General features: G+C 45.8%; 1 long non-coding RNA gene across 2 annotated transcripts; it reads left to right on the top strand.

The window, feature by feature from the left end:
• Positions 1-41,828: 41,828 nt before the first annotated feature.
• Positions 41,829-44,442, top strand: LOC109766305 (uncharacterized). 2 transcript variants are annotated; one of them, XR_002233583.4, is made up of 5 exons: positions 41,843-42,055; positions 42,086-42,500; positions 43,125-43,184; positions 43,818-43,932; positions 44,056-44,442. It is a non-coding gene; the product is annotated as an uncharacterized lncRNA (long non-coding RNA). The 2 variants fall into 2 exon arrangements; XR_002233582.4 differs by having other exon boundaries at positions 41,829-42,500.
• Positions 44,443-72,089: the final 27,647 nt, after the last annotated feature.

Below are 72,089 nucleotides of genomic sequence, written 5' to 3'. Positions count from 1 at the left end.
CAGTCTCAGCAGGTTAACATCACATAGCCCTTTTGCAACGTTGATAAGGGCATCAATATGGATTCAAACAAGCATGGTACAATTGAACCTATAAAGCCTGGAGAACTGCTAGGCAGGCGGAAGGTGGCCATGTTGCCTTTAAATCGCGAATGCCACCGCGTGTTAATTCGGTGCCCCGCTGGGGGCATTTTCGTCATTTCACGCGTTGGAGTATAAAAGGGAGCCGCTCCTGTGGAGAAGACCTAGCCGCTGCTCCTCCCGCACTCGCGTCGCCCCCTCTCCCCTTCCTCCGCCCCCTCCTCCTCCTCCTCCTCCCATCGCCGCCCCCTCCTCCTCCCATGGTCATCCCCCCTCCTCCGCCTCCCTCGCATCTCGTCCGCCCCGGGTGCGGAGGTGAGCTGCTGCACCCACGCCCCTCCTCCAACTCCCCCACCCCTCCTCCAATGGCGCTCCCTCCTTGGCTCGAGCCCTAGGGCCGCTGCCGCCTGGCAGCACCTACGGCCGCGGTCGCTGTTGGCAGCACCTTCGCCCGTCTTCGCCTACGCTGCCGCCGCCTCTGGTGGCCATCGGCCCCTCCGCCCCACCCACGGTCAGCACCGGCCCCCCTCTCTGTTCTTTTTTTGTTTCATGTATAGATTTAGGAATTGATGGATCTGTGGATGGATGGTTAGATCGATGGATGTGTGCTTCATAATCTGGCAAAACGCCTCTTGTTGTATACATATGCAAATAGTAAAGTTCATTTTGTTGCGTAGTGGGGAGAGATATGAAACTGCAGGTGTAATGTGATTTTATTATTTTGTGAACTTGTACTTACTGTAATTGTTGCCCTTTTTCAGGAAGTGACAGTGACTCCATATATTTTGGCAGCTGAAATGGTCGAGAAGTTTGAGTCAGGGACTAGAGATTTGGGCAGCCACTACAGCAGATCAATGTCTAATGTAAGTTTAACTACTCCTTTCCACATATCATGTGGGTGTATGTTGCTTACTTTTTGTTATTTTTGGCGCATGATAGCAGTTCGGAGTTTGATAAAAACAAACATACCCTTATCATTAATCTGTGAATATTTGATGGTGAAAACGGTACTTTCCACATATCGTGTCGGTGTACGTTGCTTAATTTTTGTTATTCTTGGGGCTGATAGCAGTTCGGAGTTTGATAAAAAAGAATCATTACCTTTATCATCCATCTGTGAATATTTGATGATGATAATGGTATTAGTAGTTGATTAGGAGCTTCACATCCATATTGCAGTTTGTATGCTCATTATGAATTGCTGTTGTTTAATTTATTTTTCCTGGTGCCATGATATGGATATCTCCACTAGCAATCCAGAGTTTGATGAATTGCCGCATTTATTACATCTTAATACTTGTACATGAAAAAAATATTAGTAATTTGGACTCACCATGCAGGAGGATGCAGCAACTGCCTCACAGAGAAGGCCCAAACTTATGCTAACAAGGCCAAAGGAACCTGAGTTTCAGACTACCCATAGGGTCCGAGCAGTCAGAATGAAAAGCTCTTCAGAACTAGAGGAGGAAATGCTGGCCAAGATCCCAAAGTTCAGAGCATGGCCATTTAACAAAAAGGTGGGAAAGTTTCCTGTGTTTCTGTTTAACTAAATGAATTGCACGCTTCAGGGCATGAAGCCTAACTAATTTCTTGCTTCTGCTTTTAGATAGCATGAAGCCTAACTAATTTCTTGCTTCTGCTTTTAGATAGCTGAAGCTCCGTCTTTCCCTCCTCTTCCAAGGACAGCTCCACAGCTTCCCGATTTCAATATACGTATTTGACTGTCATAACAAATTCACCGAGTGACCGTCGAATAATCAAGTCATGCCTTTGCATTGACTACAGGAGTTTCACCTTAAAACAATGGAAAGAGCGTCTCGACATGCTGACACATGTTCAGAAGCTTCTTCTGTAGGAACTATGCGGGTAAGCATACTAGCACCTGGTTTTGCCATGTTATGATGTTCATTGTGGCAGCTGCTGAATGTTAAATACATCTTATAGAGTCAGGGTAGTAAGCCACTTAAACTGACTGAAGCGAAACCCCCACAACTTGAGACAACACTACGCGTAAGGCCATCAAGGTACATTTAGTCTGAACATTGTTCCATGCAGATTCTTGAGAGGAAGGGCGGTATTGGTGTTTTTGCCCATCCAAAGGCCCAGGCAACAGAGCCCAAGGAGTTCCATTTTTGTACTGATGACCTCTTGGGACCTCCTGCAGTTGCGGATCTTCTCGACAAGGTGTGTGCTGAAGTAAAGCAAATAGTGTTGTCAGCAACCTTTTCACCTTTTTAAATCTGTTGTCCCATTTTTGCAGCTTTCTCTGTACTCTGAATCTTCTTCCTACAATGACAAGAGAGATATGCCGGGACTGACAATACCCAAACCTTTCAATCTACATACAGATGTATGTGAAATGTGTTTGACCTATCCATCAACATTATATCTCCTTCATCAATTGTTTTTTCTCATATTCTTTATGATGACGGCTAGGAACTATGCTAAAATATACATATGTCTTAGTTGTTGCTTTTCTTAATGCAGATATGGAAGATCTAAAAGGCTCTGTGAAAGATTTTTGGTTCTGTAGAAGCCAATGATCTGGCACACTGAGACCTTAATTTCTGGAGTGAACGACTGCAGGAATCAAAATACAATGTTGATGAGGTTATTTCTTTACAGAAGTAGATTACAAGATTAATGAAATTAGCTCCTGGCCATTGCATCTTTGCATACTTATTGGAAGTTGATTTGCTTATTATGCTCGTTTCATATATGCATGCCCACTACTCCCTCTCATCAAGCTTTCTTTTATTTCTCTAAATTTTGGTGCGCAAGTCCGAGAAAGAAGTAATAGGAATAAACTATGGTAAGGTTGCGAAGAACATTATTTCCCTAGGTTGTGAATTTTTTTGGTCCTCTGGTTTTGATTTCATGATTTGTGGTTAATACATGATATTGGTATCTGATCTCTTTGTTGCTCATGCCTCACTTGATGTTGCATGGGTTACAGACAATACCATTGGAGTGGAATATATTTGATTCCATTTTATTTAACTACTGCCTACATGTGATTCCATTTTATTTCACTTTGATTTTGTTTTTCTGCAGATCGTTTCTAGGTGGCTGCTGATGAATCATGTAAGGATGGTGCAGAACTCACCAGAGGGCAATGAAATGTTGATGGGTCCTTCTCTCACCCTACTCCATATAGATGCTTAGTTCTTCATGGACATTGTCTCTAATGTTCTTCGTAATATATTTTGGCTTAGACATAAAAACTCTGTGCCGCCTGTCACACAATTTTTTGTCATCCGGACAAACCCTGTTTTCCATTAATTTCTTGATGTATGGTTAACATGTAGTCTTCTAGACGAAGATGGATTTAGGCTGTGTGGTTCCATAGTATGCATTGCACTCCCTCTAAGCATGAATATCTAAACATGCATGATGTATATTGCTCAGTCATGTTTTTCCCTTTATATTTCCAGGATATATACATATGTATTGCATTAGAATATAACTTCTACTTTTGTACTATTATTTTTCTTCCAGGTCAATGTGGCAGAACACCGTGTATATCAAATATCTTCAGGTTTCAGGATTTAAATGTCCTTTGTTTTGTGTACCAGGTGGTTACCTAAGTTTTTTTTCTTATTATGTTAGATCATGAACAAATTAAGACATATATATTAATCTAGCAATTGATAGCATTTCTTCTCATATTGTTGATTCTCTTACAGATCCACCACCTTAAATGGTGATGACAAAGATGCAAAGCACTCTGCAGTAGAGTTTAAGTACCAGATTTTAAAGTGAACATTTTCCCTCATGAAGCCCCCACTTTGTGGCCATTGCAGCTGTGGTTAAGGAGGATTCCCGCCAGCACCATCTCACTGCTGGCCTGTGTAATCAATTTATGTTTCCAACCTTTTTGTTTAGAGTAAGTAGAACATCGCCTAGAAAGAAAGTAAGGTTGTTTCTGCCATGCCTATGTGGCCACTAAAGCATATCACTTTTTGTTTCATGTGCACCATAGTCCAGATTTAGTTTAGTGATATCCCAACCCTTTTGTTCTTGCTCTCAAGAACAAGACATGTATTTACCTTAGACTATCGTAATCATCTATGTGCCACACATCCTTTGGTGGCCGTGTATTCTAAATGTAAACAAGCACTTCCTAATATTGATGTATCCCCCCAGTTATATTGGTACTACTACATATTTGTCATAACACTACCAATCATATATAGTAAATTCAAAGGTGTCTATATGATGCATCTCTACCTATGTGCCTTGCTTGACAAAAGCAATGTACTTACATAGTATGCTATTATCAAGTGACCTCATTACTTTTAGTCTATCATGGTACCAAGTATCTATTAAGTATCGGTCATATATACATGGTTTGAATACTTGGCTCGCTCTCGCTTTTCGCGCTATGGGCGCTCTGTTCTTGATCATGAATCTTTACGTGTCTGTGCTCAACTGAATCGTGTTTGCTTGGTGTGATCTCTCCCAGAACAAGAAGCTTGATGAGCAAGGAGTAGTATAACTGGCAGGAAATTCTAGAGCTTTTTGTTATGTACCATCAAGATAATATGGCTTATCATTTTAAATAGCAATGCCTGTTGAGTGCTGATCATATTAGTCTTTAATACTCTGTCTTGCTGGCCATGTACTAAAAATGGCACTTCCATGTCTAATATGCTTGTGATATGCTCAATCTGGGATGTCTAGTCTCATGTTTACTTATCCTTTATAAATAGGAGGGAATGGGGGGAAAGAGCTACAGAAGAATACACCCTGTTATCACTCCTAACTCAATAGTATGGTAACATTCATAAGGCAATATAACTAGGCACCGGTCTCTAAATATTCTAACTTTCACAGTTTGAAAGCCTATTTCGCTCCCGCTCTTTGCGACTTATTTCCATATATATTTTATTTTCTGTTTACATATTTTAATGCACACTCTTTCAATACCTGGATTACACTCGGCCTTTGCGCCATTGGCGCAACGGGTCATCTAGTGGAATTAAATGTAGAGCATCTCACAATGAACATTTTCATATATCATACATGCAAAACGGAGCTACGAGTAGAAAGTTATGGCATGTCAAACATGGCACCAGAATGCAACAATTTTCGGGACATAGAAGAATTTATACCCTCCGAAAACTGGACGGGACGGATCGGTACGAGGAGATCCGGGGTCGGGGATGGGCGTTTGGTTCGCGGGACCGGTGGATCTCGTCCACCCCGGCTCCGGTGACTCCGGCGAGGTAGACGACGGTGGCGAGGCGCGGGGACGAGCGCGCGGGGCGGATCCGGGCCGGATCTCGCCGGATCCGGCCGGATCCCGGTGTAGGACGGCGCGGGGAGGCGGCTGCCGGCGAGCTTCGCGGCGGCGTGAAGCGGCAGAGCGGGCGGCGACCCGGTCGGGCGCGGGGCCGAGCGGCGGCGCGCGTGCGGGAGGCGGCGGACGGGAGGGGCGGCGCGCGGGCAGAGAGCGGCGCGGCGGATCGGGCGGCACGTGGGGGCGGCAGCAGGGCGGCGCGTGGCGCCGGCGGTGGAGGCGGCGAGCGGCGCGTGGCAGCGCGGAGGAGCGGCGAGGAGGCGGCGCGGCGGAGGAGAGCTCGGCGCGGGGGCGGTGGCGGTTGGGCCCGCGGGGGCCGGAGGCGGGCCCGACGGGCTTTGGCGGGGAAGTGGGCACAGGGCCACGTGGCGCGCCCCGATTGGCCGCGGGCGGCGGCGGATCTGTCTGGTGAGGCCGGACGTGTCCGGTGGCGGCGTGGGAGGATAGCTAGGGTTTCATCTGCGCGAAAATTCGGGGAGGGGCACCTATTTATAGATAGAAGGAGGTAGGAGTGTCCAAATGAGGTTAGGTTTTCGCCCACACGATCGCGATCCAACGACCGAGAGCATGGAGCGGGTTTGGATGGGCTCATGGGCTGTGGTGAAGAGGGGCTGGGCTGCAAAGAGAGAGGGGTTTCGGGCTACGCGGTTAACCATTGGGGCGCCGAATGGACTCCAAATGGAACGAAAATTGACAGGCGGTCTAGCTACTCTAAAACAACACCGCACGCCAAGTTTCATCCCATTCCGAGAACATTTTTTAAGCCACTCATGAAACGAGGTCTGAGAGGTGCAACGGGCACGTGTGGGAGTTTACTTCAAGTTTAGTACAACCGGATATTAACAAATTCCCATCTGCCACATAACCGCGGGCACGGCTCTCGAAAGTTTATACCCTGCAGGGTTGTCCCAACTTAGCCCATAATAAGCTCTCACGATCAACGAAGGATATTCCTTCTCCCGGGAAGGCCCGATCAGTCTCGGAATCCCGGTTACAAGACATTTCGACAATGGTAAAACAAGACCAGCAAGACCACCCGAATGTGCCGACAAATCCCGATAGGAGTTGCACATATCTCGTTCTCAGGGCACACCGGATGAGCCAGACGTCGGGTTGGCATAGACCCTGGTTGCCCAGGGGGCGCCGGACATCGCTCGGTTTGGACCAGCACTCAGAGGAGCACTGGCCCAGGGGGGCTAAAATAAAGATGACCCTCGGGCTCCGGAAACCCTAGAGAAAAGGCTTAGGTTGTTAGGCAAATGTAAAACCAATGTTGGGCCTTGCTGGAAGAGTTTTATCCAAGGCGAATTGTCAAGGGGTTCCCATAACACCCAACCGCGTTAGGGACGCAAAATCCGGGAACATAATACCGATATGACGGAAACTAGAGAGGCAAGCGTGGAACAAAACACCAGGCATAAGGCCAAGCCTTCCACCCTTTACCAAGTATATAGATGCATTAATAATATAAGAGATATTGTGATATCCCAACATAAACATAATCCAACATGGAGCAAACTTCATCTTCACCTGCAACTAGCAACGCTATAAGAGGGGCTGAGGAAAAGTGGTAACATAGCCAAACAACGGTTTGCTAGGAAGGGTGACAAAGGTTAGAGGTTCATGGTATTTTGGGAGGCTTGATAAGCAAGTGGTAGGTAACGCGGCATAGCGATAGCATCGAGGCAACTAGCATAGCAATGATAGTAGTATAACTGGCGGGAAATTCTAGAGCTTTTTGTAATGTACCATCAAGATAATATGGCTTATCATTTTAAATAGCAATGCCTGTTGAGTGCTGATCATATTAGTCTTTAATACTCTGTCTTGCTGGCCATGTACTAAAAATGGCACTTCCATGTCTAATATGCTTGTGATATGCTCAATCTGGGATGTCCAGTCTCATGTTTACTTATCCTTTATAAATAGGAGGGAATGGGGGGAAAGAGCTACAGAAGAATACACCCTGTTATCACTCCTAACTCAATAGTATGGTAACATTCATAAGGCAATATAACTAGGCACCGGTCTCTAAATATTCTAACTTTCACAGTTTGAAAGCCTGTTTCGCTCCCGCTCTTTGCGACTTATTTCCATATATATTTTATTTTCTGTTTACATATTTTAATGCACACTCTTTCAATACCTGGATTACACTCGGCCTTTGCGCCATTGGCGCAACGGGTCATCTAGTGGAATTAAATGTAGAGCATCTCACAATGAACATTTTCATATATCATACATGCAAAACGGAGCTACGAGCAGAAAGTTATGGCATGTCAAACATGGCACCAGAATGCAACAATTTTCGGGACTTAGAAGAATTTATACCCTCCGAAAACTGGACGGGACGGATCGGTACGAGGAGATCCGGGGTCGGGGACGGGCGTTTGGTTCGCGGGACCGGTGGATCTCGTCCACCCCGGCTCCGGTGACTCCGGCGAGGTAGACGACGGTGGCGAGGCGCGGGGACGAGCGCGCAGGGCGGATCTGGGCTGGATCTCGCCAGATCCGGCCGGATCCCGGCATAGGACGGCGCGGGGAGGCGGCGGCCGGCGAGCTTCGCGGCGGCGCGAAGCGGCAGAGCGGGCGGCGACGCGGTCGGGCGCGGGGCCGAGCGGCGGCGCGCGTGCGGGAGGCGGCGGACGGCAGGGGCGGCGCGGCGGATTGGGCGGCGCGCGGGGGCGGCGTGTGGCGCCGGCGGAGGAGGCGGCGAGCGGCGCGCGGCAGCGCGGAGGAGCGGTGAGGAGGCGGCGCGGCGAGGAGAGCTCGGCGCGGGGGCGGCAAACGCGCAGGCGCGGGGCGGCGGCGGTTGGGCCCGCGTGGGCCGGAGGCGGGCCCGGCGGGCTTCGGCGGGGAAGTGGGCGCAGGGCAACGTGGCGCGCCCCGATTGGCCGCGGGCGGCGACGGATCTGTCCGGTGAGGTCGGACGTGTCCGGTGGCGGCGTGGGAGGATAGCTAGGGTTTCATCTGCGCGAAAATTCGGGGAGGGGCACCTATTTATAGATAGAAGGAGGTAGGACTGTCCAAATGAGGTGCGGTTTTCGCCCACACGATCGCGATCCAACGACCGAGAGCATGAAGCGGGTTTGGATGGGCTCATGGGCTGTGGTGAAGAGGGGCTGGGCTGCAAAGAGAGAGGGGTTTCGGGCTACGCGGTTAACCATTGGGGCGCCGAATGGACTCCAAATGGAACGAAAATTGACAGGCGGTCTAGCTACTCTAAAACAACACCGCACGCCAAGTTTCATCCCATTCCAAGAACATTTGTTAAGCCACTCATGAAACGAGGTCTGAGAGGTGCAACGGGCACGTGTGGGAGTGTCGAAACGCGAAACGGACAACGGGGAAAAAGACCGGATGCATGTTTTGAAAACACGAGGATGCAATGGAGATGATGACATGACAAAATGCAACACGCAAGCAAATGACATGGCAACGATGGCGAATAACTGGGCGACACCTGGCGCATCGGATCCGGGGCGTTACAACTCTCCTCTACTAACAAGAGATCTCGTCCCGAGATCTTAGGACCAAGACGGAAGAAAAGAGGACGAGGTGAAACAAGAATGCACGAGAGAAGATGAACAAGATCGAGAGCACTCAGGTAGAAAAAAGGAATGACGATTACGACGGGAATCAAAAGCTCAACGAACAAGATAGACTCTGAAAGCACTCCGGTTAGAACAAGCTAGAAAAAGGAATAAGGATGACAGAATGTAGGCAACACTCCGGCTGAACATTAAAAGATTAGAACAAGAACTTGAGACGATGGAATGATACTTGACGAGAGGAACACAATGCTACCGGAAGAATTGAAAGAGTGGAATGAAAAGAACGGGGAAGAAGATGGCAACTTCTACCACGAATGAAATTGAAAGCAACCTTAGAGGGAAGGATTGAACGAAGTTGTTGAGAAAATCAACAACGAAAAGAATAAGCTTGTTGTGGACTTATGGATAACATCTCAAAATTATGAGGTGATAACCAACCACAAGCGAAAAAGATTGAATAGCTGAGAGGAACGAAGAAATGCAAAACTCCACTTCAAAATAATATGGAGAATTAATTGCACCTCAAGACGCAAGAAGAAAAGATACTATAACTCCTTGAACAAGAATCTTGATGAACACTTGAAGAATGAATTAAATCATGACGAGCCACCGTGAAGAACTCCTGTAACAAAAGGATGATGAGACAGAATTGAGGTATGAAAAGAATAAGGGTAAAGCCTTGCGATGAATAGAAGGAGGTTCGACGAGATGACCAAGGAAAGCTTGGAACTCCGGAAGGAAAAGAATAACTCAGGACCGAGAGACTATTCACCATGAAAAAAATCTTCGGCGAAAGGAATTGATCCACTTGATGAAAGCGGAATAAGAATTATGTTATGCTTATCCTCCACCAATTAAATTGATGAGAAGCAGTGGATTTGCATACTACTTATTCGCGTTGGAAAGGATTAAGGGGGGATATAGCGCGAAGTTTGGGAAGATCTTCATGAACCACCGGTAGGATTGGAAAGAAACGAATGAATTGATACGATAACAGCAGAAAAGAAATCTTGAATGAACCACCGTAAGAATTCAAAATTGAATGACGATGGAGAATGAATCACCGGGAAGAATTAGAAAAGCACGAAGATACTTGAGGGAATTTAGAGAAAAGAGAACGAAGAGATCGCGAACTGATTGAAGAATACTGGAACGAAGCACCCGAAGAATATTGAGTCGAACGAAGGGGCACGGATATAGAATAATTGGAGAACGAATCTGAAACTTAGAATGAAGTAATATTCTGAAAAGATGGCCTCCGGATGATCGAGAGAGACAGCAACTCCTGAAATGCTCCAGATGGATGAAAAGAATTTGCATGACTGAAAACAATTTGATAGGATAACATCGAGCTAGCACCACGAATCTCCGGGAGAACGGACAAAATTTAAGGGAAACTCTTCTTCGGTCTTCAACTGTTGGAAATGACGACAAGAACACCATCAAAATTGTTGAGATACTCCGAAAGAACGAAAAGAGGAAAGATTGAACCAAAATGAAAAGAATTTGGAAGCTATCTTGGAGAATGCATCTGACTGATGAAATTCATACTTACGTCAAATTTCAAAAGAACTCGAGAATACCTTCGGGAAAATTAGAAGAGTCAGGTAAGATCCTGGGAAAGACCTGTGGGTTAGGGCCCACTGAAAAGAAACACTGTTGAGAGGCAGTGAAGAAGAGACGATGCACCGGAACGATTGAAAGATTTGAATGAGGTGACAACCTCGAAATAATTGAATGCAAACACGAATCTTCTGAGATGTCTTCATCACTCCGGAATGATAAAATGGTGAAAGGCGAACGAGCAAAGGGAAATATTTGAGCTGAGGGAAAGAATACGATCGACAACGAAAAACTTGAATTGGATCCACCGAAAAAGGAAATGAGACGAACAAAGATTAACTAGGCGAGAATTCACCGGTTGAGACAATTGAGGAAAGACTGAAGATACTCCGCACGAATGAAATTGATTGCTCGAATAAAGGCTCAGACTCCGAAATAAAAGGGGTGGAAGGGCGGGAAAAAACACAGGACACTTGAACGAGGAACCGACGAATAACTTGAAGAGAAAGCACCAGTTGAAATAATTGAGGAGAGAGTGCAAAGGCTTCGCACGAGTAGGATGGATACTCGATTAAGGGCTCTGGCTTTGAGAAGAAAAAGGGTGGGCGGGTGGGAAAAACAAGGACAACTTCGGACAGGGAAACCACATCGATTGAAAAAGAGCTGCGGATTGATCTTGCAAAGCACAAAGAGGGTCGAATCGACTTGGCGAGAAATGCACCGGATGTAAAGAGCTGACAACGAACGAAAACTAACCGCGTGATCCAAAAGAAGAATTTGAAGGGGAAGAGGAGTAGTTCAAAACACCTACATCAAGATTCCTTACCAGAGCGACGAAGGGGCAGAGGAGTAAAAAGAATTCCTACTCTCCGATATAACTAGACTCCGAAAAAGTTTTCTTCTAGACTCGACATCGGCCAAACTATACGATCAATCAAGGGGGCTCCTATGGTCGATCGAGGCTCTGATACCAACTTGTCATGCCCAATATGCGATACTATCCTAAAGAGACTCGAAGGTCCCACCAAGGATAGAACCGCATATTGACACGCTTTGGCAAGGTGGATATCATTACAGCAACATTACATATTATATGGGGATACATACAAAAGGCACAAACGCCCCAAGAATACATCAATACGTCATACATAAGATCAACATCCGACTACGGATGAACACAAACAGAAACTCAAACGACATCCACCCTGCTAGCCCGGGCTGCCGACCTGGAACTATCCCCGATCGAAGAAGCAGAAGAAGAACTCCAAAACAAGTAAACATCGCTCTCGCGTCATGATCATCGCAATACCTGTACCTGCAACTGTGGTTGTAGTAATCTGTGAGCCACGAGGACTCAGCAATCCCATTACCATGGGTATCAAGACTAGCAAAGCTTAATGGATAAGAAGGGGGTAAAGTGGTGAGGTTGCAGCAGCGACTAAGCACAGTATGGTGGCCAACTTACGAAACAAGAGCGAGAAGAGGAGCTAAGCAAACGGTCGCCAACTAGTAATGATCAAGAAGTGATCCTGAACTCCTACTTACGTCAAACATAACCCAAAAACCGTGTTCTCCTCTCGAACAACCCCGAAAAGAGACAATCACGGTCACGCACGCGATTGGTGTATTTTAGAAGAGTTTACTTCAAGTTTACTACAACCGGATATTAACAAATGCCCATCTGCCACATAACCGCGGGCACGGCTCTCGAAAGTTTATACCCTGCAGGGTTGTCCCAACTTAGCCCATAATAAGCTCTCACGATCAACGAAGGATATTCCTTCTCCCGGGAAGGCCCGATCAGTCTCGGAATCCCGGTTACAAGACATTTCGACAATGGTAAAACAAGACCAGCAAGACCACCCGAATGTGCCGACAAATCCTGATAGGAGTTGCACATATCTCGTTCTCAGGGCACACCGGCTGAGCTAGATGACGGGTTGGCATAGACCCTGGTTGCCCAGGGGGCGTCGGACATCGCTCGGTTTGGACCAGCACTCAGAGGAGCACTGGCCCGGGGGGGCTAAAATAAAGATGACCCTCGGGCTCCAGAAACCCAAGGGAAAAAGGCTTAGGTTGTTAGGCAAATGTAAAACCAATGTTGGGCCTTGCTGGAAGAGTTTTATCCAAGGCGAACTGTCAAGGGGTTCCCATAACACCCAACCGTGTTAGGGACGCAAAATCCGGGAACATAATACCGATATGACGGAAACTAGAGAGGCAAGAGTGGAACAAAACACCAGGCATAAGGCCAAGCCTTCCACCCTTTACCAAGTATATAGATGCATTAATAATATAAGAGATATTGTGATATCCCAACATAAACATAATCCAACATGAAGCAAACTTCATCTTCACCTGCAACTAGCAACGCTATAAGAGGGGCTGAGGAAAAGCGGTAACATAGCCAAACAACGGTTTTCTAGGAAGGGTGGCAAAGGTTAGAGGTTCATGGTATTTTGGGAGGCTTGATAAGCAAGTGGTAGGTAACGCGACATAGCGATAGCATCGAGGCAACTAGCATAGCAATGATAGTAGTGAGATCCAAGGTGACGGTCATCTTGCCTGAAATCCCGCTAGGAAGAAGAATGAATTCCATGAAGAAGATGAAGCCATGAAGACGAACCAAGCGTAGTGAATCCTCACGTTCGCAACGAAATAGGAACTATCGAGAAGAAGCACAACCGGAAAGAAGCAAACAACATGATAAACATGCAACACATGAACAAGGCATGATGCACAACCAAGTATGATGAATTACAAGGCTACATGAAGCTACTCATGGCAAGAGATGATGCATACAAGAACAACACATCAAAACAAGTTTAAATGAGGCCGGAAACAACATATAACAATTCCGGTAAGTCCTCAAATGCAAATTTCGAAATTAGCCCAGATCTGAATAAACTTTATGTTCAAGTTGTTAAACAGCAAGTTAAGATGCACCAAGATGATCTACACGAAATTCTAGTCAAGTTACATATAAAGTTCATTTAATTTGGAGCTACGGCCTAGAAGATATGAGCAAAACAAGTTAAACATGGCATTGATGCAAAATGCATTCAAACATCAAGCAAACACATTCAAAACATGGATCCAACAAGGTAACATGAAACTACATGTAAAACTAAGCAAGTTTCCTATAGAGCACACTCAAAACGGAGCAACGGTTCAACACATACACATGAAACAAATTTAAAGGACAAGCTGTCCAAAACAGCAACTAGGCATCTAGGAAGCATCAAAACAACATGCTACAGCACCTCAATATGAAAAAAAGGCATGGACGTGATTTACAGGTAACACATTATAAAACATGAACACTGAGCTATTCCCAGAAATCACTAGAACATGCTCAAAAGGACATGGCAAGATTGCAAATAATAACAGTTTCACAGACTTAGTAGAAATCACTGGACATGGCAGAAATAACATCAGGTTGCAAAGTTTAGAGCTATCAAACAACATGCTACAGGAACATATCATAGCAAAAAAAGGCATGGCATGAATATACTAATTGCATAGAACAAAAGTCCCTTACTGATCACGAGCCAAAAAGGCACAGAAGATATGATGGCAACCATGTAAACATAACAAGTTTCATAAACAGATTCAGACTTTGCAGAAAAACTGAGCATGGCATAAACAGAATTATGAAGGCATCTTTGCGAGCTCAAATCACTCATCACAAAGCATTTCATGGCATGTGAAGGTAACTCACAGTAATAAGACATGTTCATGAAGCTAAGCGTGGTAATAGCATAATCATAGGGTGCATGGATCACTAGCAAAACACATGGCAAAACTAAACTTAATGTTAACAGGCTGACAGCAACATTATTTAGCAATTTGAGAGCAAGATTACAACAAGCTACAGCAGGCTATAAATGCAACAAAAGGCATGGTTTATAGAGAATCACATTTATAGCAAAACATCATGTGAGAATATCTCCAGAATATGCATGGATTAATTGGTAGCATCAATCAAAGATAGCAACATGATATAACAGTTTCAACATTGACAGAACATTAACAGCAAGTAGCTCACTTCACAAGCTTGATGAACTCACTACAGGGCATAACAAAATACAAGGCTTGCACCACTGTAAAGATGGCATGGAGATGCTTCACAAACATGTAGACACCATGCTCATAGGATGCACACATAAAATGCAACAAAAAAGACAAATCACCAAGTTATAACAGTCTCAGCAGGTTAACATCACATAGCACTTTTGCAACGATGATAAGGGCATCAATATGGATCCAAACAAGCATGGTACAATTGAACCTATAAAGCCTGGAGAACCGCTAGGCAGGCGGAAGGTGGCCATGTCGCCTTTAAATCGCGAATGCCACCGCGTGTTAATTCGGTGCCCCGCTGGGGGCATTTTCGTCATTTCACGCGTTGGAGTATAAAAGGGAGCCGCTCCTGTGGAGAAGACCTAGCCGCTGCTCCTCCCGCACTTGCGTCGCCCCCTCTCCCATTCCTTCGCCCCCTCCTCCTCCTCCTCCCATCGCCGCCCCCTCCTCCTCCTCCCACGGTCATCCCACCTCCTCCGCCCCCTCGCATCTCGTCCGCCCCGGGTGCGGAGGCGAGCTGCTGCACCCACGCCCCTCGTCCAACTCCCCCACCCCTCCTCCAATGGCGCTCCCTCCTTGGCTCGAGCCCTAGGGCCGCTGCCGCCTGGCAGCACCTACGGCCGCGGTCGCTGTTGGCAGCACCTTCGCCCGTCTTCGCCTACGCTGCCGCCGCCTCTGGTGGCCATCGGCCCCTCCGCCCCACCCACGGTCAGCACCGGCCCCCCTCTCTGTTCTTTTTTTGTTTCATGTATAGATTTAGGAATTGATGGATCTGTGGATGGATGGTTAGATCGATGGATGTGTGCTTCATAATCTGGCAAAACGCCTCTTGTTGTATACATATGCAAATAGTAAAGTTCATTTTGTTGCGTAGTGGGGAGAGATATGAAACTGCAGGTGTAATGTGATTTTATTATTTTGTGAACTTGTACTTACTGTAATTGTTGCCCTTTTTCAGGAAGTGACAGTGACTCCATATATTTTGGCAGCTGAAATGGTCGAGAAGTTTGAGTCAGGGACTAGAGATTTGGGCAGCCACTACAGCAAATCAATGTCTAATGTAAGTTTAACTACTCCTTTCCACATATCATGTGGGTGTATGTTGCTTACTTTTTGTTATTTTTGGCGCATGATAGCAGTTCGGAGTTTGATAAAAGCAAACATACCCTTATCATTAATCTGTGAATATTTGATGGTGAAAACGGTACTTTCCACATATCGTGTCGGTGTACGTTGCTTAATTTTTGTTATTCTTGGGGCTGATAGCAGTTCGGAGTTTGATAAAAAAGAATCATTACCTTTATCGTCCATCTGTGAATATTTGATGATGATAATGGTATTAGTAGTTGATTAGGAGCTTCACATCCATATTGCAGTTTGTATGCTCATTATGAATTGCTGTTGTTTAATTTATTTTTCCTGGTGCCATGATATGGATATCTCCACTAGCAATCCAGAGTTTGATGAATTGCCGCATTTATTACATCTTAATACTTGTACATGAAAAAAATATTAGTAATTTGGACTCACCATGCAGGAGGATGCAGCAACTGCCTCACAGAGAAGGCCCAAACTTATGCTAACAAGGCCAAAGGAACCTGAGTTTCAGACTACCCATAGGGTCCGAGCAGTCAGAATGAAAAGCTCTTCAGAACTAGAGGAGGAAATGCTGGCCAAGATCCCAAAGTTCAGAGCATGGCCATTTAACAAAAAGGTGGGAAAGTTTCCTGTGTTTCTGTTTAACTAAATGAATTGCACGGTTCAGGGCATGAAGCCTAACTAATTTCTTGCTTCTGCTTTTAGATAGCATGAAGCCTAACTAATTTCTTGCTTCTGCTTTTAGATAGCTGAAGCTCCGTCTTTCCCTCCTCTTCCAAGGACAGCTCCACAGCTTCCCGATTTCAATATACGTATTTGACTGTCATAACAAATTCACCGAGTGACCGTCGAATAATCAAGTCATGCCTTTGCATTGACTACAGGAGTTTCACCTTAAAACAATGGAAAGAGCGTCTCGACATGCTGACACATGTTCAGAAGCTTCTTCTGTAGGAACTATGCGGGTAAGCATACTAGCACCTGGTTTTGCCATGTTATGATGTTCATTGTGGCAGCTGCTGAATGTTAAATACATCTTATAGAGTCAGGGTAGTAAGCCACTTAAACTGACTGAAGCGAAACCCCCACAACTTGAGACAACACTACGCGTAAGGCCATCAAGGTACATTTAGTCTGAACATTGTTCCATGCAGATTCTTGAGAGGAAGGGCGGTATTGGTGTTTTTGCCCATCCAAAGGCCCAGGCAACAGAGCCCAAGGAGTTCCATTTTTGTACTGATGACCTCTTGGGACCTCCTGCAGTTGCGGATCTTCTCGACAAGGTGTGTGCTGAAGTAAAGCAAATAGTGTTGTCAGCAACCTTTTCACCTTTTTAAATCTGTTGTCCCATTTTTGCAGCTTTCTCTGTACTCTGAATCTTCTTCCTACAATGACAAGAGAGATATGCCGGGACTGACAATACCCAAACCTTTCAATCTACATACAGATGTATGTGAAATGTGTTTGACCTATCCATCAACATTATATCTCCTTCATCAATTGTTTTTTCTCATATTCTTTATGATGACGGCTAGGAACTATGCTAAAATATACATATGTCTTAGTTGTTGCTTTTCTTAATGCAGATATGGAAGATCTAAAAGGCTCTGTGAAAGATTTTTGGTTCTGTAGAAGCCAATGATCTGGCACACTGAGACCTTAATTTCTGGAGTGAACGACTGCAGGAATCAAAATACAATGTTGATGAGGTTATTTCTTTACAGAAGTAGATTACAAGATTAATGAAATTAGCTCCTGGCCATTGCATCTTTGCATACTTATTGGAAGTTGATTTGCTTATTATGCTCGTTTCATATATGCATGCCCACTACTCCCTCTCATCAAGCTTTCTTTTATTTCTCTAAATTTTGGTGCGCAAGTCCGAGAAAGAAGTAATAGGAATAAACTATGGTAAGGTTGCGAAGAACATTATTTCCCTAGGTTGTGAATTTTTTTGGTCCTCTGGTTTTGATTTCATGATTTGTGGTTAATACATGATATTGGTATCTGATCTCTTTGTTGCTCATGCCTCACTTGATGTTGCATGGGTTACAGACAATACCATTGGAGTGGAATATATTTGATTCCATTTTATTTAACTACTGCCTACATGTGATTCCATTTTATTTCACTTTGATTTTGTTTTTCTGCAGATCGTTTCTAGGTGGCTGCTGATGAATCATGTAAGGATGGTGCAGAACTCACCAGAGGGCAATGAAATGTTGATGGGTCCTTCTCTCACCCTACTCCATATAGATGCTTAGTTCTTCATGGACATTGTCTCTAATGTTCTTCGTAATATATTTTGGCTTAGACATAAAAACTCTGTGCCGCCTGTCACACAATTTTTTGTCATCCGGACAAACCCTGTTTTCCATTAATTTCTTGATGTATGGTTAACATGTAGTCTTCTAGACGAAGATGGATTTAGGCTGTGTGGTTCCATAGTATGCATTGCACTCCCTCTAAGCATGAATATCTAAACATGCATGATGTATATTGCTCAGTCATGTTTTTCCCTTTATATTTCCAGGATATATACATATGTATTGCATTAGAATATAACTTCTACTTTTGTACTATTATTTTTCTTCCAGGTCAATGTGGCAGAACACCGTGTATATCAAATATCTTCAGGTTTCAGGATTTAAATGTCCTTTGTTTTGTGTACCAGGTGGTTACCTAAGTTTTTTTTCTTATTATGTTAGATCATGAACAAATTAAGACATATATATTAATCTAGCAATTGATAGCATTTCTTCTCATATTGTTGATTCTCTTACAGATCCACCACCTTAAATGGTGATGACAAAGATGCAAAGCACTCTGCAGTAGAGTTTAAGTACCAGATTTTAAAGTGAACATTTTCCCTCATGAAGCCCCCACTTTGTGGCCATTGCAGCTGTGGTTAAGGAGGATTCCCGCCAGCACCATCTCACTGCTGGCCTGTGTAATCAATTTATGTTTCCAACCTTTTTGTTTAGAGTAAGTAGAACATCGCCTAGAAAGAAAGTAAGGTTGTTTCTGCCATGCCTATGTGGCCACTGAGGCATATCACTTTTTGTTTCATGTGCACCATAGTCCAGATTTAGTTTAGTGATATCCCAACCCTTTTGTTCTTGCTCTCAAGAACAAGACATGTATTTACCTTAGACTATCGTAATCATCTATGTGCCACACATCCTTTGGTGGCCGTGTATTCTAAATGTAAACAAGCACTTCCTAATATTGATGTATCCCCCCAGTTATATTGGTACTACTACATATTTGTCATAACACTACCAATCATATATAGTAAATTCAAAGGTGTCTATATGATGCATCTCTACCTATGTGCCTTGCTTGACAAAAGCAATGTACTTACATAGTATGCTATTATCAAGTGACCTCATTACTTATAGTCTATCATGGTACCAAGTATCTATTAAGTATCGGTCATATATACATGGTTTGAATACTTGGCTCGCTCTCGCTTTTCGCGCTATGGGCGCTCTGTTCTTGATCATGAATCTTTACGTGTCTGTGCTCAACTGAATCGTGTTTGCTTGGTGTGATCTCTCCCAGAACAAGAAGCTTGATGAGCAAGGAGTAGTATAACTGGCGGGAAATTCTAGAGCTTTTTGTTATGTACCATCAAGATAATATGGCTTATCATTTTAAATAGCAATGCCTGTTGAGTGCTGATCATATTAGTCTTTAATACTCTGTCTTGCTGGCCATGTACTAAAAATGGCACTTCCATGTCTAATATGCTTGTGATATGCTCAATCTGGGATGTCTAGTCTCATGTTTACTTATCCTTTATAAATAGGAGGGAATGGGGGGAAAGAGCTACAGAAGAATACACCCTGTTATCACTCCTAACTCAATAGTATGGTAACATTCATAAGGCAATATAACTAGGCACCGGTCTCTAAATATTCTAACTTTCACAGTTTGAAAGCCTATTTCGCTCCCGCTCTTTGCGACTTATTTCCATATATATTTTATTTTCTGTTTACATATTTTAATGCACACTCTTTCAATACCTGGATTACACTCGGCCTTTGCACCATTGGCGCAACGGGTCATCTAGTGGAATTAAATGTAGAGCATCTCACAATGAACATTTTCATATATCATACATGCAAAACGGAGCTACGAGCAGAAAGTTATGGCATGTCAAACATGGCACCAGAATGCAACAATTTTCGGGACATAGAAGAATTTATACCCTCCGAAAACTGGAGGGGCGGATCGGTACGAGGAGATCCGGGGTCAGGGACGGGCGTTTGGTTCGCGGGACCGGTGGATCTCGTCCACCCCGGCTCCGATGACTCCGGCGAGGTAGACGACGGTGGCGAGGCGCGGGGACGAGCGCGCGGGGCGGATCCGGGCCGGATCTCGCCGGATCCGGCCGGATCCCGGTGTAGGACGGCGCGGGGAGGCGGCTGCCGGCGAGCTTCGCGGCGGCGTGAAGCGGCAGAGCGGGCGGCGACCCGGTCGGGCGCGGGGCCGAGCGGCGGCGCGCGTGCGGGAGGCGGCGGACGGGAGGGGCGGCGTGCGTGGGCGGAGAGCGGCGCGGCGGATCGGGCGGCGCGCGGGGGTGGCAGCCGGGCGGCGAGCGACACGCGGCAGCGCGGAGGAGCGGCGAGGAGGCGGCGCGGCGGAGGAGAGCTCGGCGCGGGGGGCGGCGGCGGTTGGGCCCGCGGGGGCCGGAGGCGGGCCCGACGGGCTTCGGCGGGGAAGTGGGCGCAGGGCCATGTGGCGCGCCCCGATTGGCCGCGGGCGGCGGCGGATCTGTCCGGTGAGGCCGGACGTGTCCGGTGGCGGCGTGGGAGGATAGCTAGGGTTTCATCTGCGCGAAAATTCGGGGAGGGGCACCTATTTATAGATAGAAGGAGGTAGGAGTGTCCAAATGAGGTTAGGTTTTCGCCCACACGATCGCGATCCAACGACCGAGAGCATGGAGCGGGTTTGGATGGGCTCATGGGCTGTGGTGAAGAGGGGCTGGGCTGCAAAGAGAGAGGGGTTTCGGGCTACGCGGTTAACCATTGGGGCGCCGAATGGACTCCAAATGGAACGAAAATTGACAGGCGGTCTAGCTACTCTAAAACAACACCGCACGCCAAGTTTCATCCCATTCCGAGAACATTTTTTAAGCCACTCATGAAACGAGGTCTGAGAGGTGCAACGGGCACGTGTGGGAGTTTACTTCAAGTTTAGTACAACCGGATATTAACAAATTCCCATCTGCCACATAACCGCGGGCACGGCTCTCGAAAGTTTATACCCTGCAGGGTTGTCCCAACTTAGCCCATAATAAGCTCTCACGATCAACGAAGGATATTCCTTCTCCCGGGAAGGCCCGATCAGTCTCGGAATCCCGGTTACAAGACATTTCGACAATGGTAAAACAAGACCAGCAAGACCACCCGAATGTGCCGACAAATCCCGATAGGAGTTGCACATATCTCGTTCTCAGGGCACACCGGATGAGCCAGACGTCGGGTTGGCATAGACCCTGGTTGCCCCGGGGGCGCCGGACATCGCTCGGTTTGGACCAGCACTCAGAGGAGCACTGGCCCAGGGGGGCTAAAATAAAGATGACCCTCGGGCTCCGGAAACCCTAGAGAAAAAGGCTTAGGTTGTTAGGCAAATGTAAAACCAATGTTGGGCCTTGTTGGAAGAGTTTTATCCAAGGCGAACTGTCAAGGGGTTCCCATAACACCCAACCGCGTTAGGGACGCAAAATCTGGGAACATAATACCGATATGACGGAAACTAGAGAGGCAAGAGTGGAACAAAACACCAGGCATAAGGCCAAGCCTTCCACCCTTTACCAAGTATATAGATGCATTAATAATATAAGAGATATTGTGATATCCCAACATAAACATAATCCAACATGGAGCAAACTTCATCTTCACCTGCAACTAGCAACGCTATAAGAGGGGCTGAGGAAAAGCGGTAACATAGCCAAACAACGGTTTGCTAGGAAGGGTGACAAAGGTTAGAGGTTCATGGTATTTTGGGAGGCTTGATAAGCAAGTGGTAGGTAACGCGGCATAGCGATAGCATCGAGGCAACTAGCATAGCAATGATAGTAGTATAACTGGCGGGAAATTCTAGAGCTTTTTGTAATGTACCATCAAGATAATATGGCTTATCATTTTAAATAGCAATGCCTGTTGAGTGCTGATCATATTAGTCTTTAATACTCTGTCTTGCTGGCCATGTACTAAAAATGGCACTTCTATGTCTAATATGCTTGTGATATGCTCAATCTGGGATGTCCAGTCTCATGTTTACTTATCCTTTATAAATAGGAGGGAATGGGGGGAAAGAGCTACAGAAGAATACACCCTGTTATCACTCCTAACTCAATAGTATGGTAACAGGGTGCATGGATCACTAGCAAAACACATGGCAAAACTGAACTTAATGTTAACAGGCTGACAGCAACATTATTTAGCAATTTGAGAGCAAGATTACAACAAGCTACAACAGGCTATAAATGCAACAAAAGGCATGGTTTATAGAGAATCACATTTATAGCAAAACATCCCGTGAAAATATCTCCAGAATATGCATGGATTAATTGGTAGCATCAATCAAAGATAGCAACATGATATAACAGTTTCAACATTGACAGAACATTAACAGCAAGTAGCTCACTTCACAAGCTTGATGAACTCACTACAGGGCATAACAAAATACAAGGCTTGCACCACTGTAAAGATGGCATGGAGATGCTTCACAAACATGTAGACACCATGCTCATAGGACGCACACATAAAATGCAACAAAAAAGACAAATCACCAAGTTATAACAGTCTCAGCAGGTTAACATCACATAGCCCTTTTGCAACGTTGATAAGGGCATCAATATGGATTCAAACAAGCATGGTACAATTGAACCTATAAAGCCTGGAGAACTGCTAGGCAGGCGGAAGGTGGCCATGTTGCCTTTAAATCGCGAATGCCACCGCGTGTTAATTCGGTGCCCCGCTGGGGGCATTTTCGTCATTTCACGCGTTGGAGTATAAAAGGGAGCCGCTCCTGTGGAGAAGACCTAGCCGCTGCTCCTCCCGCACTCGCGTCGCCCCCTCTCCCCTTCCTCCGCCCCCTCCTCCTCCTCCTCCTCCCATCGCCGCCCCCTCCTCCTCCCATGGTCATCCCCCCTCCTCCGCCTCCCTCGCATCTCGTCCGCCCCGGGTGCGGAGGTGAGCTGCTGCACCCACGCCCCTCCTCCAACTCCCCCACCCCTCCTCCAATGGCGCTCCCTCCTTGGCTCGAGCCCTAGGGCCGCTGCCGCCTGGCAGCACCTACGGCCGCGGTCGCTGTTGGCAGCACCTTCGCCCGTCTTCGCCTACGCTGCCGCCGCCTCTGGTGGCCATCGGCCCCTCCGCCCCACCCACGGTCAGCACCGGCCCCCCTCTCTGTTCTTTTTTTGTTTCATGTATAGATTTAGGAATTGATGGATCTGTGGATGGATGGTTAGATCGATGGATGTGTGCTTCATAATCTGGCAAAACGCCTCTTGTTGTATACATATGCAAATAGTAAAGTTCATTTTGTTGCGTAGTGGGGAGAGATATGAAACTGCAGGTGTAATGTGATTTTATTATTTTGTGAACTTGTACTTACTGTAATTGTTGCCCTTTTTCAGGAAGTGACAGTGACTCCATATATTTTGGCAGCTGAAATGGTCGAGAAGTTTGAGTCAGGGACTAGAGATTTGGGCAGCCACTACAGCAGATCAATGTCTAATGTAAGTTTAACTACTCCTTTCCACATATCATGTGGGTGTATGTTGCTTACTTTTTGTTATTTTTGGCGCATGATAGCAGTTCGGAGTTTGATAAAAACAAACATACCCTTATCATTAATCTGTGAATATTTGATGGTGAAAACGGTACTTTCCACATATCGTGTCGGTGTACGTTGCTTAATTTTTGTTATTCTTGGGGCTGATAGCAATTCGGAGTTTGCTAAAAAAGAATCATTACCTTTATCATCCATCTGTGAATATTTGATGATGATAATGGTATTAGTAGTTGATTAGGAGCTTTACATCCATATTGCAGTTTGTATGCTCATTGTGAATTGTTGTTGTTTAATTTATTTTTCCTGGTGCCATGATATGGATATCTCCACTAGCAATCTAGAGTTTGATGAATTGCCGCATTTATTACATCTTAATACTTGTACATGAAAAATATATTAGTAATTTGGACTCACCATGCAGGAGGATGCAGCAACTGCCTCACAGAGAAGGCCCAAACTTATGCTAACAAGGCCAAAGGAACCTGAGTTTCAGACTACCCATAGGGTCTGAGCAGTCAGAATGAAAAGCTCTTCAGAACTAGAGGAGGAAATGCTGGCCAAGATCCCAAAGTTCAGAGCATGGCCATTTAACAAAAAGGTGGGAAAGTTTCCTGTGTTTCCCGATTGGCCGCGGGCAGCGGCGGATCTGTCCGGTGAGGCCGGACGTGTCCGGTGGCGGCGTGGGAGGATAGCTAGGGTTTCATCTGCGCGAAAATTCGGGGAGGGGCACCTATTTATAGATAGAAGGAGGTAGGAGTGTCCAAATGAGGTGCGGTTTTCGCCCGCACGATCGTGATCCAACGACCGAGAGCATGGAGGTGGTTTGGATGGGCTCATGGGCTGTGGTGAAGAGGGGCTGGGCTGCAAAGAGAGAGGGGTTTTGGGCTACGCGGTTAACCGTTGGGGCGCTGAACGGACTCCAAATGGAACGAAAATTGACAGGCGGTCTAGCTACTCTAAAACGACACCGTGCGCCAAATTTCATCCCATTCCGAGAATAGTTTTTAAGCCACTCACGAACCGAGGTCTGAGAGGTGCAACGGGCACGTGTGGGAGTGTCGGAACGCGAAACGGACAACTGGGAAAAAGACCGGATGCAAGTTTTGAAAACATGAGGATGCAATGCAGATGATGACATGACAAAATGCAACACGCAAGCAAATGACATGGCAACAATGGCGAATAACTAGGAGACACCTGGCGCATCAGATCCGGGGCGTTACAACTATGGTACACTTGATGGTCAAAATATTATTCATCCGGTCCTCATAGTGAAGTGGCAAGACCCTGCGCCCGAGGTGACACCAGTCCAGGCGGCGTGTCCGGGTTACCAAAGTCAGCCTCACATTGTGCACTGTGCAGTCACTGTCACCGCTGCTGTATAGCATGCCTTGCCTCGTCTCCCTCTCCCCTAGCACCACTCTATCTTCATCTCCGTCTCGTCGGAGATCCTGAGGTCACTCTTCATCATCTCACTGTGCTCCTGCATACCCTCGCCTCTCTCGCCTCCCCCAGTACCACTATTCCCTCACTAGCCGCTCCAGCACTGAGAGCCTTCTCCCTGTAAATCAAGCCCCCCCCCCCAAAAACCCCACCTTCCAAACTCCACAATGGCCGAACGCGAACCGCGCAGCATCCATATGAGCCGCGTTTGTTCATGTATGGATATGTTGAGTGCCCTGCGGCTGGCTGCATGCTCGAGGGACATGCACCCGGCCATCGTCGAAGCGAGGCCTAAGCTTTTCAAGACACCCTGCTTGCTGCTATCTGGTCTTGCGAGATTTTCTCACCATGATACGAAGGCGTACATGATGCCCCTTGACTTCAATCCGACCTCCATTAGCCGAAACTTCTTTGCAGGTATGTAGTGGGTCGCCATACATCATTTCCCTCGACTCCGATCCGATCACGATCACCTGAAACTTCCTGGCAGGTATGTACTGGGTCTGCATGAACTCCCACTGGATGGCTTCCGTCAGAGAAGACCGGAAAAATTTGGTGCTCGTGAACTTCCACACCTCCCATGAGATTATCCTTCCTACATTGGATTATATAGGGTTTTACCATCGCGGTCCAAGTCATCTAGATTACATCGTCAGTTGGACGCACCTTGTTTTGCAGAAGATTGTAATCTTCCAAGTGCCCACACGAGATGCGAATTATGCAAACTTCAAGCTAATTGCCTTGTTCAACCACGGACTCGCCTATCTTTCTGCTGGTGCCTTCTTTAGTTGGAGACAGCTCAGCTTGCAGTGGATCGTCAAAGCTGATACACACTTCTATGATGCTATTGAACACAATGGCATCATCTACGCGATCGACAAAGCAGATGGCACCACGTATTGCTGGGACGGCGCGTGTAAGTTGTTTCCGTCTAATGTTAATGATGACACCATGACACTGTTTGAACTTTTTGTGACGATTGCCATATCACTGTTTGAGCAGAATTTGAGTAGAACTATGGCAATGTATTAGAGACGCCGTAAATCAGCTATATTTGGAATGAGTTAATTCATGCGATTGTGACCATGTCATTACAGCCAATTTGTACCCCTGAATAATCAAACGGTTAGGAAGATATGGATATTCGCCTTATTTTATAGTAATCTATATACTACTAAATATGAGTGTGTATCAATGGCCATGTTAGTTTCCTCATTTTCATGATGTAGAAACATGCATCACACTGTTGGTTTCATCTAACCACACATTAGGGAAGTAAATGTGCATATGAAGAACTCTATATTTGGAAGTAGTGAAATCCTGTAATGCTTACCATGTGTACATACCTATATTCACCCTTCAGCAATCAATGGCTAGAATAATATCCTCACAAAAATTTTGCCCACAGAACATGAGTATATAACAATGCATGGTCTGTTAGTTTCCTTGAAGAATTTGTTTGTGAGGACAGAACATGATTACATAACATGCATGACATGGTAGTTTCCTGTGAAGAATCGATTGTGAGATAACATGAGTATAACCATGCATGGCACTTCAATATTTTCGAACCCAGTATACATTTCCCTGTATTTTCCTCCCAGTTCCAACCGAGACATACCAATGTTGTTTCTTGTATTATCCTACTCATACTCTGAACAATGCCGATCTTACATTAACAATGCCTGTCCTTTTTGATATGATGCAGTGTCCCTACAGTTGTTATCCTTTGTAATCACACCACCTTTGCCAAAAATAGGGAAGCACAACTGGTTCCTCGCTCGATCAGATGACGACAAAGGGCTGATGATCATTCGGACACATGAGCCGGAAAAGTTATATTGCAAAAACCCCATTGTATACAAGCACCGCGAAATACGTGAGTATCCGGACAGTGGATGTTACGTCTATGAGCAGGATACCAGCTTGTTGGGGCCTTCATGATTTTTGAGTTGGAGGCGGGTAAATAGCCTTGGTTCACACTCTTTGTTTCTCACACTCAATTATCCGATTAACCAGGAGATCACCGTTGGCAAGGACCTTGATGGCAGAGAGGCTCTGTTTGCTATGGAAAACTGTGTCTACATGGTGAGCCCTAGGAGTTCGGGAGCAAACTCCCCTGATTGTCAACGATACAGCCTGCAGCCAAAAGAAGGTGAGAATGACAAAGGCATCTGGATTAACTTTGATCCTTGGATGTGTCGAGTCGGACATGCAGTGATGTGGTTCAAGCCTTCAGGTTGATAGGTAATTGGGTTGTTGCATCGAAAGGGTGGAGTGTTGGTGTCTCCGGATCACTGGTGGCTGAAGCGGGGCTGCAAATTATGATGGTGTTGGATCATCCCTCTTCGAATGACTTGTTGTCTTTGCTTCTTGTTCTGGATGGGTAGTTCTCTCTTTTGTTATGCATATTCCTTGTCATTTGGTCATCCTTGTCTATATATGTCACTCTTACTATGTAATAGTTGCCTCTATTTAGAATGTCATTCTCATCTGGATCCCGAGAGTCTGAGCGCTGCAGATGGGTGTGTTTTGGTGGTGTAGCAAGACTTCTTATGAACTATCATGTCTAGATGTTTATGACAGTAGTAGTCACTAGTCAGTGTTTGAATGTTGTATATATCGTTGTTTCGAACTGTTTATTATCTCGAACTGCTGGTGGGCTAAATGAGGGCATCACCATTCTCCAGTGTTCAGAGTATATCTCCTTTTTTCAAGTTACTAGCAAGATGCCCGTGTGTTGCATGGAACATCAAGATCTTGTGGGAGAAAAGGATGAACGAGGGAAGGCCTTATCTGCAAATGTGGAGAGGGATGCGGATAAATTGTCATAGTTTCCTTCCTATCCGTTAGATATAGATCAGACGGCCTATATTGCAGGATGGCAGACACACCATCATCACGACCTCTACTTTTTATAACAGTAGATACTAGCAAGATGCCCGTGCGTTGCATGGAACATCAAGATCTTGTGGGAGAAAAGGATGAAAGAGGGAAGGCCTTGTCTGCAAATATGGAGAGGAGTGCGGGTAAATTGTCATAGTTTCCTCCTATCCGTTAGATATAGATCGGACAACCTAATTGCAGGATGGTAGGCACACCATCATCACCAACTCTTCTTTTTATAAGAGTAGATAGATAAGAGAGTAGTAGACTAGCAAGATGCCCGTGCGTTGCACGGAACATCAAGATGCATTTGTGTGAGTAGTTTATCTTGTGGGAGAAAAGATTGAACGAGGGAAGGCCTTATTTGCAAATGTGGAGAGGGGTGTGGGTATCTTTTTGCAAAATTGCCATAGTTTCCTTCCTATCCGTCAGATATAAATCCGACGGCCTATACTGCAGGATGGCAGGCACACCATCATCAACAACTCTGTTTTTTTATAAGAGTAGAGTAGAGATAGAGATAGAGACTACTACTACCAATGTGTTGGCCCGTGCGTTGAAATGGATCCAAAGTAGTAGAATAATACTTGTTCACGGGCTTGAAATATAAACACTCTAGTTTTGATATATATATATCAGTAAGATAATACTTGTTCATCACCAACTCTGCTTTTTATAAGAGTAGAGATAGATAATTTGAGCTCAGTGTCTTTTCGGTGATGTACATTTGTTTGGGCTAGTGAGGTGTCGTTGAATATGGGCCGAGTAGTAACGCAATGCCAAACAGGTCAATTATGACTCTTAGGCCGGGCTCTCAAAAGATCCTAAAAAAAGGCCGGGCTCTCAAAAAAAGAAAGAATTGGGACTCTTAGGCCGACACATGGGCGCCACCAGTGTTTTCGTGCGCTTGCGCGCCGAGAGCATATTGCCGCGTGTTCGAAATTCATGCTACCTTTTCATCCCCAATCTCCCGCCCCTCCGACACCTCTGGAATCTCGATTCCTACTCCAGTTCCCCCAAATCCCCCTCATGTACTCCCTATACTCAAGTGCATTATCATGTCGCCGGTCAACGCGGATCTCCGAGCCGGAGATCCTGAGGTCCGTCCTACCTTCGGGCACTGCGTGCTGCCGCTCAACAGTGGCATGGCGGCACTTGACGATCAGTTTGCCGGCAAAGTGCTGATGGTAACCATCAACGGCGACCGGCCTCCCGTCTCGCCGGACGACCTTGTCAAAGCTCTTGGCATTGTGCACGGCATCCAAATAAGTGACTTGCTCGTCGAAGTCTGTCCACCACCGGCTGATTTCTTCGTCAGGTTCCGGACAACTTTCGACTGCAGTCGTGTGTTCGAATCTTCCCGGCGTTTGTTCTGCGATGGCGCACTGGTGAGCTTTGATCGGTGGCACCCAGGATGGGGCTCGATGCCCTCTGAGCTTGAGTTTTTAACAAAGCTTACCTTCCACGGCATGCCTCGACGTGCTTGGAACAGCGAGTCCATGAATGAGCTTATCAACGACCTTGGAGGTGAGCTCGTAAGTATGTTTGTTCCTCTAGACAGCTGGGCTCTATCGGTTATGGCATGGATGAAGAAGTCGTCCACCATACTGAAGGTGATTGGTGTTGAGATACTGGTGCAGGAACCGGGGTTGTACTATTCGTCGCCACCAAGGCCGCCGTGGACCACGTTAGGGATGTACCTATATCGAGTGTTCGTGCATGTCGAAGAAGTGTTCAATCCATCAATCGAAGTCCTGCCGCCGCCGCTGTTGCCCGGGTCTGTCAACGACGTCCATTACAGGAGTCAACATCAGACTTTCCCCGTGTTGCTCGGAACGATGGATGGCACATGGCCTACTCCATCGCGTGACGGAGGCCACTGCTTCTTTGGGAGAAGAGGCAGGGCTGGCTGCCTGGATGTGCCTGAATCTTGTCAGATACTAGTTAAATCCGAGCTATGGGTGTGAAGAACTGATGTGCCAGTACATTTGATTGTGACATGTTCTATTTTTTACCTGAACTTTTTTTAGAAAGGGTTGTATGTCAACTTAATGTTCTAGCAGAACTTAATATTGTGTTGTCTGTCTGTTTTCTTTGCACAACATTCAATATATTTCCCCGTCATTGATAAAGACGATGAACCGTTATGTACGAGTTCGTTGGTTTCAACATAGCCCTACCCGTAGCGATCCACTGCTTCCACCCTGATTGTGCCGCCTGTGTGAAATTTTTGTATGCAAGTTCAGTGTGCTATGATGTTCTATATGATTGTGTCAACTATATAAGTTTTTACTAAGCATCAGCAATGCATATGGCTGAAAGATGTATTTACAAGCATCAACCGATGGGTCTCTCTCTCTCTTTCTCTCTCTCTCTCACACACACACGCGCACACACACATGCTAACTCTTGAGCATGCGTTGGTTTTCCCTTGAAGAGGAAAGGGTGATGCAGCAAAGTAGCGTAAGTATTTCCCTCAGTTTTTGAGAACCAAGGTATCAATCCAGTAGGAGGCCACACGCAAGTCCCTCGTACCTACACAAACAAATAAGAACCTTGCAACCAACGCGATAAAGGGGTTATCAATCCCTTCACGGCCACTTGCAAAAGTGAGATCTGATAGAGATGATAAGATAATATTTTTGGTGTTTTTATGATAAAGATTAAAAGTAAAGAAAGCAAAATAAACGGCGACAGAAATAGCTCGTTGGCGGGAGATTAATATGATGGATAATAGACCCAGGGGCCATAGGTTTCACTAGTGGCTTCTCTCAAGATAGCATAAGTATTACGGTGGGTGAACAAATTACTGTCGAGCAATTGATAGAAAAGTGCATAATTATGAGAATATCTAGGCATGATCATGTATATAGGCATCACGTCCGTGACAAGTAGACCGACTCCTGCCTGCATCTACTACTATTACTCCACACATCGACCGCTATCCAGCATGCATCTAGAGTATTAAGTTCATAAGAACAGAGTAACACATTAGGTAACATGACATGATGTAGAGGGATAAAATCAAGCAATATGACATAAACCCCATCTTTTTATCCTCGATGGCAACAATACAATACATGTTGTTTCCCCTACTACCACTGGGATCGAGCACCGCATGATTGAACCCAAAGCTAAGCACTTCTCCCATTGCAAGAAAGATCAATCTAGTAGGCCCAACCAAACTATATAATTCGAAGAGACTTGCAAAGATAACCAATCATACATAAAAGAATTCAGACAAGATTCAAATATTGTTCATAGATAATCTTGATCATAAACCCACAATTCATCGGATCTCGACAAACACACCGCAAAAAGAGTTACATCGAATAGATCTCCAAGAAGATCGAGGAGAACTTTGTATTGAGATCCAAAGAGAGAGAGAAGAAGCCATCTAGCTAATAACTATGGACCCGAAGGTCTGTGGTAAACTACTCACACATCATCGGAGAGGCTATGGTGTTGATGTAGAAGCCCTCCATGATCGATTCCCCCTCCAGCGGAGCGCCGGAAAAGGCCCCAAGATGGGATCTCACGGGTACAGAAGGTTGCGGCGGTGGAATTAGGTTTTCATGGTGCTCCTTGATTATTTCGGGGTACGTAGGTATATATAGGAGGAAGAAGTAGGTCGGTGGAGCCACGAGGGGCCCACGAGGGTGGAGGGCGCGCCCAGGGGGGTAGGCGCGCCCCCTGCCTCGTGGCCTCCTTGTTCGTTTCTTGACGTCCACTCCAAGTCCTCTGGATCACGTTTGTTCCAAAAATCACGCTCCCGAAGGTTTCATTCCGTTTGGACTCCGTTTGATATTCCTTTTCTGCGAATCACTGAAATAGGCAAAAAAACAGCAATTTGCACTAGGCCTTGGGTTAATAGGTTAGTCCCAAAAAAATATAAAAGTGTATAATAAAGCCCATTAAACATCCAAAACAGAATATATAATAGCATGGAGCAATCAAAAATTATAGATACGCTGGAGACGTATCAAGCATCCCCAAGCTTAATTCCTGCTTGTCCTCGAGTAGGTAAATGATAAAAATAGAATTTTTGATGTGGAATGCTACTTAGCATATTCTTCAATGTAATTTTCTTTATTGTGGCATGAATGTTCAGATCCAAAAGATTCAAGATAAAAGTTTAATATTGAAATAAAAATAATAATACTTCAAGCATACTAACCAAGCAATTATGTCTTCTCAAAATAACATAGCCAAAGAAAGCTCATCCCTACAAAATCATATAGTTTGGCCATGCTTCATTTTTGTCACACAAGAATGCTCTCATCTTGCACAACCCCGATACAAGCCAAGCAATTTATTTATACTTTAGTAATCTCAAACTTTTTTCAACTTTCACGCAATACATGAGCGTGAGCCATGGATATAGCACTATGGGTGGAATAGAATATAATGATGGGGGTTGTGTGGAAGACAAAAAAGGAGAAAGTCTCACATTGATGCGGCTAATCAACGGGCTAGGGAGATGCCCATCAATTGATGTCAATGCAAGGAGTAGGGATTGCCATGCAACGGATGCACTAGAGCTACAAATGTATGAAAGCTCAACAAAATAAACTAAGTGGGTGTGCATCCAACTTGCTTGCTCACGAAGACCTAGGGCATTTGAGGAAGCCCATTGTTGGAATATACAAGCCAAGTTATATAATGAAAAATTCCCACTAGTATATGAAAGTGACAAAACAAGAGACTATCTATCATAAAGATCATGGTGCTACTTTGAAGCACAAGTGTGGAAAAAGGATAGTAGCATTGTCCCTTTTTATTTCTTCTTTTTTGGGGGCCTTTCCTTTTTTTGGCCTTTCTCTTTTTTTTGGGACAATGCTCTATTAATGATGACCATCACACTTCTATTTATTTACAACTCAATGATTACAACTCGATACTAGAACAAAGTATGATTCTATAGGAATGCCTCCGGTGGTGTACCGGGAAGGGCAATGAATCAAGAGTGACATGTATGAATAATATGCATGGTGGCTTTGCCACAAATACGATGTCAACTAAATGATCATGCAAGGCAATATGACAATGATAAAGCGTGTCATAATAAACGGAACGGTGGAAAGTTGCATGGCAATATATCTCGGAATGGCTATGGAAATGCCATAATAGGTAGGTATGGTGGCTGTTTTGAGGAAGATATAAGGAGGTTTATGTGTGATAGAGCGTATCGTATCACGGGGTTTGGATGCACTAGCGAAGTTTGCACCAACTCTCAAGGTGAGAAAGGGCAATGCACGGTACCGAAGAGGCTAGCAATGATGGAAGGTTGAGAGTGCGTATAATCCATGGACTCAACATAGGCGGATTTCTCCTTTTGCTCCTCAGCCTACGGGGTATTAGCAACCGTTTCCAGTTGTGCGTAGAGGGACCATTGAGGAACTCGAAAAAGCTCGGATTCGATTACAGAAAGTCGAACTAGAAGCGGATGGTCATAAAGAACTCACATACTTATTGAAAAAATCTACAAGTCATCAAAAACCAAGCACTACGCGCATGCTCCTAGGGGGATAGATTGGTAGGAAAAGACCATCGCTCGTCCCCGACCGCCACTCATAAGGATGACAATCAAAGAACACCTCATGTTTCAAATTTGTTACATAACGTTTACCATACGTGCATGCTACGGGACTTGCAAACTTGAACACAAGTATTTCTCAAATTCACAACTACTCAACTAGCACAACTTTAATATCACTATCTCCATATCTCAAAACAACTATCAAGTATCAAGCTTCTCTTAGTATTCAATGCACTTATATGGAAGTTTTTATCTTGGATGCCTATCATATTAGGACTAAATTTATAACCAAAGCAAATTACCATGCTGTTCTAAAGGACTCTTGAAATAATATAAGTGAAGCATGAGAGATCAATTATTTCTATAAAATATAACCACCACCGTGCTCTAAAAGATATAAGTGAAGCACTAGAGTAAAATTGTCTAACTCAAAAGATATAAGTGAAGCACATAGAGTATTCTAATAAATTCCGAATAATCTTTGTCTCTCTCAAAAGGTGTGTACAGAAAGGATGATTGTGGATAACTAACAAGCAAAGACACAAATCATACAAGACGCTCCAAGCAAAACACATATCATGTGGTGAATAAAAATATAGCTCCAAGTAAAGTTACCGATGGACGAAGACAAAAGAGGGGATGCCTTCCGGGGCATCCCCAAGCTTAGGCTTTTTGGGTTGTCCTTAGATTTTACCTTGGGGTGCCTTGGGCATCACCAAGCTTAGGCTCTTGCAACTCCTTGTTCCATAATCCATTAATCTTTACCCAAAACTTGAAAACTTCACAACACAAAACTTAACAGAAAATCTCGTGAGCTCCGTTAGCGAAAGAAAACAAAACACCACTTCAAGGTACTGTAATAAACTCATTATTTATTTATATTGGTGTTAATCCTACTGTATTCGAACTTTTCTATGGTTCATAAACTCCATTACTAGCCATAGATTCATCAAAATAAGCAAACAACACACGAAAAACAGAATCTGTCAAAAACAGAACAGTCTGTAGTAATCTGTAACTAACACAAACTTATGGAACTACAAAATTCTAAAATAAATTGCTGGACGTGAGGAATTTATCTATTAATCATCTAAAAAATAATCAACTAAATAGCAGTCTCCAGTAAAAAGTTGTAGCTAATCTCGTGAGCGCTAAAGTTTCTGTTTTTTACAGCAAGATCGCAAAGACTTTCCCCAAGTCTTCCCAAAGGTTCTACTTGGAACAAACACTAATTAAAACACAAAACCACATCTAAACAGAATCTAGGTGGATTATCTATTCAAAAATAGAAAGTAAATATATTGGGTTGTCTCCCAACAAGCGCTTTTCTTTAAAGCCTTTTAGCTTGGCATTGATAATTTTAATGATGCTCACCTGAAAGACAAGAATTGAAGCACAAAAGGAGCATCATAAAGCATGTGACAAACACATTTAAGTCTAACGTACTTCCTATGCATAGGCATTTTATAATCAAACAAATTACCATAGCAAGTAAAAATTAGCATATGCAAGGAAGAAGAAAGAGACGATAGCAATCTCAACATGACGAGAGGTAATTTAGTAAGATGAAAATTTCTACAACCATATTTTCCTCTCTAATAATAATTACATGTAGGATCATAAGCAAATTCAACAAAATAGATATCACATAAAATATTCTCAACATGATCCACATGCATGTGAAGTTGACACTCTTCCAAAATAGTGGGATTAACATTAGCTAAAGTCATGACCTCTCCAAACCCACTTTTATCAATTTTTGCATAAGACTGAACATTCTCCAAATATGTGGGATCTAAAGTTGACACTCTTCCAAACCCACTTTCAATAATATTGCAAACACTATTATCAATCGCATATTCATCATGGGGCTTAAATAAATTTTCAAGATCATAAGAAGAATCACCCCAATCATGATCATTGCAACAAGTCGTGGACATAGCAAAATAGCATCCCCAAGCTTAGGGTTTTGCATATTATTAGCATAGTTGACATTAATAGAATTTATAATAACATCATTGCAATCATAGTTTTTTTCAAAGATCTATCGTGAATCACTTCATAAGTTTCTTCTTTCAACACTTCATCACAATTTTCAGATTTACGAATTTCAAGCAAAACCTCATAAAGATAATCTAGTGCACAAAACTCACTAGCAATAGGTTCATCATAATTGGATCTCTTAAAGAGATTAGCAAGTGGATGAGGATCCATAAATTTTTAGCAAGCGAAGATGCAAGCAAAAAGAAGGCACATGGTAACATGAGCAAACATAAGGACGAACGGAAGAGGGGCAAATAAAATGGCAAAGGTGAAGTGGGGGAGAGGAAAACGAGAGGCAAATGGCAAATAATGTAATGCGAGGGATAAGAGTTTGTGATGGGTACTTGGTATGTCTTGACTTGTGCGTAGACTCCCCGGCAACGGCGCCAGAAATCCTTCTTGCTACCTCTTGAGCATGCGTTGGTTTTCCCTTGAAGAGGAAAAAGTGATGCAGCAAAGTAGCGTAAGGATTTCCCTCAGTTTTTGAGAACCAAGGTATCAATCCAGTAGGAGGCCACACGCAAGTCCCTCGTACCTACACAAACAAATAAGAACCTTGCAACCAACATAATAAAGGGGTTGTCAATCCCTTCACGGCCAATTGCAAAAGTGAGATCTGATAGAGATGATAAGATAACATTTTTGGTATTTTTATGATAAAGATTAAAAGTAAAGAAAGCAAAATAAACGGCGACAGAAATAGCTCGTTGACGGGAGATTAATATGATGGAGAATAGACCCGGGGGCCATAGGTTTCACTAGTATCTTCTATCAAGATAGCATAAGTATTACGGTGGGTGAACAAATTACTGTCGAGCAATTGATAGAAAAGTGCATAATTATGAGAATATCTAGGCATGATCATGTATATAGGCATCACGTCTGTGACAAGTAGACCGACTCCTGCCTGCATCTACTACTATTACTCCACACATCGACCGCTATCCAGCATGCATCTAGAGTATTAAGTTCATAAGAACAGAGTAACGCATTAGGTAAGATGACATGATGTAGAGGGATAAACTCAAGCAATATGATATAAACCCCATCTTTTTATCCTCGATGGAAACAATACAATACTTGTCATTTCCCCTACTGTCACTGGGATCGAGCACCGCATGATTGAACCCAAAGCTAAGCACTTCTCCTATTGCAAGAAAGATCAATCTAGTAGGCCAAACCAAACTATATAATTCGAAGAGACTTGCAAAGATAACCAATCATACATAAAAGAATTCAGACAAGATCCAAATATTGTTCATAGATAATCTTGATCATAAACCCACAATTCATCGGATCTCGACAAACACACCGCAAAAAGAGTTACATCGAATAGATCTCCAAGAAGATCGAGGAGAACTTTGTATTGAGATCCAAAGAGAGAGAAGAAGTCATCTAGTTAATAACTACGGACCCGAAGGTCTGTGGTAAACTACTCACACATCATCCGAGAGCCTATTTTGTTGATGTAGAAGCCCTTCGTGATCGATTCCCCCTCCGGCGGAGCACCGAAAAAGGCCCCAAGATGGGATCTCACAGGTACAGAAGGTTGCGACGGTGGAATTAGGTTTTCGTGGTGCTCCTCGATGGTTTCGGGGTACGTAGGTATATATAGGTGGAAGAAGTAGGTCGGTGGAGCCACGAGGGGCCCACGAGAGTGGAGGGCGCGCCCCCTGCCTCGTGGCCTCCTCGTTCGTTTCTTGACGTCCACTCCAAGTCCTATGGATCACGTTTGTTCCAAAAATCACGCTCCCGAAGGTTTCATTCCATTTGGACTCCGTTTGATATTCCTTTTCTGCGAAACACTGAAATAGGCAAAAGGACAGCAATTTGGGTTAATAGGTTAGTCCCAAAAATAATATAAAAATGTATAATAAAGCTCATTAAACATTCAAAACAGAATATATAATAGCATGGAGCAATCAAAAATTATAGATACGTTGGAGACGTATCAACACACACAAATACACACACACACGCGCGTGCGCACACGCACAAGTTGGACCCGTTGAATTATTTCTTCGGTCGTGACAACTTTTAATTAGGTTCCACTGTACTCTAACTTTTTCTTAAGTTATTAATTGAGCTTAGTGACTTCACAAAGTTGTACAGAAGCCTTGTTTGGGCCTTTCCGGCGTCGCTGAATGTGGGCTGAGTAGCCATGTAAGGTTGTACTGTACTACACAGGCCTTTTTTTCCAACATCAGCAATGCAACTGGGCCCACAGTTGTACACAATATCCGGGTCAACTTGTTATTCCCCGCCCCGCTGGGCTGCAAATCCTTCCTAGGAGGGATGCATTAGGCTTAACAAGAAAATGGGCTTTAAGAAATAATAAATGGGATGTAATTATAAAAACTAGGAACTAACTATTAAAAATGCACCAAACACGTAATTAGTTTAAAAAAATTATTATTTTTGGAATTTGAAAATTTTAATTTCATTACTTGTTGCGCGTGCAATATTTCGTTGAATTTTTACGTAATACAAATTTATTTAGAAATTATATTTAATCTGACTAGAAATTTCGGGATAAAAATATTCCGGATCCCATCAAAATGTGGGAAATTTTATTGAATTATGTTCTGAGCGGTTGGTTGAAATTATTAATTGTTGTCCTAGCTAGAAAATGGGTTGTACTTCTAACAAACTGTAAATGGGCTGTAGTAAATTCCATTAGAATTCAAAAATGGGTCATACATTCTTACAAATCACAAATGGGCTATATGTTCTCTGTCACACACTTGTGGGACTACTAAGTTGACGCGTCCCCTAAAAAAACAAAAACTAAGTTGACGCGGATGCAAGGCTTTGTCAACTTATAGTCAACACACGGTTCTAGCAGCAGTGGTCATTGGATGTCCATCCAACGGATGTCGTGCTTCTTCTTCAATCTCGGATATTCTTGCTTTATCCGCCCAAAAATGATTCCTCCACTTGACATCCGGGGTGCACTATTTCGGAGGCTGACCTGTGGGCCTACTAAGTTGATGCGTACCAAGGGCTTTGTCAACTTAGTCAATATAAACGATTCTAGCTGCAGTGACCGTACGATGTCCATCCAACGACTGTCGTGCTTCTTCAACCTCTGGTCTTCTTGCTCCAGCCGCCCAAACCAGCGCCGGCCGTGCCGCCTGCTCCTGCCTCCCGTGTCCGGCTGTGCTACCACCGCTGGCCATGCCATCCCTCTATACTCACCCACACCTTCTGTTATTCTCTGGCGACGTCAGCCTCACCCCACAGCTGACCAGTCAGCGCTCGTACTCCCCTCAGCGTGGGCATCCACTGCCGCATCTTCTCCGGCTCCGTGTCGTTCCCTTCCTAGGCCTCGCTGCCGTCCACCACCCTGGTGCTCTCGGCGCGGCGTGGTCAACATGGTCAACGAACGACATCCATCGGAGGTGGACGGTATGTGGAAAGGCTGACAGCTGGGTCCACGACCGCACACAAGGAAATGCCTCCTTATTACGCGCAAAATAATGATTCCTCCACCTGACAGCTGGGACCCACCAGAAGGGCGTCTATTTTTTGCGAAAAAAACGTTCCCCCGCTGACAGCTCGGACCCACCAGCTATATCTTCGCACGCAAGAAAGTGCCTCCTTATTACGCATGAAAAAATGAATACTCCCCCTGCTAGCTGGGACCCACCATAGTGGGAGGCTGACTTGTGGGCCTACTAAGTTGACAGGGATGGAGGGCTTTGTCAACTTAGTCAATATGAACGATTCTAGCTCCAGTGACCATACGATGTCCATCCAACGGCCGTAGTGCTTCTTCAACCTCTGGTCTTCTTGCTCCAGCCGCCCAAACCAGTGCCGGTCGTGCCGCGTGCTCCCGTCTCTCGTGGTCGGCTGTGCTGCCACGGAGGCCTCACCGTCCCCTACTACTCCCACCGCTGGCCAGGCCATCCCTCTACTCACCCAAACCCCCTGTTATTCTGCGGCGATGGCAGCCTCACACCGCAGCCGAACTAGTGAATCCTCATACTCCTCTCTGCGTGGGCATCCACTGCCGTGTCTTCCCCGGCTTCGCGTTGTCCCCTTCCTAGGCCTCGCCGTCGTCCACCGCCTTGGTGCTCTCAGCGCGGCGTGGTCAAGGAACGACTTCCATCGGAAGAATACTGTATGTGGAGAGGCTGACAGCCGGGTCCACGGCCGCAGCAAGGAAGTGCCTCCTTATTACGCGCAAAATAATGATTCCTCCACCTGACAGCAGGGACCCACCAGACGGGCCACTGTATTTCACGAAAAAAACATTTCCCCCTTGACTGCTGGGACCCACCAGCTACATCTTCGCACGCAAGGAAGTGCCTCCTTATCCTCCCTGATAGTCGGGACCCACCTGGTCGAAGCATACGTAGCGTTGTCATTCTGGTCGCGAACGTGTACGTACATACTGGTCGATCGGTCTGTCTGCAGGCTGTAGCGGTGAACCGTGGCCGAGTAAGGAAGGGCACGTGTCGTAGTAGAGGCGCGCACGTAGCATGTACACATACGTACATCCAGGGTGCAAGAAAGTAAATACGGCCACGCACGTACATACGGGCGGGGTCTCGAACGCCTACTCGCGCATACGTCCAGCCAGGGCTCGTGTACATGGCTGGGTCGAAACAGAGAAACTGCGTCGTCGTGTTCATCGGGAGCCAACCGGCTTGGACGGAATAGCTGATCGAAACGAGGCCTGGCATACCGCAGAACGGAGGAAACAGCCTTGTGTTCGACCGGCCACGGTCGATCGAAATGGGATCCTGTTCGTCGGGAGGGGTCTGGTGTACTGCAAAACGGAGGAAACAGACTTCTCTTGGACCTCCTACGGTTGAAACGGGGTCCTGTTGATCGGGAGGGGTGTGGCATACCACAAAACGGAGGAAACGGACTTGTATTGGAGCTCTACGATCGAAACGGGGCTCATGTTCATCGGGAGGGGTGTGGCATACCACAAAACGGAGGAAACGGACTTGTGTTGGAGCTCTACGATCGAAACGGTCGACCTCCTCCAGCCTCCACCTACGACTGTTCATCCACGTGCTCCTGTTCATCCAGCCTCCACCGCTCCTCCACCAGCTACTGTTCAACCAGCCTTTCAACCACCCCCCCCACGGGCTATTGTTCATCCAGCCCTCCACCGGCTACCGTTCAACCATCCCTTCATGGGGTCCTGTTCATCCAGCCCTCCACGGGGTCCTGTTCATCCACCCCCAACTGGCTCGGTCGGGGTCCTATTCATCTAGCGGCAACGGCCTCTACTACCATGGGGTCCTGTTCATCCACCCCCCACCGGGAACTGTTCATCCAACCCCCACCCCCCAACAACGCTCACTGTTCATCAAGGGAAGGAGGCAGCAGGTTCGATTGGCGTCAGTTAGCAGCTGTAGCGAAGGAATCACTCGGGTTCAGTTAACAACAAGGGATCGATCGGGTTCAGTAACGTAGCTAGTGCAATCGCTCGGGTTCAGTTAGAGCCCAACGCCTCGCTCGGGTTCAGTTAAAGCGCAACGCCTCGCACACACGCGCGTACGTGTACGAGAGAAACGCGCAAACCTCCGTGCATCGCTCGGCCCGACCACCCACCGTAACCGGGAACTCCCCGATATTTTCCTCGCCCTCGCTTCTACCATGGTTTTTTCCATCATGGACGGCCCAAAGAATGTCATGCAGCTGCTTCTCCGGCTCGCCCAGGACGAAAAGCCCATTTTCTGTCATGATTTTTTGTCATAGAAGTAGGAGCCCACCACATCTATGATGATACCGGGTTTTGTCACAATTATCGTCATAGAAGTGTCATAAGCATGACAGGAAAAAAATTCGTTCGGCCCAAAATATCACGGATGTGTCTTTTTTTGTAGTGATGACGTGTGGATGTGTCTGGTAGAGAGAGGATAAGCCATAGAGGAGGTCTCTCTCGGGCCCAGTGACGGATCTAAATCCGACAGATCTCGAGGTAGGGATCCTAAGCTAGGTGCCTTGGAACGATGGTAATAAGGACACAAGGTTTTACCTAGGTTTGGGCGAGATAATACCCAACATCCTGCTTTGATTGTATTATTGTGTTGGGGTGTACAAAGTACAAGATGTCTACTACCCACTCCATCCCATAATGTAAGACATTTTTGCATCCTAACATAGCTTGCAAAAACGTTTTATATTATGAGGCAGAGGGAGTACAAGATTGTAATGTGTCTTCTAGGAGCATGGCCCCTTGGTTTATATAGATATGAGGGGTCCTAGGATTACAGGGTCCTAGTCAGCTACGTGCGGGAAGACAGGGCTCTACATGAATTCGACGACTTGGAGTATACGTCAAGTCTTCTGGATCTCTACTCCCAATGAAGCAGTTGGTAGGATTGCATCCATGTTTTTTTCGTCCCACCACTTTTGTCCGGATTTTTTTGACTGGTTTTTTTTGTCCCCTCCCCCACCCCACCCACGTACGCAGCCAAAAAAACACCCCACAAAAAACCACTCCTATCAATCCCCTCTAGGACACAGCGCCACCATCGTGCGATCTCGAGGTCACAGCGTCGTGCGATCTGCGAACTGACGCAGACGCAGAAGAACGCCACCGCTGCCGATCTCAGTGAGAAGACCCCGCCGGATCTCACCTCCACGTTACGGGATCGCCACCACGGTTTTGAATCGCCGTCGCGGACGTAAGAGGTCACGTCGGCGCCGCCGCGGACGTAAGAGGTCACGTCGGCGCCGCCGCGGATCCCCATGGGCGTGGTCGCGTTGCCGTGATTGGAGGAGACCGTCCCGGCCTTCCCTGTTTGGAGGATGAACAGAGGTATTTCGAGGCCCACGTACGTCAATCCCCACCTCCGCTTTCCTCCTTTCCCATCGAGGGCTGCCGCTGCTGCTCCATCTTCTATCTCTTGGCTCTCTCTGAATGGTGGCGATGGTGGTCGGGGGCTCCGATGCGGATGCCCGCAAGGGGGAAACGGAAGGTGGCGGAGGAGCGAAGGCCATGGCCGAGAAGCAGGTTAGGCACTGCCATATGGACAGGAAAGCAGGCACTTGGAGATACCTAGGAAATCGGGAGGGGCTGAGCAGGAGGCCAAGGGCGTCGCCAAGGTCTTCGGCGTCCAGCCGTCCACTCCTTGAGGTATATTCTTGTTTTTTTACACGAAACACCATCTCCAAATCTCCGTGTCCATGCCCATAGTTTTGATCCATTCCACTATTTTGATTCATGGCCTCCATGCAGTTCATCTCCGAACTGCTGATGGGATGTGCCTTGATCTATCTCTCAACTAGAACCACAATTAGTCATTGGGTCAATCACAGAACCTATCAGCAGGACATTATTTCCTCTACCTGTACTCGACATGTTAGTTGTAATGCAATTTAGGATCAATACTAATACAGTATCTATGTGATTAATTCTAAACTTTGTATACTGACTTTGAAGGATCATTTTGACTCCTCATCCCATCACCCTGATAGGTGTTCATCATGACAGTTAGTGTACATCTTTGTTTTCATTCTATATAGTGGGCAACAGTTTGCTCTATGTGCATGAACACTGATAAATTTGAGTTGGTACGTAGTGTTTTAGTGTACTATATAATCTCATTTGCTCTTTTGATAGATTTCACATTTTGGTCGACATGTACTTTATCTGTTATTGTTTTCAGCCCATTAGAACAAACGATTTATGCTGTTCCCATGTAACTGCGTTCTTATCTGATCATGCAATTGTCCTTTTTTTTCTTCCTGTTTTGTGTAGATTGATGGATGCACTTCGTATAGAACTGAAGATTAAGAGGAAGAGAAACATTAGGCGCAGGTCAGCAAGTTTCATTACGGATCTGGTCACGCAATTGTCCTTTCCCCCTGTTTTCTATAGATTGATGGATGAGCTTTTATAAGAACTGAAGATTAAGAGGAAGAGAAACATTAGACGCTTCATAAAGTTTCGTTATGGAGGCAAAAATAATTTGTTAGTTCATATAGGAAATTGGATGACTATTGTAATATGAGTGTTGACAAGCTGAAGAAGATGGCCGGTGCCCTGTGCTGGAGGCAAGGGCAGCGTGGACATGTGCTTTCTATGTTAACCTGTCATCCATAGGTAGTGTCATTGGTTTTGCTACAAGCAGTAGCATTTCCCACTTTCAACACGTTATCTATTCTACAGGTATCCATTTTACCTGTGTAAATAGTTTGTTTCAGACCTGAAATATTTCCTCGGAATCAATAATTTGTGGGCCCTGTGAACCATTGTTTATATCCTGTGTAGAAATGCCAAATTTGAAGCATGCTAGCTATGCGTACTGATTATCATCCAAGCATGTTATTGTCACATTTCTAAATTGTTCTTTCGGTGAATGCCATTTAGTGTACGCATATCAGCTTAGAGTACAAAAATATGAAACCTTTCTCTGCTTGTTGTACTTAGTTTTCCTTCCACTGATGATAGGAAGAAGAAGGAAGTGTACAAGACCACGACCACTGATGACAAGAGACTTCAAAGCACTTTGAAAAGAGTAGGAGTCAACACCATTCCTGGTGTTGAAGAGGCCAACATTTACAAGGTTGACATAGTTATCCAATTTCAGAACCCGACGGGTTGTTGACATATTGAACCATTACTAATGCAAAACTAAGGATCCACTCACAAATTTCTTATAACAATGGCTTTTCTTGATTTCTTGCAGTGCAAGCTTCACCTCACGCGCTGACCTCCCAAACGATCACTTCTCCGTCAGTCGGCGTGAAGACGTGGGCCGCGCCAGTGTGGTGCAAGTCCTCCAGTTCACCTGGCGGCGTGACACCAAGTGCCCTCATGGCACAACTTAGGATGCACGACGACCATGGGATATAAGAAGAAATGAGTGGATTTGACTGTCATCATGGATGGGACATCAAGCTCGTAGGCATAAAAAATTCTTTGCAGTATGACACCCAAGTGATTCACCTGTGATAATAAAGCTTAGAAAAGAGAGCACGATCCAGTAGTTGGTTGTGCAGCAGGAGATGATATGACTTCAGTTCTTCTTCACATAAACATCTTGATCCTTATTTTTTCTTCATATGGTCAACCATTGGTCAGGTTCTACTATTCTAAAGTAAATATACTTAGTTAGAAAATAGGGTTTAAGGTTTTCCGTGGGGCAAAGCCTCTCCACGTCTTTCTATATATATAACAATCAGCATACAATTACATACGTAGAGGGTACGTGTACATGACACGCTAGACCTATTTTAACACTCCCCCTCAATTTGAACTTCTACTCTGTATAAGGTTTAGATTGGTACTAAAACGGTCTAGCATCTGTCTGGTGGCTGGTTTAGTAAACACATCAGCCAGCTGATCGTTAGAAGAAATGAATCTGACCTCAAGAGCTCCAGAAGCAACACGCTCACGCACAAAGTGAAAATCAATCTCGATGTGCTTGATACGAGCATGGAAAACTGGGTTGGCAGTCAGATATGTGGCCCCTAAGTTATCACACCAGAGAACCGGAACACGCTGCTGAGACACTCCAAGCTCTTTGAGTAGTGACTCTACCCAGATGGCTTTAGCAGCTCCATTCGCCAAGGCTTTGTACTCGGCCTCTGTGCTCGACCTCGACACTGTTGGTTGTTTCTTCGAACTCCAGGAAATGAGGTTTGGTCCAACGAATGTGGCGAAACCTCCAGTTGATCGACGATCATCTGGACAACCTGCCCAATCTGCATCAGTGAAGATACTAATGCTAGTAGAGACAGCCTTGCGAAATTTCAGCCTTGCGTGCAACGTTCCTTTCACATAGCGTAAAATCCGCTTAACAGCTTCCCAATGAGCATCAGTGGGCTGTGAGAGAAACTGACACACCTTGTTCACTGCAAATGAAATATCCGAACGGGTGAGTGTTAAATACTGCAGTCCACCAACAACACTGCGATACCGGAAAGAATCATCGGTACTGAGAGGCCGTCCAGACACTCGTGCAAGCTGCTCGGAAGTAGACAGCGGTGTGGAAGTAGGCTTACAATTCTCCATGCTCACACGGTGTAAAAGATCCAAGGCATACTTCCGTTGAGTCAATGTCATCCCCCCTGAATTGTAGGACGCTTCCAGACCAAGAAAATACTCCAACGGCCAAGGTCCTTGATAGGAGAACTGGCAACGAGGGCATGAACAAGACCATCAATCGCACGTGGAGAAGATCCGGCAATGACAATGTCATCCACATAGACAAGCATATAGATCTGAACATCACGATAGCGGAAGAAAAACAAAGACGTATCTGCTTTGGAGGAGGCAAAACCCAAAGCGAGAAGACGAGCACTGAGCCGAGCGTACCATGCACGAGGGGACTGCTTGAGTCCATAGAGGGCGCGCTGAAGCTTGCACACATGCGAGGGAAAACGAGCATCCTCGAAACCAGGTGGCTGCTGCATATAGACGTCCTCGGAGAGATACCCATGAAGGAAAGCATTGCTGACATCAATCTGCCGAAGACTCCAACCACGAGAAACAGCTAAGGCAAGAACCAAACGAACGGTGGCCGGCTTGACAACCGGACTGAAGGTATCACCATAGTCAATGCCAAGCTGCTGTGTGAAACCACGGGCGACCAGACGAGCTTTGTACTTATCAACAGAGCCATCCGGACGGTGCTTGGTCTTGAAGATCCATTTGCTCCCAACAACATTGACACCGCGCGGCCGAGGCACAAGAACCCAAGTCTTGTTGTGATGCAGAGCAGTGAGCTCATCAATCATCGCGGTACGCCAGGCAGTCTCACGGAGAGCATCGCGATGAGAGACAGGCACCGCAAGAAACGCACGGCGACGGGGATCATAGCGGATAGTCCCGTCGGTAGGAACAAGAGCACGGCGAGTATGATCGCGGGTGCGGGTAACCATGGTGTGTGCAGGAGCAGTTGGGGGCGTCGCGGTCGAGGGAGCTAGACTCCCCTCGACAGAGGGCGACGCGAGCTGCGGTGGCGATGGCGGAGCAGCATCCTCGAGCACCGGGGCGGGGGATACCGCGTCACCACGCGGCAAGGAGGCCGCGGAGGGGCCGGGCGAAGCGGCCGGGTCCGTGGACGGGCTGATCGAGCCGGGCGAGGCGGTAGCCGATGGACCAGCCAGGCCGGGCGAGGCGACGACCGAGCCGGGTGACGCGGGAGCCGAGCGGGGAGACGTGCATGTCCCATGCACGTCGATCGCCAAGAAGGGCTGCGCGACGGCCACGTGGGGGCGGCGGGCAGAGGGCGTGCATGCGCCATGCACGTTGAGCGACGGAGAGGGCGAAGCCGAAGAATCCTGCACAGAAGCAACAGGGCCTGGGACAGGCGTGTCAGTAGACAAATAGGACAAGTCGTATTTGCGCATATGGTCACTCGTAGCCGGTTCAGTGGTAGGAAAAGAGAGAACATCAGCCAAAGAAGAGACATCGACAGTGACCCCAGTAGTGGCATAGGGAAAAACAGACTCGTCGAAAACAACATCACGGGAGATGTAGATACGTCCCGTGGAACGATCAAGACACTTGTATCCCTTATGCATCGGACTATAGCCCAAGAAAACACACATGATGGATCGGAAAGCAAGTTTGTGTGCATTATATTTGCACAAACTAGGCCAGCAGGCGCACCCAAAAGTGCGAAGAAACTTATAATCGGGGTGCACCTTAAGGAGACGATATATGGGTGTGTCTTGTTGAAGAACAGGTGTAGGCATGCGATTAATGAGATAGCATGCCGTAAGGAATGCCTCATCCCAAAAACGCAATGGGAGAGAAGAATGAGCCAGCAAAACAAGGCCTGTTTCAACAAGATGATGGTGTTTGCGTTCAGCAATGCCGTTCTGCTGAGACGTGTGCGGGCAAGACACACGATGAGAGATGCCAGTGCGTTGGAAATAACGATGCAACCGGTGATACTCACCACCCCAGTCGGACTGAACAACTATGATTTTAGTGTGGAGAAGACGCTCAACATGAGCCTGAAAGGCATAGAATACTTGCTCAACGTCAGACTTATGCTTAAGGAGATAAATCCAAGAGAAGCGAGAGTAATCGTCAACAAAGCTCACATAATATTTATAACCTCCGGAAGAAGCAATAGCTGCCCCCCAAACATCAGAATGAATTAACTCAAGAGGCATAGTAGAAACATGATGTGATAAATGATAAGGCAATTGTCGACTTTTAGCACGCTGACAAGCATCACACATGGAAGTCTGACGTTCAGAAGAACACACTAAATCATTATTCCTAACAATGTTGTGAACAATATTATTCGAGGGATGACCGAGACGCTGGTGCCACTGGGACGGGGTGGTCTTCACGCTAAGGGACGCTTGGCGGATGGAGGATGACAACGCGCGACCGAACGGGATGGGGTAGAGTCCACCATGACATCTACCGTGAAGAAGTATTTTCTTCGTGGCCGTGTCGTTGACAAGGAAAAAGAAACGATGAAATTCCACAAAAACATCATTATCAAGGACGAGACGATAAACGGAGAGAAGATGTTGATGAATGTGTGGTAGACGAAGAATATTGCGTAAACGAAGGGATGAACCGGGTATAGTGGAATGACCAATATGCGAAATAGACAAACCTGCACCGTTTGCCACTTGCACTTGATCCTTCCCGTCGTAGCGCTCGTGGAAGTGCAGACGATCAAGATCATTCGTCAGGTGGTCCGTCGCACCGGTGTCTAGAATCCAGTGCGGCGGCTCATGGGAGGAGGATGTGGACGCGGAGTTGGCGGCGCGGTGGTCATGATCATAGCGGTTGCGACAGTCGCCGGCCTCATGACCCCAATTCTTGCATATCTGGCACCGGGGACGCCAGCGGCGGTTGCGACCACCCCCGTTGCCACCTCCGTTTCCTCCTCCATTGCGGCTATTGCCGCCGTTGTTGTTGTTACGACCAGAGGGGTTGCCCTGGCTGTTGCCATAGCCGCCCGAGCTGGGCGGGAGGGAACCGGCGGAGGGGCGGCCACCGCTCGGGCGGCCAGAATCGGAGGCTCGGCTGGAAGTGTTGTTGTAGACGGGCCGAGACGCGGCGTTGGCGGAGGACTGCCAATCCTCGTGCTCGGACTGCTGCTGCTGAAGGGCCTCGTAGTGGAGAACGCTGGAGTAGAACGCGGGGAATGTGATTAGCACGCCCGCGAAGTTCATGGAGGCGGTGATGGGGTTGAATGCCGAGCCGAGCCCGGTCAGCATGTAGTCGATGATCTCATCATCGCGAAGAGGAGAGCCGGCGGCGGCCATCGAATCAGCGAGGGCCTTGACCTTCTACATATACTCGCCGGCGGGACGATTGCCCTTACGCAGCGCCTGAATCTGGCGCCGGAGGTTGCGCACGCCAGCGCTGTTCTCGGCGGCGAACATGGTGTGCACGGCCACCCAGGCGGCGGCGGCCGACTTGCAGCCAATGAGCTGCGCGGAGATCTCCATGCTCATCGAACCGAGAAGATGCCCGAGAACCTTCTGATCCAGCGTCCACCATTGCTCTGATACCAAGTTAGAAAATAGGGTTTAGGATTTTCCGTGGAGCAAAGCCTCTCCACGTCTTTCTATATATATATAACAATCAGCATACAATTACATACGTACATGGTACGTGTACATGACACGTAGACCTATTTTAACATACTTATCTTATTTCATTTGATTAGTACTATTGGGCTACTGGCAGTTATTGTTCAGAAGCCTGATTGTATATTGATGCTGAACTTTGGTTGTCTTTATCCCAATTTAAGATGTTATGGTGCTACACAACTATATATACGTATGTTCTAATAGCCTGATTGTTCAATATTGAATAGTAATTGCTGCCATTTCAAAAAAATGATACATCTAATTTTTCCAATGGTTCATCTTCATTGCAGGGTGATATGGAGGAACCAAAAGTGCCAGAAGCATCACTTCATGAAACATTCAGGGATGAAACTTTTTTGGCATATGACGAAATTTTGTTAAAGGTAAGTTGACTCTTTCACTCGCTTACCTTGTTCTTTTGGTATGGATTACTACTCTAACATTTTAAAAATCACTACTGTCAGGTTTTAGCTATCCTATTGAGTAAATCTCAATCAGTGTTTCCATATATGGCTAGGATCAACATTATCATAAATAGGTTCATATCTAGATGTGAGAGAACCAAGTTTCTATAGTATCGTAAAATTAAAGCTTGAAAAGCTTTTTTTCACATGTGATATTAGTTTCATCGCTTGAAAAATACTTAATAAGTGATCCAGTCCATTTGTTCAAAATTGGTGAAACAATATGCTCTGGGTAATAATTTACCGAGCAGAGCATTCCAGTAATCATATTTCAAGCATGGCTAGAGTGTGTTACAACTGGATAATTTCTTGTGTTAATACTTGGAGATCTGGATGCACATGAATAGTGAGCACATGTTATCCTCCACAAGTTGCACCACATGTTAACCTGATGCATGACAGAAGTGTAGCATTGATCTAAAAGTTGATCTTGCAATTAACATCTATCTTAATGGTAACATATTCTAGAGCTTATCCTTAACTTTTTTAGAATTTTGTTAAAAGTATTGCCTATTCATCATGTTTGTTAAAGATGGAGATTGAAAGGAAGGATAATTCTAATCATTAGTATCTTCATGGGTTCATTATCTTCATATTCATAACTTTAGATGACCAATTGCTTTCTTTAACTAGTAAGGATTATTAATTATTGCCAATGTCTTTTAACTCCCTATACATCATGTATCACTGTATTATGCTGATTTGAGACATAATGAGGTACACATATTCCTATGATTCATCTAGCAGTATGTGATTTCTTGACATTTTCCCAGCAATTTCACTTTGGTTTTCTTCTTTGCTTTTAGGTATTTGTGTGATTGATCAGAACTACATACATAACAATGCAAGGACACAATATAATATGGCATTTTCAATGCTAGCACATGGAGCGGCAAGAGGGAGGAGAGGAGCTACCATGGTGGCCAGGTAACTCTAGGATGGAGGGGAATTGGTGTAGAATAAGCCTGCACTCTTCATGAAAATACATAGGATAATTATGAAACAAGGTATTGAAAAAAAACCAAGAAAATATAGGTGACCAAATACTTGAGGGGATGCAACTCTGCAAGACTGAAATTAATGAAAAGGTAAGCCTTTTCTTTTTTAGATGAACAAACAGCTAAGCCAGCTGAGTAGCGATCTCCAGTAGCTCCCCGATCGCCAGTGGTCAAAGATTGTCCGCTGAAAGATGAACAAGTGATCATGTTCTATCATTGTTGAAAGGAGTAGTGAATGCTGATGTATGTATATTTTTCGTTCAGTGTATTGGAAGGGTAAATTTGTATATACTTTACTGGCATTATTTAGTGGATTTTAACATATTTGATATATTGGATTTTATGTTGTGTTCTAATGGTGCTTCAAATATTTTTACAGAAGATATAAGAAAATACCAGAAACAAAATATTTAGCATACTATATGCATGTCTAGCATAGTAACTGAGGTGTAGCATGTCTGCATGTGTTTGTATATATGGTGGAGTTTGGTCATGGCGAGGTGCGACTTGCGGTGAGGTTTGTGGCTGGTGAGGGAGGCCTCTGAGGGGCGAGGACCTACATTGGACGCGTGCATGAGGGGAGTGTCTTTGATGTAGTCCGAGATACGCCTCGCGGAGGGAGGGGAGCGTGAAAAGTGGCGGATTGCAATTGTTTGGATGTACTCGATCTAACGACTGGTATGCATGCTTGAACAATAGTACATATGTTATGTGAGTAATGTATGATAAAGTGAAACATTGGTGGACATGGCATCGTGGCAGAGCTGGCGGAGAGATGTAAGGGGTGATGTTCAAGCCCACGGCAGAAGTGATGGCCAAACGGGGTTCCTTAGCGCTGGCGAGGAGGCCGATGAGTTCCGAGGACCAATGAAATATTGCAGTAACAATGTATTGGGTTCCATTTTCTGGCGGAGAAGAATTGATGAACGACATGTGTGAGATTGGTTTGTTCATTCATTTATCGATCCTTATTCCACTCAACTTAGATTCATTTACTTTTGTGCTTACCCACGGTTTGATGGATCGAGAAATTTAGTGATATTGATTGCAATGAGGAATATCATATATCCATAAACCTCGGATTTTTTCCCCCGTAGAACATGATCATGATGAATCAGGAAGATTTAAAAATTCCCGTGGCAGCGCACGGGCATTCTACTAGTATTACTTGTAATCATCATGGTCTGTTGTAGTGGTCCAGGTCTGAACTGAGACGGGGGTCCTCAGCCAGGACCACTAGGCCAAGAGTCGGTACGGCGAGGGACCCCCTATGTAGGACACCGTCAGTAGCCCCTGAACCGGTCTTCATGTTTGGCCGCAACTCAATTCATCAGAATTGCTTTGCTTTTTTAAGTGCCTATCTTGAAGCTGGTACACCGAAAGTACATCCTCGGTGTGCAGTCTAGGGCTGAGCCACTTCTGAAGTGTTTTGGACCTCCTCGGTTATGACGAGCGGCATGAAAATTTAATCCGAGGGCTTGCCAAAAATGTTCTCGCGCAGCTAGTCCGTGGGCGCGAAGTATTCCCGCGCATCGGGGTGGTGGTCATGTGGCCTAGTTCTGACAAGATAGACCAGTCTTTTCCATGGGCCCACCTAGCCATCTGCCATTTTAGCTCTGATGGTAAATGTGACATGTGAACGTGGTGTGGGCTCGACCAAGGTCACGTCACGTCAAGTGAGATCATGCATATCGTAGCGCCCAATGACTAACTGGCTATCCCCTTGACTCCCGTGTGTAATTAATGTGTTAAAATGGGGAAACGAAGTGATTTACTACCACGTGGCGGTGTTATCCTGTCACCACTCCATTTCTACTCCCCCTATAAAACGGAAAGGGGAGACTGGGTGATTTTTTTATGCTTTCATTCCCCGGCCTTCTTCATCCTCGGGCCTAGAACTCCTGCATCCCTCTCAGCACCTCACTCAAAAGCAGCGCCTTCCGCCCATGGTCACTCACGAGCCATGGCTGGAGACGAAAAATGGAGCAAGGGAGGGGAGGTAACCATGGCCGAGAAGAAACTAGCAACGGAGCCCAAGGCTCCTTCCTTAACCAAGGGCAAGTGGAATCCCTCCAACGTGGATTAGGCCCAACTGGACTGGTTGGTCGTGGTCGGCTGCTACTTGTGAGCAGCGTTGGGATTTCTTCGAAGAGGAGAGAATGAAGCAGTACACTATAGATAAGTATTTCCCTCAATTAAGAACCAAGGTAATCAATCTAGTAGGAGAACCACATAGAACCTCGTTAGCAACACCTACATACACAAAAAGCAAATTTTGCACCAAATGCAAATAAGGGGGTTGTCAATCCCCTCGGCAGTTATTTGCAAGGATCAAATCTCATAATGGTAGGTAAATAGGTAAATTGGAAAACAAAATAAAATAAAGAAAAGTGCAGTAAGGTATTTTTGTGTTTTTATATATGGTAAAAGTAGACTCAGGGGCCATAGTTTTCACTAGAGGTTCTCTCTCAAGCACATAACATACGATGGGTGAACAAATTACTGTTGGGTAATTGATAGAAAAACGCATAGTTATGATGATATTCAAGGCAATGATCATGTATATAGGCATCACGTCCTAGACAAGTAGACCGACTGCTGCCTGCATCTACTACTATTACTCCACTGACGTGGTTTGAATCTGCGTCGGTATTTCCCCAAAGAGGAAGGGATGATGCAGCACATCTACGGTAAGTATTTCCCTCAGTTATGAAACCAATGTTATCAATCCAGTAGGAGAACCAACAAACACTATGTAAACGGTACCTACACACAAAGAACAAATATGTCGGGGTACACGAACGGGGGCATATGTTTTCCCCTGACTTGTGCACGGACAACAAGCCACCACCCGGCAAGATTACAATATCCAAGACCAGACCAAGCACAAGAGATCAGCTCTTTGGAGAATTAGAGTGCGGATCAGGAAGACCAAGTCAAGTTAAAGAAGCAAGACACTACTAAGGGAAAACCTCCCTTGCCGGGCAGGAGAGCTTGGCGAGGTGCAGGTTACCCCAGAAGCCAACCTCAATACTGTCCCGGCAGGCCTGCCGGGGCCTACGGAGTTGAACTACCCCGCCAAGGCTCCACCGCACCACCTCACAACGACGCAAGTCATCGATCGGTGTGGTGTCAAGCCCTGAAGTGACTAAGTGGTTGTATCTTGCCACATGGCAGCAACTTCCTATGGAAATCACCTCCAAATGACACCCGTCCAGTGACGTGTCACGCAGACAGGAGAGAAGGTGGCCATGATGTGATGCTAAGCGGCGCATTTAATGCACTCTGCCCTGTCTGCAGAGTTAGGTATGATAGCACTGATCGCTATCTAATCAGCACACAATGACTGATTTGCCACTGTGGTGACCACTTGATCTATAAAAGAGGCCCATTGCAACCATAAAAGGGATTCAGACCCTTGTACGCTCATACGCGCGTAGTTGCTCTCGCCCCGAGGCAACCCTGCTGGGCAAGAGCGCTGCATTGCGACCACAATCCACCATCAATCCACCAAAGCAGGAGTAGGGTTTTATGCCTCGCGGCGGCCCGAACCTGGGTAAAAATGCCTGTGTGATCTCTGTCGTGTTGCGCAACGCTCTCCGGTCTTTGTGCTGTGCTCATCCCCCCTGCCGAACCACAAGGAGCTCATGGCCCCATAGGCGGCCGTGGTTTCCCATGACATCTTTGTCGCGCCAGGTAGGGGGATGCGCTTGCGCGAACCCGAGAATCGTACGTAGCGCCTCATCTTCATCATCATTTTCTTCATCAACGGCTTCATCATCCGTGACACCCGAGAAAAGGCGGGAGGTGATGGGAACGGAGAGGGGGAGCGATGTCGCTTCCCCCACACCCCGTTTAATCTACATCGCTTCCCTCCGCTACAGCTGCTGCAGCGGCAAGAATCAATAATGGCGGTGGCAAACCAACCCCTGCAGTTCGGGCGGCGTGATCACCATGCAAGCCCCATCCAGGGGAAAGGGACAAAGTGCATAGGTACAAGGTTTCTCTTTCCGCCACCCTCTCTTATCAACGATCCAACCACTTTGGGTTTTAGCATCATCAACATCGATGAGTACCGCGCGAAACTCGGTTCAGTATTTACCCTGCTTAGGGAAATCCTGAGTGGAGCGCTGGTGCAAATCCGTTGATCGACTACCCGGCAAGTGTGCTCCGGCAAGGCCGTCCGCATTAGCGTGACTTCTATGCGAGCCGCCACCAGATTGTTTGAAAAGTATGGAGTGGGGGAGAGAAAAACCGGTCGTACCTTGCACCGCGTCCTGCCACCACAAGATACATATGATTTTCCTTATCGGCCCCTGCCGGGAGCCTGAGAGCTACGCACACGGCATCAATCCTTCCCGAAGCATGCAAACGCGGCAAGCGCTCGCTGAAGGGGATGGGAGGAAGCGAGGACGAAAGCTAAGTCCATGCAGTCATTGCTCTCTTATGAGTTTAAGATTCGGCATTTGTTTATCCCTAGGGTATTGAAGTGTTCGTATGAGGAAATCCCTCATGTGATGGCACCTTGATAGTTTCTCTGTTTGCTCCCTCATTCTGTTTCGAGCCTGCTCGTAGAATAAGCGGCTGCGTCGAGAATTACCAAGGAAAAACCTGCCGGGATGCATCCACGCCAAGATGGATGCTAAGGGCCTACCCCTTACAACAATCACGACAAATATGATATCGGCAGGCAACCAAACCATGTGTCAGATTCGGGGCTCCACAGACCCAAGAAAGGTTCGAACTCAGGATCGTGTGCAAACAACTCAACCTCTCCAGCCAACGAATCCGTCGCTCTCACAGCCTAGCTCAATGAACGGGAAAGGAAAGAGACACGACAGTTTACCCAGGTTCGGGCCACCTTGCGGTGTAAGACCCTACTCCTGCTTTGCGGTGTATTAGCCTCGTGAGGGGCTGAGGATGAACTAGTACAAAGGAAACAACCTCAGGAGGTATGTTCTTGTGTGGGTGTGAGCTAGTGAGGGTTCGGATTCCGGATCCCCTCTTATGGTGGTGGCTAAGCTGTATTTATAGTGGCCTCAATCCTCTTCCTCCAAAACGAAGGCGGGAAGGGATCCCACAGTGGCCAAGTTTGAAGGGAGACAAGTAGTACTTATTATCCTGACGAAAGGTGGTCTTCGCCTGCAAAGCTTCTGGTCGTGACGTTGTGGTGGGCTCGGTGATGAAATCCGTCCTAGCGGTCTTGGTCTGCTTTCACGGGAATGGAAACCTTTGGCTGATTCCCTGGGACCCCACGCCTGTGCTTGCCTCCTTACCACCAAAGAGGAAACCTGCTGCTCTGCTCCCGCTGGTGCCCGCCTGGCCTTGGTCGTCATGGCTTGCGTCACCTCAACCTCATGAGGTGAGCGCATGCATAGGAATCTCCGCTCCTCAGGAGCCAGCCTGGGGAGGCCGCTCCTCTGGAGGTCTTGGTGTCGTCCGCCTCATGAGGCTTGGCCCCTCGCGAGGGTCTTGTCTTGTCAATGTTGAAGATGGGCCGTACCAGGCCATCGATGGAGCCATGTCGTGGGCCGCAGGTAGGCAAGTCTAGGTACCCTGGTTCCCAGAACGCAGACAGTAGTCCCCGGGCCCAAGGCGCGCTTGGACTTGGCTTCGAGGCGAAGCCAAAGGGCAAGGGCGGAGCGTCGCGGGCCCCAATCGCCTGTGGACCGAGTAGACGTGTGGCGCTTGATGGGACGTGGGCGTCTCCACTTCCCCACGCTGCCTCGGCAACTGTTCGACTTGACGACTGCCTGCTGCATGCAGAAAAACCATCATTACTTGGAATCATGGGAGGGAGGCGGTTGGCCTCCCTCTGGCTATAAATGGGAGAGGGGGCGGAGCCCCCTGCTCATGTTCGTCTTCTCGCTGCTCACTCCTCCTTCCGATTTGCCCCACCGTGTTGTCGAAGCATCCATGGCGCGAGTGAGGAGGTTTTCCGCTGCGGAGAAGGGAAAAACCCCTCGGGTGGAACCTGAGCTGCTCCCGTCGAAGAAGCGGCCCGATTGCTCCCGTGACGCCACCACAGAGCCCATGGTGACGCGACCTTGGCATGAACGGGCTCTGCCGGGCTTCCCGGTCCCCGTGCATGCCCGTGGCCGATGCCCCGATGAGCAGGGCCGTAGAGGAGAACAGGTGGTGGCTGTACGACTGCCTCACTCACGGACCCACGCTGAAGGCACGACCCATGAGTTTGTGGTGTGGGCGGCAATGCCGCCGCACACATGGATCCGGCTCCTGAGGTCTCTCGCAAGGGAGATACCGTCGAGGGGCCCATTGAGTCGTTGTTGCAGCACGACGGGTGTTGCGGCCAAGCTTCAGAGGCGGAAGTTGAGGTCGTCAACCCCGGCGATGTCTTCATGACTCGAGGATGGGGTGCGATCGCCTGCGCCTGCTGCCCGGAGGGAGGCCATGCCATCCACTTCGAGTATGACGAGGCGTCGACGCTCTTCTTCAAGGTCTCCGGCAAGGATGGTCGGCACCTGGAATGCTGCCCCAGGGGAGGCGATCGACGCGACGAGGCCGCCGGCGGGGAACTTGCCCTTGGCCTTGTCCGCGATTCTTCCGACAGCAGCAGCGCCTCCTCGGGGCACGGCTCGAGCGACGACGACAGCTACGAGCCGCCGTGCCTGAACCGCAGCAGCGGCATCAACCCGGCGTCGTCGGTGACGCCGCCAAGGCCGTAACTTCTTTAGGGGTTTTCCTTTTGCTTCATCTCTGCACGAAACCATGACGAGCCCTTGGAGGTATGTAAAAACTGTGATGCTTTTGTCTGGATGTTATTATTCCCAATCAATGTTGTGTTTATGTTTTTTGCTGTGGCACGGTTCCCCCTTTCATCCTTACGGTAGCTTAGTGCTCTACGTCGGTAGGACCCAGTCCCCAGGCAGGCTTCAGCCGTCGCTGGTATGCCAGGTCGCGATGCCGTGGTCAAGACCAGGTGGTGAGCGGCCTGAGGTCCGGTAAGAGCCCCTGAGGCGTGATGCTCAGGGGGTCCCCTTTGATGCGCAAGCGGTTTCCAAAAGACTGAAAGGGAAGTAGCCTTGACCGAGTGAGATCGCGAGAGGAAAAGTGCTAATCGTAAGGTTCACGCTCGCGGGTATGGGATGACTTATCTTGGCGAGCTTGTGATTATCCCCTTGTTGTGAGGGCAGCTTTTTGCGTGACGCCAGGCTGCGCCCTGGTGGTGGTGGTGCTCCCAGGCAAGACTTGCGCTGACCCCTTCTTACTCGCTCATCTAGATGCTCTACGTCCTCGGGTCCCGGCCCTCGAGAAAGGCTCAGCCGCCGCTGGTATGCCAGGTTGCGATGCCGTGGTCAAGGCCAGGGGTGAGGGCTCGAGAACCAGTAGGAGTCCTAGAGGCGCGATGCTCACGGGGGCCCCCTTTAACATGCAAGCGAATTGCGTGTAAAAGGAGTGGCTGGCCTCGCGAGGGTGCCTTGGAGGGGTCACGACTCGTGGTGCTGGCGGGGCCGCTCGTGGTCCCGACTCCGGAGGTCCCTGCGAGTTAGCTGAAGAAAGAAAACATACACTACTGCAGGATGGTCCAAACGCGACACTACGATCAGAGATCCTTCGACGAAACTGTGTGCGATGCCATAATCGCAAACAGTGGTGTAAAAAACCCGTCAAAAAAGGTGCAAAATGTTTGCGATGACGGATGCATCAAACACGGTTCAGATTTTAGTTGCATGTGCGATGCAGGGCATACGGTTCAGTTCTGTGGCTCGATCGTCTAGTCATCTACTTCTTGTGACGCTCCCGCCACTGCTCTGTGGCTCAATCCCTCGTCTGGGGCAGGAAGAAGACACTTCCTCATGTCAACGATCCGCCTGTAGATCTCGTAGCTTGTGTACGCGTCCATGGCCGCATACTTGACATGTTGTTCATCCAGTCTCTCATGCCACATACTGTGCCAGGCGTTCTTGTCCTTCTTGCTCTCATTCTTCATCTTCATGTAGTAGGGGTCGATGATGACCGAGGCGAGGTCAACCAGGGAGTTCAGTTTGTTTTTGTCGCTGCCCCAGACTTTGTAGTGGTGCTGGATGTTGACAAGATTCGGGCATTTCAAGTCCGATACCTTGAGCGCTTTTAGATCGTTAGTGGTGTCCACCGTAGCGAAACTGTAGTCGGAGCTGTTGATAAACCTGGAGAAATGCTCGCAAGGCCTTGTGGCAAGGTGGTAGTGGTAGACGAGGACGTCATGTCGCATGCACAACTGGGCGACGACAACCTTCTGATCGTACCCGGCGCGACCGATGGTGTACTCGAGGTCGAAGCCGACCACTCGGTACTTCTCCTCGGCAAGGAACTGCTGGTACTCTCCACCGAGACCAGATCGCTCGTGTACACCATCGAGAGGGCCTTCCCCCTCACGTGGGTGTCCACTATGTCATGCGTGGTGAACTGCCCGCCGTTGTTGTTGGCGGCCGCTGGCAGCGCCATTGGAACCGCTGGATGTCCTCTCTGTATGTGTCGTTGTGGGTGTGCTTATATATTGTGTTGTGTGACGCGAGAGATGAAGGTAAATGGCCACAGGAATAAATGGGGGCCGGGCAGCCTGGATTCTCTGCGCGTCCACATGACAGTTTTTGCAGCAGGTAACTACAGTGTGTTGATGATGAACTCCTTGCTCTTGTGCTTCAAATGATAGTATCCCCAACACTCAACTATCTCTCACGGATTTGGATTTGGTGGAAAGAAGATTTGAGTGGAAAGCAACTTGGGGAAGGCTATAGATTAAGATTCTTGTGCTTGGATTGGAATGTCTTGGTCTCAACACATGAGTAGGTGGTTCTCTCTCAGAAAATGTATGCTGGAAGTGTAGGCACGTTCTGATGGATCTCCTCACGAATGAAGAGTGGGTGGAGGGGTATGTATAGCCTCCACACAAAATCTAACTGTTACACACAATTTACCAAATTCGGTGAGACCGAATCATGAAACTCGGTGAGACCGATTTAGTTCAAAATGTGAACGTTAGGCTATTCGGTCGGACCGACCTGTCAACTCGGTGGGACTGATTTCACTAGGGTTAGGGCATAACGTAATCTCGGTGAGACCAATCACATAAACTTGGTAGGACCGATTTCTGTAATAGGCAAACAAAGAGTTGGCCGGGCAAACTCGGTGGGACCGAATCTCTCATTCCGGTGAGACCGAAACGTTACGAAAGGGAAACAGAGAGTTTGCATTGCGAACTCGGTGGGACCGATCGCTCATCTCGGTTGGACCAAAACGTTACGAAGGGAAACAGAGAGTTTGCAATCCCATCTCGGTGAGACCGAGATCCCTATCGGTGATACCGAACTGACTAGACTTTCTGGCTATGGCTATGTCAAATGAACTCGGTGGCGCCGGATAGATCAAATCGGTAGGGACAATTTTGACTTTTGGTTTGAGACATATGTGGAAATGAGAAAGTGGTTGAGGGCTTTTGGAGCATATCACTAAGCATTTGAGCAAGCAAGCCATTAAGCAACACCTCATCCCCTTTTAATAGTATTGGCTTTTCCTATGGACTCAATGTGATCTTGGATCACTAAAATGAAAATGTAGAGTCTTGAGCTTGAGCCAATACGTGTCCTTAGCATTTTGAGGGGTCGACATTCCTAGTCCATGCCATGCCAATCATTGAATTCCTGAAATGATCATCTTCAAAGAACATTAGTTCAATGAGCTATATGTTGTTAGGAATTACTAAAACCACCCAGGGATAGTTGCAGTTTCAATCTCCCCCTTTTTGGTAATTGATGACAACATATAGATCAAAGCTTCAACAAATGATAATAAGAATTAAACACATTGTCGCTTTGAGAAGTATGTGATAAGTAGGAGCTCCCCCTAAATTTGTGCATTATTTAAAATTTGCTTTTGAATGCAAATGCACAATCGATTAGGATCATGGGTTACTCTTCCATGTCACATACATCTTGGTGGAGCGCTCAAAATGATAGAAAGTAAAAACATGCACTCATCACCAAGCAAAGTGAATGATCATACAAGAGATATAAAAGATAACATCATCCAAGCAAGCATTAAAGTAGGATATGATCAAACACATGATCATACAGGTATCTCACACACATAGACATAAAGTATTAAGCAAGCACACAAACGTATCAACCAAATAGCAAAAGAGACAAAAGAGGCAAAACACTCTCTCTCGAAGCCTATGATCTATACATTTCTCCCCCTTTGGCAACAAGTGACCAAAAAATTTGAAAATGCATAGTGCTATGCGTCTCTCTAGGCTTGATCTTCGGGAGGAGGTGTTGAGAGGACTACAAGGACGAAAGCATCTGTAGAAGTTGTTGGAGCTGGTGGAGGAGCAACTGGAGGTGGCACTGAAGCTGTGGCTGCAGGTGCTAATGTAGTAGCTCTAGTGTCAGCCATGGGCACTGCAGCAGACCTCTGACCTCTGGGCACTCTCTAAAAGGCATCTGTGGTAGCCTGCCCTTTCCTCTCCTCAGCTTCTTCCTGGAGCTGCTCAATAGCTGTCTGCATCTCTGTCACTTTCAGATCAAGATCATAGAACTTTGTCTCAATGATCCTCTCTAGGCTCTCTTGGTTCTGAGTCAGGGTGGCCAAGCCCTTCTCAATCCTCAAGGTTGCTTGAATCAGATAAGCAAGTTGATCTTGTTTGCTCTTCACAAACACTTGAGATGCCTCTTCAACACTTGGCATCTTTGCAGCTTTTTCAGCCTTTGACTTCTCTCTCTTTTCTTGTGCCCGCACAGATGTGGGATCTTCTTCATTCATGACAACAGTGTTGTCCTCAAAGTCTGGTCTCAATGGTAGATGCTCCTTATCCAACAATTAGGTGCCTGTGCCCATCTTGGAGTTGATGAGCACCTGAATATGTGGTGCATACCCACAAGATCTCTTCTGGCCTGCAGCTGTCCTCTTGATTGTTTCCACAATCAGGCTCATGATTTTGAATTTTTAGGGCACATCAAATATCTGCAGCAAGTTGATTGAATGACCTCTGATCATCATGTGATCTCCAGATTTTGGCAACAATGTATGCCTCAGAATGGTGTTGATTGTAGCTAAGCCAGACAACAAGTAATGAACAGACCCAAGCTTATGAGTTTCCAATGCTTTGTCTGGGATTTCTTTGTACATATTGGCCATTGAGTTGTGGTCTTTCTTCTTCTTGGCATAGACATCTAAGTCATCTTCATGCTCTTCAGGGGCACTGATCAATTTTGCCCACTCATCAACAGTTGATTGGTACTTTGTACCCTCAGACATCCAAACAATTCTACCATTTGGATAAAAATGAGCTGTAGAGTAGAATTGCACGATGAGTTCATCGTTCCATTTGGTCAGCTTCTGACCCACAAACTTTTCCACACCACATTGCCTAAAGCTCTCATGTACACCTGGAAAATGGTCTTCATTCTCATCAATGTATTTCTAGTCTGCCCACTTCATATCACAAACAATGGGCTTCTTGTCAAGCAATATGGTTTCATAGAAATCATGCCGCTCTTTGGTATGGAACCTGTAGTCCACAGCAGTCCTCCTCCTCACAGCATATGGATCACTTTGTATCCAAAGTCTGAGACATGCATCCTTCCTGATGCTCATATCTTCTGCCACTGGATGGTTGTCATCATGATCTGGAATTTTTGGTTTGAGCTTCCTAAGCACTTGGGCTTCAGCATCTTCTTCTTCCTCCATCTCAGGAACTGGGGCCTTGTTCTTTTCTGCAGCTGGAATGTTCCTAGTGCTCCTCTTGGGCTTTGAAGTCTTTAGAGCTTGATAAGAAGCTTTGGGGGCAGTCTTGGGCTTGGAAGGGGCAGCCCCAGACTTGATGGCACCCCCATCAGCTTTTGAGACTTGGGTGCTGGTGCAACATCCTCTTCCTCTTCATACTCAGCTAGATCTCTCTTCATAGAGGATCTCCCAATAACTCTGGCAATGGTCTTCTTGACCCTTTCTTTCCTCTTCTTGCCTTCACCAGCCTCCTTTGGTTCAAGAGTGAACTCCATGGTTTCTTGTGTTGAGGCTCTGGCTTTTGACATAGGAACTCTCTTGGCAGGTGCCTTCTTGTGCATTCCAGGTTTTATTGCAGCAGCAACTCCATATTCCTTCTTCAGCACTTTCTTCTTGGAGCTCACTTCCTCCTCAGCAGCCACATAGTCCTCATCCTCTAAGTCTGAGTTTCTCTTCTTCCTTGCTCTTGTAGCTACCTTGGGAAAATTGCTTGGAGTGCTCCTACTGCCCTCATCATAGCTGCTTGAGGGAATAGTGCCCTCACTCAGGTTCATTTGCTCTTCTGACTTATTTTGGCTATCACTCTGATCAGACATATTGGCAAAGCAAACTGACAGCAGACCCTATGAATAGATATAGATGAGGTAGAGTGGATAAGCATCACAAAGTGCAAAGTTTTTGCAAAACAAATGAGTCAAAAACTTAGTTTTAGTTTTCCACAGAAAGCATTTCAGAGCTACCGATTTGTTAAACTCGGTGACACTGAAGCAACTTTTGTAGTCTAAACTAGTGAAATTGGTCAGACCGAGTCATAGTTTGGTGACTCCGAGATTGCTAGCGTTTCACAGAGAGTTGAACTCCGTCACACCGATTTGCAATTTTTGGTCAGACCGAAAAGAGCACGTGCAATGGCCTAAGCCAAATCGGTGAGACCGATTTCCACAACTCGGTCGGTCCGAGATGAGTTCGGCGAAAACCTAACCCTAAATTTTCGAATCTAATCTAATCAAAGGGATGTTCTTGCTAGACAGGATGATCTCATACGTGGTAAAGAACATGGCATTTGCTTTGTGCTAAGAATCGGAGGTAAGAACATCACAAAGTTTCGAACTCATACCCTAGTTCGGCGGTGAGTTTGCTACAGCGGCAACGGCGGGGTTGAATCCTGTTGACGGCGACGGAAACCAGTGGCGGGAGGTCGCTGTCGACGAGAAGACAATCCGAAGACCCGAGGCGGCAGAGCAGGACACGCGCGGGATGAAGGGTTTTGGAGAGATTTCCAAAATTCAACCTGTCGGTATATATATCCTGACCCTGTCGGTGTGACCGAGTGGAACTACTCGGTGGCACCGAGATGCAGAATCGCAAGCGGTTACTGCAACTCGGTGTGACCGAAAAGTTCTAATCGGTTGCACCGAGATTGAAAACCTAGATCAAATTAGTGAACTCAGTCAGACCAAAAAGGATGAATCGGTCAGACCGAAATGCAGAGAGAGGTTTTGGAAGTTTAAGTCTATGACGAATCGGGACTCTGAGTGCTCCTCACACAGAGTGTTCGAATCTGACTTGATCAAACTTTGTGATGTAGCATGAATAAAGTTTGAGACAAGAAAATCATAGATAGCTAGATGAAGTTCTTAGGCATTCTTGTCCATCCATTTGGCAAAAGAGAAAAAGCCAAACAATCAAAGCAACAAATGGATGTCCTCGAATGAGTAAAATATGCAACCAACATGCTCTCACAATAAAATGGCAAATGAAATATGTGACAAAGCATGCACAAACACTCTAGCATCTATCAAGCAATTGACAATGACTAGGTCATCTATATATGAGAATATTGACTTAGGAGTCAAATGAGAACATTTGATCATAGGTCATACTCATCGTTTAAGCTCAAGTGGGGTTACCACTTTTACATAAAGCGTTGTTGTGTTCATACCACTAGAGTTGCTTTAGCTCAATATTTAGAGTAAAGCTCCCCCTATATGTGATATCCCCCCTAAGAGGGATGAACTAACCTTGGGTTTTGTCGATGATGACTTCATGTAGATGTTGAAGATGTGGATGCTCAATGTTGATGTAGATCATTTAGAGCAATCCATTGGAGTGAGTTGCACTTTCAATACCTACACGGGTTAGTCCCACAAGGAACAAACAAGCATATCCATAGACATAGAGTGATGTTCACACAAGATGATGTCCATGAAAGCATTAGGTTACCTTGTCCCTTGTCTTACCAACAAGAGGGTTTGTGACTCCTTGAACTACTGTAAGATGTGGAAGTTGTTTGCACTTGTCCTCGCCAAGATGATATGAGTGAAGTATGTTGGCGAAGTCACCATCAAGAACTCTCTAGTTCTTCTTCTTTAGGATCCACATCATCTTGATGGGAATCCTTGGAGTTGTAGTCATACTTGATGAAGTAGAACTTGATGTAGTCTTGGGAACCCACTTGACCAAGGCCTTAGGAGCCTCTTAGAATGCATCAATCTCCTCTTGAAGCTTGTCCTTGCCCTTTTGCTTGTGGTGTTGTGGTGGAAGATCATCTTGAGCTTGCGTCCCTTGGAAAGAAGTAGGATCATACTTCTCTTGTTGAGGAACAAACTTCGTCTTGGGGTATTGATCTTCTTCCCACTCAACTCCATTGGCATTGAACTTTCGTGCAAAACCAACACCTTGATTCTTCTGGTGTCTTCCTTGCTTGCGTACAATTTCCTCAAATTGCTTACTCCCGGCAAGGCTCTTGTAAACACCTTTCTCTATAATTCCCTTCAATAAGCTATTTTCTTGCTCAAGCGTAACTTGGCTAAGAGAATCATTAGTGGAATCATGAGAACTACTAGAAGCAACAACATTGGATTTAACATGATTATTTTTACTACTAGAGGAAGAATCTTTCTTGCTCTGGTTGCTAGATTTTACTTGTGGCATGTAAGTAGACAAGAGTAAACGCTTGGCAATGTAAGAAGAACTTTTCTTGCGAAGATCATCATTGATTGCTTTTAAGAACCCATGTTGTTGCTCAAGGTTGAGCTTGTCAAAGCGTAGCTTCTCATGAGTCTTTAAAAGTTCTCGATGATCTTCCAAGGTAGTTTCATGAGCTTACTTAAGAGTATTTCGTTCTTTAGTTAGTCACTCAATCTCCTTCTTATCATCATCATTCGTTTTATCTTGATTAGCATGATTAATAGCAAGTTCATAATAGTTTTCATCACTAGAGTTTTCAACAAGTAAATCATCATCACCTAGCAAATCATCTTCATCACTATTGAAATCAACATACTCGGGGTGTGACACCTTTGGGCCTTTAGCCATGAAGCATCTTCCAATTCCTTCATTTGGTGAGTCAAATATGTCATAGGAGTTGGTTGACACAAGTGCTAGACCAGCAACACCTTCATCTTGAGTATATTCGGAGTCGCAGTGATAACTTCTTTCAGAGTGATGGTCGGAGTCAAAGCCGGATACCCATTCACCAATGTGAGCTTGATGTCTTCATTTTTCTAGCTCTTTGATGATTTGTCCTTCCTTTTCGAATCCTTGCTTCTCCGAGAGGTTCTTCGTTCATAATGATCATCTCTACTCCTTCTCTCCCTTGGAGGTGATTCTTCTCTTCTACTTCTCCTTTTGGGTGAATCTTCTCTTGTTTTGTAGGGAGACATACACTCATTGGAATAGTGTCTGGGTCTTCCACAATTGTAGCAATTTCGCTCACAACTCGAAGATCTTTTGTCATTGTAGGACCTTGACTTGGAACTTCTTTCCTTGCTTCTACTCTTGTAGAACTTGTTGAAGTTCTTCACCATTAGGATCAATTCCTCATTGAAGGTTTGTTTCTCACTTGATGATGTAGGAGCATCACATGAGGCTTTGTAAGCACCACTTGACTAGTTGCGAAGCTCTTCCTTATCCTTGAGTGACATCTCATGAGCAACAATTCTTCCAATGACTTCCGTTGGCTTGAGATCTTTGTAATTGTGCATCATTTGGATCAATTTGCACACAGTATCATATTTTCCATCCAAGGCTCTTAGCATCTTCTTGATGATGAATCTATCGGTCATCTCTTCCCTTCCTAAGCCGACAATCTCATTTGTGATGAGAGCAAGCCTAGAGTACATTTCAGCGACACCTTCAGCATCCTTCATTTTGAAATTGTCAAGTTGACTTTGAAGCACATACAATTTGGATTCCTTGACGGAGTCGGTACCCTCGTGCATATCAATCAAAGTATCCCAAATTTCCTTTGCATTCTCAAGACGGCTGATTTTGTTGAATTCTTCGGGGCACAATCCGTTGAAGAGGATATCACAAGCTTGAGTGTTGTATTGCAGCATCTTCAACTCTTCCGCGGTAGCTTCACGGTTTGGTTCTCTCCCATCAAAGAATTCACCTTGCAAGCCAATACACACAATAGCCCAAACGGCGGGGTTATATCCAAGAATATGCATTTTCATCTTATGCTTCCAACTAGCAAAATTAGTACCATCAAAGTAAGGACCTCTACGGTGATAATTTCCCTCGCTAGACGCCATACTCTCCTAGGTTGGGAAACCAAGGCTATGATCACCAAAAGCTATGGAAATCAAGGCAAATGGGGACCAAAGCTCTGATACCACATGTTGGATTCAAAGTATGTCTAGAGGGGGGTGATTAGACTACTTGACCAAATAAAAATCTATCCTTTTCCAATTTTAAGTCTTGGCAGATTTTAGCAACTTAGCACAAGTCAAGCAATCAACCTACACATGCAAGTCTAAGAGTATAGCAGCGGAATGTAAAACATTTTCATATGAAGGTAAATGGATGATTTTGGAGGGAGCAAACACAATGTAGACACGGAGATTTTTGGCGTGGTTCCGATAGGTGGTGCTATCGTACATCCACGTTGATGGAGACTTCAACCTACGAAGGGTAACGGTTGCGCCAGTCCACGGAGGGCTCCACCCACGAAGGGTCCATGAAGAAGCAACCTTGTCTATCCCACCATGTCCATCGCCCATGAAGGACTTTCCTCACTAGGGTAGATCTTCACGAAGTAGGCGATCTCCTTGCCCGTACAAACTCCTTGGTTCAACTCCACAATCTTGATGGAGGCTCCCAAGTGACACCTAACCAATCTAGGAGACACCACTCTCCAAAAGGTAATAGATGGTGTGTTGATGATGAACTCCTTGCTCTTGTGCTTCAAATGATAGTATCCCCAACACTCAACTCTCTCCCACGGATTTGGATTTGGTGGAAAGAAGAATTGAGTGGAAAGCAACTTGGGGAAGGCTAGAGATCAAGATTCTTGTGGTTGGATTGGAATGTCTTGGTCGCAACACATGAGTAGGTGGTTCTCTCTCAGAAAATGTATGCTGGAAGTGTAGGCACGTTCTGATGGCTCTCCTCACGAATGAAGAGTGGGTGGAGGGGTATATATAGCCTCCACACAAAATCTAACCGTTACACACAATTTACCAAACTCTGTGAGACCGAATCATGAAACTCGGTCAGACCGATTTAGTTCAAAATGTGAACGTTAGGCCTTTCGATGGGACCGACATGTCAACTCGGTGGGACCGATTTCATTAGGGTTAGGGCATAAAGTAATCTCGGTGAGACCGATCACATAAACTCGGTAGGACAGATTTCTGTAATAGGCAAATAGAGAGTTGGTCAGGCAAACTCGGTGGGACCGAATCGCTCATTTCGGTGAGACCGAAACGTTACGAAAGGTTAACAGTGAGTTTGCATTGCGAACTCGGTGGGACTGATCGCTCATCTCGGTTGGACCTAAACGTTACAAAGGGAAACAGAGAGTTTGCAATCCCATCTCGGTGAGACCGAGATCCCTATTCGCGAGATCGAACTGACTAGAGTTTCTGGCTATGGCTATGTCAAATGAACTCGGTGGCGCCGGATAGATCAAATCGGTAGGGCCGAGTTTGACTTTTGGTTTGAGACATATGTGGAGATGAGAAAGTGGTTGTGGGCATTTGGAGCAGATCACTAAGCATTTTGAGCAAGCAAGCCATTAAGCAACACCTCATCCCCTTTTAATAGTATTGGCTTTTCCTATGGACTCAATGTGATCTTGGATCACTAAAATGAAAATGTAGAGTCTTGAGCTTGAGCCAATATGTGTCCTAAGCATTTTAAGGGGTCCACATTCCTAGTCCATGCAATGCCAATCATTGAACTTTCTGAAATGATCATCTTTAAAGAACATTAGTTCAATGAGCTATATGTTGTTAGGAATTACCAAAACCACCCAGGGATAGTTGCACTTTCAACGTGGCGTCACGTGAATGCTTAACAGAACGCACACGGTTTGAATTATACAAACGTTAGAGATATTAAAGTGGCAGCTATTTTTCAAAATGCCTTTGTTGGTTGTTCTTCGAGTGCGCCTTCTCTCAAAATGGACATGAAAAATAACACAGCAAGTCGGGTGCCATTCCATGATAGCGTGCCAAGTTTCGTGAATTTCAGACGAGTTTTTGATTTACTAGAATTTAAAAACAAAGTATCTCAATGTTTTGCCGGCAATCAACGGTGCCCTGTTGTTTGAAATTCATTCTTATTTCTTGCATGGGACCTAAGCATGCAACCAAGGACACAGATTTGAATTTTCAACCAATTTATATGCATTAGATCATGTGCATGTAGTTCAAATTTGAATTATGCACATAAATGCATTGAAAACTCAATTAATGCATAAAAATGTCCAAACGAACCCCGAAAAATCACAAAAATTGACACAACACTCCTGTTGTTCTACGTTGACTTGAGAAATTTTTTGAAAGCAATAAGAGGCAATGGATATCGTTTCATCCCCAAAGGTGGGACGTTCCCTACTGAAACCATCATGCTTGTTGTGAGAAGCACTGGTTTGTGAGAAGCATATACACAAACCTATCCCCAAATGGGACAAAATTTTTACCACGGCATGTTGATGCTGCTCCATGATAGCATGCCAAGTTTCATGAATTTTAGATGAGTTTTGGATTTACTAGAATTTAAAAACCAGGTATCTCAATGTTTGCGGCCGAGTAACGTGGCATGGTGTTTGACATTCATTCCCATTTCTTGCATGTGACCTAAGCATGCAACCAAGGACACATATTTGAACTTTCAACCAATTTATGTGCATTAGCGCATGTGGATGTAGTTCAAATTTGAATTATGCACATAAATGCATTGAAAACTCAATTAAGGCATAAAAATGTCCAAACGAACCCTGAAAAATCACAAAAATTGACACAACACTCCTGTTTTTCTACGTTACATGAGAATTTTTTTGAAAGCAATAAGAGGCAATGGATATCGTTTCGTCCCCAAAGGTGGGACGTTCCCTACCGAAACCATCATGCTTGTTGTGAGAAGCTCTGGTTTGTGAGAAGCATATACCCAAACCTGCCCCAAATGGGACAAAATTTTTACCATGACATGTTGATGCCGCTCCATGATAGCATGCCAAGTTCCATGAATTTCAGATGAGTTTTGGATTTACTAGAATTTAGAAACCAGGTATCTCAATGTTTGTGGCCGAGTGACGGTGGCAGGGTGTTTGGAATTCATTCCCATTTCTTGCATGGGACCTAAGCATGCAACCAAGGACACAAATTTGAATTTTCAACCAATTTATATGCATTAGAGCATGTGCATGTAGTTCAAATTGAATTATGCACATAAATGCATTGAAAACTCAATTAATGCATAAAAATGTCCAAATGAACCCCGAAAAATCCCAAAAATTGACACAACACTCCTGTTGTTCTATGTTGACACTAGGAAAAAAATTGAAATCGAGAAGAGGCAATGGATATCTTTCGTCCCCAAAGGTGGGACGTTCCCTACCGAAACCATCATGCTTGTTGTGAGAAGCCCTCGTTTGTGAGAAGCATATACCCAAACCTGCCCCAAATGGGACAACATTTTTACCACAGCGTGTTGATTCCGCTCCATGATAGCATGCCAACTTTCATGAATTTCAGATGAGTTTTGGATTTACTAGAATTTAAAAACCAGGCATCTCAATGTTTGCGGCCGAGTGACGGTGGCAGGGTGTTGGACATTCATTCCCATTTCTTGCATAGGACCTAAGCATGCAACCAAGGACACATACTTGAATTTTCAACCAATTTATATGCATTAGGGCATGTGCATGTAGTTCAAATTTGAATAATGCAGATATATGCATTGAAAACTCAATTAATGCATAAAAATTTACAAACGAACCCCGAAAAATCCAAAAAATTGACACAACACTCCTGTTGTTCTATATTGACACTAGGAAAAAAATTGAAATCAAGAAGAGGCAATGGATATCTTTCGTCCCCAAAGGTGGGACGTTCCCTACCGAAACCATCATGCTTGTTGTGAGAAGCATATACCCAAACCTTCCCCAAATGGGACAAATTTTTTACCACGGCAAGTTGATGCAACCAGGTATCTCAATGTTTGCGGCCGAGTGATGGTGGCAGGGTGTTTGACATTCATTCCCATTTCTTGCATGGAACTAAGCATGCAACCAAGGACACAGATTTGAATATTCAACCAGTTTATATGCATTAGAGCATGTGCATATAGTTCAAATTTGAATTATGCACATAAATGCATTGAAAACTCAATTAATGCATAAAAATGTCCAAACGAACCTCGAAAAATCCCAAAAATTGATACAACACTCCTGTTGTTCTATGTTTCCACTAGGAAAAAATTGAAATCGAGAAGAGGCAATGGATATCGTTTCGCTCAGAAAGGTGAAACGTTCCCTACCGAAACAATCAGTCTTGTTGTGAGAAGCTCTGGTTTGTGAGAAGCATATGCCCAGACCTTCCCCAAATGGGACAAAAAATTACCACAGCATGTTGATGCTGCTCCATGATAGCATGCCAAGTTTCATGAATTTTAGATGAGTTTTGGAATTACTTGAATTTAAAAACCAGGTATCTCAATGTTCGCGACCGAGTGACGGTTGCAGGGTGTTTGACATTCATTGCCATTTCTTGCATGGGACCTAAGCATGCAACCAAGGACACATATTTGAATTTTCAACCAATTTATATGCACTAGAGCATGTGCATGTAGTTCAAATTTGAATTATGCACATAAGTGCATTAAAAACTCAATTAATGCATAAAAATGTCCAAACGAACCCCGAAAAATCACAAAAATTGACACAACACTCCTGTTGTTCTACGTTGACTTGAGAAAATTTTTGAAAGCAATAAGAGGCAATGGATATCATTTCATCCCCAAAGGTGGGACGTTCCCTACCGAAACCATCATGCTTGTTGTGAGAAGCTCTGGTTTGTGAGAAGCATATACACAAACCTGCCCCAAATGGGACAAAATTTTTACCACGGCATGTTGATGCTGCTCCGTGATAGCATGCCAAGTTTCATGAATTTCAGATGAGTTTTGGATTTACTAGAATTTAAAAACCAGGTATCTCAATGTTTGCGGCCGAGTAACGTGGCAGGGTGTTTGACATTCATTCCCATTTCTTGCATGTGACCTAAGCATGCAACCAAGGACACATATTTGAACTTTCAACCAATTTATGTGCATTAGCGCATGTGCATGTAGTTCAAATTTGAATTATGCACATAAGTGCATTGAAAACTCAATTAATGCCTAAAAATGTCCAAATGAACCCTGAAAAATCACAAAAATTGACACAACACTCCTGTTGTTCCACGTTACACGAGAATTTTTTTGAAAGCAATAAGAGGCAATGGATATTGTTTCGTCCCCAAAGGTGGGACGTTCCCTACCGAAACCACCATGCTTGTTGTGAGAAGCTCTCGAAGCATATACCCAAACCTTCCCCAAATGGGACAATTTTTTTCCATGGCATGTTAATGCCACTCCATGATAGCATGCCAAGATTCATGAATTTCAGATGAGTTTTGGATTTACTATAATTTAAAAACCAGGTATCTCAATGTTTGCGGCCGAGTAACG

The sequence above is a fragment of the Aegilops tauschii genome, chromosome 3 (assembly GCF_002575655.3).
Source record: "Aegilops tauschii subsp. strangulata cultivar AL8/78 chromosome 3, Aet v6.0, whole genome shotgun sequence".
Taxonomy (NCBI): Eukaryota; Viridiplantae; Streptophyta; class Magnoliopsida; order Poales; family Poaceae; genus Aegilops; species Aegilops tauschii.
Note: the sequence above shows the minus strand (reverse complement) of the source record. Positions and strands in the feature narration are given on the sequence as shown.